We start from the raw sequence: 72089 nt of genomic DNA on the forward strand, positions 1-72089 counted from the left end.
ACTATTTTTAATGTTTCAGGGGGGGGGGGGGTGGAATAAAAATCAAATACAAATGGTTTTGTGAACTTATACAAAAGAATTTCAACATGTTTAAAACTTATACAATTGATACAACCAAACGATTTCAACATTTTATAAAATATTTAGATATTTTATCCCTTTTGTAACATGCTGAGCATACGGGACATTTTTCAACTTACAATCATAATTGCATAAGTTTACAGATCAATACATGAACCCAGTACATAACATTTCATGCGAACTATAATAGGTATAGTTTAGGAATTTCAATATACAGTTTACAGATTCAGAACCTATTCATTTACAAGCAGATATCAAAAGTACTACATTACATAATTATTTAAGGATAATTATTATTACTTTACAAAACATACAAACGGTTTCAGATACAAGAGAACAATACAAACGACATGTAAACTAGTCTATACAGGACTGTGAGACAACACTTCAATCGTTCCCTTCGGGGTACTGGCTAAATCTGATCTTTAGTGTAACCAGAGTCTCCTGGAAGGAGAGCGTGAGATTTGTGAATAGATCTATTCAGGACTGACAATCCCACACCTGAACTGCTAGCTACAGTTAGGCAGGCATGTCTGGGGTGACAAATATCATATCATCCGACTCCTGAAGAACGTCGTAGAGGTCACTAGTCATATCAATCATGGTTCTACGACTTACAATAGTATAAACTAACCTTTGTTTATGAGATTTCATTCTTCATTAGTTTTATTTTATTTAATAGAACTACTACACATTACACTAGAAGATTCCAGGGATACAACACATGGTTTTATTTAGTAAAACTATTATACATACTGATGGTAACCAGGGTTTTCAAACAGAACACAATAACGAACATATATGTTAGAAAATATTGGATTTTTTTGGGAAGCATATAAACATTTTTACCGATTCGATTACAGGTTTTCACCGTAAAAACATTTTTATGAACTCACATGCTTTATGCTGATACTCTTTCAAAATTGCTTGTATTATCAAGAAATCAGTAAACAAGTACTCTCACAAGATTTTGAGATGATGGAGCATATAGAGTCACGTATTTTATATTTTGATATACTTTTGATGTACTCAAACTATGAAACAAAAATATGTAAATATTCATATCTTAATGTAATGGTTGTATTTACTTTGATTACTATTCTAACATCCCGGAATTCAGGTATATTCCTTTGATCCTTTTCTTTCCTCAAGTTGTCAAAACTAGTCCTTGAAAATAATGTTTGGCTTTTGAGTATGTTGGGAGTAAGGGGGAGTAAGTTGTGCGTACTCATAAGCGTGTTCTTGATGCGGAGGCTACCCAGTACGCTGGGTGTACCATAGTGTACGTTGGATATACTAGGTTTAGATTTAAACCCTAATTGTGGGGGTGGGCCCTATATACGGAACATTATGGCCCCACTTTTAGCCACCATTTCCAGAGAGCAAAACCCTAGGTGTGCCAAACCCTCGTTCTAGATCTTGTGTATGTGTGTGTTTAAGCTTGATAGTGTTCTTGTATGCCTTTGAAGAGAAGAAGGTTCCATTGAAGAAGCTAGAGTTGGAGTGCAAGCCTTGGATCTGAGCTTTTCAGAGGTTGCAGCATCAGTTGGAGGTAAAAAGCTCAAAGCTTTCTTATCCTTTTTGGATTTGTGCATTATGGACCATTTTTAGGGTTTTTGTTCCAAAGGTGGAGACTTTATGAGTAAAGGAGCTCCATAGACCTTGATCTGCCCCTTTTTGTAACGCCCGGGTTTTCAGGGCTAAGCATTTTTGTCAATTTAATAGTCTAGGTCAACTATTGTAACTCTTTTTGAAGTAATAAATATGAAATATTTGAGTATTATGTGAATTATGTGTGATTGTGTGTTTATTGTTTAATTATAAATGTATAATTAATAAAGAATAAAAATGAGCATCAAAATTAAAGTGTGAGATAATCCTGATATCTCTACATAAAGTTGTAGAATATGTCTCAAGGTTTCCGTACATATAAAGAACGCCGAAATCCGAGCTATAACGAAGAAGTTATGACCCGCCGAAGTTTTACGGCAAAACCGACACGGCACCGGAAGACATAAAATAGTGAATTTATGATAGAAGACTTTTTAGCCTTAGAAATATAAACAAAAGTTGTAGAATATGTTAAACTAAGAACATCGATAAAAAGAACGCCCAAATCTGACTCCGTATGAAGAAGTTACGATTTTTCGAAGTTTCGGACTAGCAGTGTACTGCCCGAAATTCAAATGTTTGATTGAGCGGTTTTTAGCCGACACGACCTAAACGAGAATCGAAGATCTCGTTAAGATTAACGTAACAAGAAAAAGATGGGTGAAAACGGATGTCGGATGAAGAAGTTATGAGGATTTAACAAACCAATCCTATCCCGACCCGTTGATAAAATAAAATTTAAAATCGACTCAAAATTAGCCAACGAAGTCTAAACGAAAGTTGTAGAGTATGTTCCCACCTTCGCGTGGATATAAAGAACGTCATAAACGGAGCTCGTATGCGAAAGTTACGAATTTTTGAAGTTAGGACTCGAAAATGTGAAACCTGTTGCGAAGATGATGACGTGGCCGCTTTTGAGCCGTTGCTTGCTGACCAAGGCTTCGCTCCGGATCGTGCCACGACGACTCGCATTACGCCCCGCGTACGAGGTCCGGTACGCCCCGCGTACCTTCGGCCTTATCCGTCCGAGTCCGAGTGCGAGCCAGCTGTTGCGAGCTGGCAGCCACCTCCGAGCTACGCCCCGCGTAGCGCTGCTGGACGCGCCGCGTATCCGAGGCCCTCGCGCCTATAAAAGGGGGCCGAAGGTGCCCTCATTTTTCACACCATTTCTCATTCTCTCTCTAGTTTCTTTCTCTCTCTAAGGTTCCAAACCACCCCTAAGCCCTAGTTAAACCCCTAGCACCCTAAGGAAGCCCCGAGGCTCCCGGAGTCCCGAGAAAAAGGAGTTTTTCGGTTTCGAAACGCTGCTCCAATTAAGTCCCGGTTTTCGATAAAATTCGCTGTAAGTATGCTACCCTTATGCAATATTTAATATAGCTTTCAAATAATTATAGGAATGTTATTAGGTCCTTAAAATAATTATTTGGGCTATTATTATGAGATATATCGAGTATTATTAATGCTTAATAATACTCAGACTAATTAATTTGTCGCAGTTATCATTAAACTAAACCCTAGTGGTATCGATACTAGGTTTTATCGAAGGAATATCATTTTGAGAGTATCGAAGCACTGTCCGAGTGCTGAGTCACCACCTAATCAAGTGAGTGCATAGTTACCTTCAACTTACACATAGATATGAAGTATTTTATATAAATTACGTGCTATGTGTGCATATTATCTGAATACTTGCTATCTATGCTAGATGAACGTTGTTATACATGTTTTCAATGATTTAAACTGTATACGTATTTTATATCTACGAAAATGTTGGGGTAAAACATGGGTAGATGTAATAGGTGATGTGTGATAAAATGATGAGAGGCCTCGATGTTGTTGTTGTTGATCCAGTCATCTAGCGGAGTATAGATGACGACCACGGACTCTTCTAGACAGTCCAGTGGAACACTAGCAGGCTCGCAACCTGTAGGTGTTGTGAACGATGTGTTCACCGGTGTACTCCATCCCCCACATGGTTGCCTATTAGGACATTTATTGCTGAGGAATCCCCTTAGCAGTAGTGTCCGTCCCGATGATGATCCTTAGGCTAGGTCCCTTATGATAGGTGTTTAGGGACGTAAAGTGAGGATAACGGGAACGGGTAATCGGGTTATTGTTGATTGATGAAATTAATAAACTTATTTATTGTGGGTTGAAAACCCTATGTGCTCACCAGGCTCCCAAGCCTGACCCCTCAGTTTTATGTATTACAGGTAGTGGCGCATGAGCATAGGTGTGATGTTTTGGACGAGGGATTACGGATATAGGCCTGTAGATATGAAATAATGTAGTAAGGCTTATATTGTACTGTTTATACTTTTGATCTGTACGAACATGACATCCCGAGTCTTTTAATGAAATACATTTCTATGGAAATGCTTTTGATAAATCTTTATCATATTATTGTTTTGGGACAAATTCTGCAATCCTTTTATTAAAAGATAACTCTGATTTTGAAATAAAGTATAAACAAAACCGGTCTTTTCTGGCCGTGATTTTGGGGATGTCACACTTTTCGGTGTATATTGTGTTTTAGATCCATAAAAATCCAACCTAGGACATTATGAGTGAACCATGCATGAGTTATGAGCTTCTTAAGAGACAAAGTGATGTGATTTGGGTGTTGGTTGCCTTTACAGCCATGTAAAGGCTTAAAGTCACCGACTTTATGAATTGAGATGACTTAGAGTGACCAGATCTGGGATAAGAGCTCATGTATTAACCGATTAAGTGAAAAATCATGAAGTTGGTGAAACTGGGGCGTACGCTAGGCGTAATCCCACTACGCGCAGCGTAGGGGTCGAGTGTCCCCGATTCTGTATAGCATCCAAGTACACCCAACGTACAGATCTTGTCCACGCCGCGTACTCCTTAGGGTTGACTTTCGTTAAATTTAGGGTTTAGTCATACAAGGGGACCATTGGACAGGAAGGTCATACGTGTTTGCTTGTAATTAGAAGTAAATTTTGTATGTGTTTAGGTGGAGGCTAGATCAATGTATCGAGTTCGAGAATCATCCGAGTTTACCCGAGGTAGTCTTCTCACTATACATTACCAAGGGTGGTATTTATGTGTGGACCGGAAGGTCATATGTGTTTGCTTGTAATTATGTGTTTTGTGATTATGTATGCTATGTACTATCCTGACTGGACAGGAGGGTCCAACGATTTACGAGGCCAGTGGGTCCTCAACCAGACCAGACCAAAGGGTTCAACGAGCTACGAGACTGGAGGACCCGCTGAGACACATTGACCAGAGGGTCGTACAGAGTATAGCCTCGAGTGGTGAATTGTTGTATGTGGTATTTTGGGGAACTCACTAAGCATTCATCCTTATCGTGTTATGTGTTATATGTTTCAGGTACTTCAGGTACTTCAGAGGATCGCGGGAAGGCACCGACGTGATTGTACACACACTCTGGACATTAAGCTATGTTTGTGGATCCTAGATTTGAATGATTGTGTTGAAAACTTGTTGGTTGTTTTTGAGAATTAATGATGAGACATTTGTTTATGATTTTTTTTTAAATTGATAATTTTGTTTGAAAAATCATGTCGTTGCAACTATGATGCAGTTGTTTTGGTACTGTACGTGACGTCCTCTACCCCCGAATGTTTTTCATCGTTTCGGTTTGGGGGTTGTGATAGATTGGTATCAGAGCTATTGTTTATAGTGAACTAAGTATACCTAACCTTACATGGTATACAACTATAAATGCTAAGGAATCGAAGTGCTCTAAACTAAAAGTATGCTTTTTAAAATATAAGTATCTTATATGAAGTATACAAGTATATATACATACCAGAAGCAACATCGCAAGTAGAACAAAACAAAAGTATTTGGATGTTGGACGCTGCAGTTAAACCCGGATAGTTATGTGATCATGTCTGGAATCAATATAGCCTGATCAACTATATTTATTTGAGACATGACCAACATGTGTTTGGGAGTGATTGTGGTGTTGCAACAAGCCTAAAACTTAGCAAGCTATATACATCAAGGGATCGATAGAACAGAGCATACAACTTAAAATACTATAGGAGTATTTTAGCTAGAGCTAAACTCAATATAGAGATTCATTCCAAGCGTTGCTACTTATTTCTTTCTAGCGATAGTTTACTCGTATTGGTAGCTTTTCTTTGTATATCACTTAGTAGAATACTTTATTACATGTCAAGTTGAGATATATCTTTTTTCATATCTCTAGATTCTAAGGGCCTTACCATCCTCTTCTTCTTAATTCTTTAGAATAAGATGCCTCCGAGGAAGAGACCCAACCGAAAGAACAACAATCCACCAACAGATCTGATGCCTCTACCACCTCCTCAATACGACCCAACTATCTTCCAAGCAGCCGTGATAGTCTCTTTGGCTGCTCCAATGTCCCAGATCAACGCCAGTGGGATGAGCAGGGCGGGTAGTGGTGCCATACATCCAACCTGGGTGACAGTCATGGTCACACCCGGGAATGTATATACAAATACTTTTCCAATGCCAATCTGTGGTCTTTCAATGGCACTGGAGGTGTCATTGACCTGACTCGATGGTTCGAGTGGACCGAGTTAATCTTTGAGATATGTTCATGCCCATAATCCAGCAAGGTGAAGTTTGCAGTGTGCACCTTCATCGATAGAGCACTAACTTGGTGGAACGGCCAAGTTAAATCCCTAACTCTTTTGGTGGATAATGCCATGAGTTGGGAGGATCTAAAGGAAATGATGCTCATTAAGTATTTCCCATGAGGCAAGATGAAAATGTTAGAGGAGGAGCTTTGTAATTTGAAGATGAAAGGCTCTGACATTGCTAATTAAACTGAGAGATTCAATGATCTTGCTCTTCTCTGCCCGGGAATGGTCACCCCGTAGAGCAAGAAGGTAGAAAGGTACATTTAGGGATTAACACCCCTAACTCAAGGGATGTCCTGGCTACAAGACCGCTGATGTTTGATAGTGTCAAATGGTTGGCGCAGACTTTAATTGATCATGGGGGTCGTTAGGATACTGTGTTAGCCGCCCACAAACCACCCAAGGAGAGCGGTGGAAAGAAAATGTTCTGGAATAAGTGCAAGGGCCAATCTTCGCAGGAGCCCTCCAAGAAGCAAAAAATAGTGGCAGTTCATGCCACTACCGCTCCTGCTACTGCCCCTAAAACTCAATCACTTGGAAGTAGATATGCTGGAACCCTCCCACAGTGCGACAAGTGTAACTTCCACCATCACGGGTCGTGTCATGAGATGTTGTGCAACAACTGTGGAAAGAAGGGGCATAAAGCCCATTTTTGCAAGACACAAGTCCAACCCACTAATCAGGCTCCTGGTGCTGGGGTGAGCCAAGCATGTTATGGATGCGGTGAGACTGCGCACTTTAAGAGGAATTGCCCAAAGGCAACATCCAACAACACAGGGAGAGTGCTGGCTATGGGCCAGGAGGAGGCTGTCGTTGACCCTATAGTCGTTTCGGGTATGTTCTTCCTTAACAACTCTTATGCATGCATTCTTTTTGATTCTGGTGTGGAGAGAAGTTTTGTTATTCATGCATTCAAACATCTACTCAAGAATAAACCCCAACTCTAACCGAAACATTTCTTGTCGAGATGGTAACGATTCCTTTCCAATCGACCTCATGCCAGTTTACATAAAGAGCTTCAATGTCATTATCGGCATGGACTGGTTAAGTCTTCATCATGCTGATATCATCTGTTTCGAGAAAGTCATTCTCCTCAAGCTTCCTAATAGTGAAGCCCTTATCACTAATGGTGATAAACTCAGCTCAAACCTCCGTACCATATCATACATCAAATCCTAAACATATCTTCAAAAAGAATTTCAAGTGTTTCTAGCCCATGTCGTTAATGACAAGCATGAAGTTAAGGATCTTGAGAGCATCCCCAAGGTCTGCAACTTTCCTGATCTCTTCCCTAAGGATATTCCTGGAATCCCTCCCGAATGAAAAGTCGAGTTCAGAATCGACTTAATCTCGGAGCCACTCCTATAGCCAAATCCCCATATCATCTAGCGTCGGCGGAAATGAAAGAGTTATCCAGCCAGCTCAATAAACTGCTCAACAAAGTATTCATTAGATCGAGCTACTCACCCTGGGGAGCCCCGGTCTTGTTTGTGGAAAAGAAGGATGGATCCTTTTAGATGTGTATAGCTTAGTGCGAACTTAACAAGCTCACCAACAAAAACCGCTATCCTCTTCCCCGAATTGACGACCTCTTTAATCAACTATAAGGAGCCAGTTACATCTCAAAAATAGACCTAAGATCAGGGTACCATCAATTGTGAGTCCATGAGGGTGGTATTCTCAAGACAACATTTCGGACTCGATATGGTCACTACGAGTTTGTAGTGATGCCATTTGGTCTAACCAACGCACCGGCGATATTCATGGATCTGATGAATCGGGTTTGGCGCCCTTTCTTAGACAAGTTCGTGATAATATTCATTGATGATATACTTGTCTATTCCCAAAGTAAGGAAGATCATAGACAACATTTGAGGCTAGTGCTAGAGACTTTAAGGGCGGAGAAGCTGTATGTAAAATTTTCTAAATGTGAATTATGGATCAGAAAAGTAACTTTCCTCGGTCACGTGGTTAGCAAGGAAGGCATACACTTGGACCCTCCTAAGATAAAGACGATAGAGAATTGGTCAGCACTGAAGACGCCTATAGAAATCCATCAATTCTTGGGTCTCACTGGCTACTATTGTAGGTTTATCAAAAATTTATCCAGAATTGCTAAGCCTCTAACCACCCTAACTTAGAAAGGTGTACCCTTTAGTTGGGGAGAAAAGCAAGACATTGTGTTTCAAACATTGAAGCAGGCCTTATGCAGCGCACCCATTTTGTCTCTGCCAGAAGGAACGGAGGACTTCATTGTCTATTGCCATGCATCCATTCAGGGCCTAGGTTGTGTGCTCATGAAGCGAGGAAAGGTTACTGCTTATGTTTCAAGATAGCTAAAAGCGCACAAAGTAAATTATACAACTCACAACCTTGAGTTGGGAGCAGTGGTCTTTGCTTTAAAAATATGGAGACATTATCTCTAAAAACCAAGTGCACTATCTTCACCGACCATAAGAGCATGCAACACATTTTTGACCAAAAGGAGTACAACATGAGGCACCGGCGATGGGTGGACTTACTCAATGATTATGTGTGTGAGATACACTATCATCTAGGCAAGGCCAATGTGATAGCCAATGCCCTCAACCGAAAAGAATACTCAAGTCGCAGAGTGAATGCACTAATGATGACCATCCATGCCTATTTGTCCGCTTAGATCAGAGAGGCTCAGCTGGAATCCTTGAAACCAGAAAATATATTGGATAAAGCTTTGAGGGGAATAGAAAAAGAACTTATAGATCAAGGGAGACAGAGTCTACTATTTCATGAACCGGATCTAGACCCTAAAGCTTGGAGGTTATACAGAGGTTGTCATGAGCGAAGCTCACAGGACTCGATACTCTGTTCACCCAGGTTCGGATAAGATGTATCTGGATCTCAAAAAGCTTTATTGGTGGCCAAATATGAAAGCAGAGATCACTACCTTCGTGGGCAAGCACGTAACTTGCGCCAAGATGAAGGTGGAATATCAGAAGCCCTCAGGTCTACTTCAACAGCCAGGAATACCTGAGTGGAAGTGGGAAAGGATTGCAATGGATTTTATCACTAAATTGCCCAAGTCTCCGAGTGGGTACAATACCATCTGGGTAATTGTTGACCGATTGACCAAATCCCCGCACTTCCTGCCAATCAAAGAAGCCTTCAAGACAGAGAGACTGACACGAATCTACATTCAAGAGATAGTCCGTCTGCATGGTGTGCCTGTGTCCATTATCTCCGATTGGGATAACAGATTCACCTCGAGATTTTTGTAGTCACTGCAGAAGGCTCTTGGAACTAAACTAGATATGAGCACAACTTACCATCTGCAAACTGATAGGCAGAGTGAGAGGACCATTCAAACATTGGAAAACATGTTGAGGGCATGTGTTATAGAATTTGGTAAGTCGTGGGAAACCCATTTTCCCTTGATCGAGTTCTCCTACAACAACAATTATCATACCAGTATCAAGGTCACGCTATTTGAACCCCTTTATGGTCGTATGTGCATATCCCCTCTATGCTGGGCTAAGGTGGGTGACATGCAGCTAGCCAAGGGGCAAGTCCCCGACAACACTCTCACATACCTGGAGATCATTCACGAAACCATGGAAAAGATCATACAAATTAGAGAACGATTGAAAGCCTCCAAGGATAGGCAACAGAGCTACGTCGATAGACAATGAAAACCCTTGGAGTTCTATATGGGAGACCGTGTTATGTTGAAGGTCTCAACCTGGAAGGGTGTGATATGCTTTGGGAAGCGTGGAAAGCTAAATCCAAGATTCATTGGGTCGTTCGAGATTCTTGCTAGGATCGGTCCCGTCGCATACAAACTTCGTTTACCTCGAGAGCTTAGCAACATTAATCCCGTCTTCCACGTGTCGAACCTTAAAAAGTGTTTATCTGACGAAACCCTTGTGATCCCTCTTGATGATATCGAGATCAATGAGAACCTAAATTTCGTGGAACAACCAGTCTGAATCATGGATCGGGAAGTCAAACGAACAAAGCAAAGTTGCATACCAATAGTGAAGGTCCGTTGGAATGCCAAGCGGGGACCTGAATTCACTTGGGTGCGAAAAGATTCCATCCAACAAAAGTATCATCATCTTTTTCTAGGTCCATGATTTGTAATCTATGTTAGAATTTTGGGATGAAATTCCCTCTATCGGGGGGATGATGTGGCAACCCAAACCTTTTTTCGTTAACGTTGATCGATTTCCGTTAAATAAGTTTTGAATTTTATCTAGTTCCATAAAATTCTTATGATTTGGAAAATCATTTAGTTTTATAATTAAAATTTTATATAAGAGTCAGAACCAAAATCGCGTAAAACCAAAGTTACTCTGAAAAATCAGCGAATCCGGCCTGACTGGTGTTCACAGCCGTAAACCTGATCACGGTTGGGAAACCATTCATCGATGGACCCCACCACCGAACCTACCCCCTTAGCCTATATATACATGACTCCTACCTTCATTTACCCTTTTTGGCAGCAAACACCCTTCTCTCTCTAAAAACCCTCCCCTGAAAAACCCAATATTTCTCAAGTTTTCTTTTCATCTATCACTCCATCCGCCTTAAAACATGCTTTGGAGCATTAAACAACAACTTTTTCGTTGATTCAAACACTGTTGTTCGTGAGTTCATGGCCGTGAACCCTTCAAATCTTCATATTCCACCAACAACAGTACGTGAAGCCTTCAAACCTTCAAGGAGCGTAAAACCTTCAAAGACAATAAATTTCTTACGATTGAGAACAATTCACGGCTGTAGTCCCTTCGTGGCTGTAATCATCCCTACACCATTGATCTTGGCTGCAAATCCACTTTTCCACTTCGATCGAGCCTCGATAACATTTCTTAACCGAAAGCGAGTGTTTTTCTAACACTTTATCTAATGAAATCACTAATTTTAGATACAAATATGTGTGTAATTATTGATAGGATTTCGTTAACTCCGCGTACAACTCCAGGGCCCTCAATTCCAGTCTCGTTGTCGGCACATACACGCAATCATCAGTGAGTTCATACCCCCTATGCATTGGAGGCAGTGGAAGTGAGCGATAATGAAGAAACAAGAAGTAGTTGAGGTGGTGGATGGGTACTTGGGTAGAGGGATTAACCCCAAAGAATCACTTGAAGAAGAATAACACTGATCAGAATCTGCTTGGGTCGAAAAACGCTCAAGGTAAGATAGAAACAACACGTATCTAGAAAATATTATACAAAATGGCAAAATATGACCCATAAAGATAATGACAGAGATTTACAACCTCATCCATAACCAAAGGACCAGTTTTGCCAAAAATGTTGGATGTTCACTATCCTAAGAGGTGTCCAACATTATTATATGTATATATGTATCTATCTGTATCTATATCTATATCATACATAATTATAAAGCTAACATTTTTTCTTGAATCTCATGCATTTGAAACCCCCTTTTTAACTTCCTCAAACCATATTCATTTGAAACCCCATTTTTTTAATTAATGCAATTCAAAAGTTTTCTTAATTATGATTTAACACTCAAAAGTTTTATAACTTATATTATGTTTAATTAGCATTTAGTGAAAAGTTTACTACACAAAGGCCAATCTCTTGGGAAGACATGTATACAAATCATATACAAATTTCAGAAAGAAAACAAACTTAAAGGTTTTTGTGTTAGGTTGAGGTCTCATGACCACTTTTGGAGATATGTTATTATATTAGAGCTTTTAATTTGTCGGTTTGTTATACTAATTCGTTTTTATATTTTCTTCGTTTTTGGATTATTATAATATTGTCGTTGTATATTGTGGTTTAATCGTTAATATATTGATCATATGTTATATAGGGTGATATCGAAAATATTTAATTAAATATTTTAAGTATGTTTTTTTTGTTTTGTAATTGTATCGTTTCAAAAAGATAATTGATTAAAACTCATACATATGTTATACTTTCCATCTCTCTCTCTCTCTCACTCACTCTCTCTTTCTCTTTCTCTCTCTCTCCCTCTCTATGTATAATAATAATAAGGGAATATGACTTATGAAGGTAATTAACTTTTCGGTATGTTCACATCTGGGTAACTATCTTTTTTTTTGTACACATTTAGGTAACAAACTTGTTGGAAATGTTCACATATAACCATTATGACCTGCTATAGCAGGTTAAATCCTAGATGTAAACGTTTTCAACAAGTTCGTTACCTAGATGTGTACAAAAAAAATAGTTACCTAAATATGAACAAAACGAAAAGTAAAAAATAAATTACACGAATGGTCCCTATGGTTTAGAGTAATTTGTGTTTTTGGTCCCTAACTTATTTTTTTTTTAAACTTGGATGGTCCTTATTGTTTATTTTTGTTGCGCGTTTGGTTCTTGTCTTACCTAATGAGACTATTGTGCCTTATTAATTTATTTTTTAATTAATTTTCTTATTTATCTATTTATTTTTTGTATATTTAAAAAAATTAATAGACCACCCTACTGTTTATTTTTTAATTAATTTATTTTTTTAACTCGGAAGGGCTTTACTGTTTATTTTTGTTACGCGTTTGGTTCATGTCTTACCTAAAAGGACTATTTTTTCCTTATTAATTGTTTTTAATTAATTTTCTTATTTATATATTTATTTTTTATATATTTAAAAAAATTAATATACCCCACATATCTGTATCTCCTCACCGTAATCCTGAAATCACATTTGAAAATTTTAATTTGAGTCTTACCGGTCACCTTCTCATCTCTTATCCTCCCCAACTTCTATTTCTTTTCCATCTTTAGTAACATCGACGTCTTCACCATCCTTCTTTTTTTGGTACTTCAACTCTAGCGAACCAACACCATAACCTACAGTCTCTTCATCATTAGTGGGTTGTGGTATTGATTCGACAGAGTTAAAGGACCGAAAAAAGAAGTGACGATGAAGACGTCGATATCAATAAAAATGGAAAATAAGTAGAAGCTGAGAAGGATGAGAGACGGGATGGTGAGGAGATACATATATGCGGGGTCTACTATTTTTTCTTAAATACATAAACAAGAAAATTATTTAAAAAAATAAATTAATAAAGGCATAATAGTCTTTTTAGGTAAGACATAGACCAAGCTCGTAACAAAATTAAACAGTAGGGACTATCCGAATTAAAAAAATAAATTAATTAAAAAATAAATAGTAGGGATCATTCGAGGAGATACAAATATGTGTGGTCTATTAATTTTTTTTAAATATGTAAAAAATAAATACATAAATAAGAAAATTAATTAAAAAATAAATTAATAAGGGCACAATAGTCTTTTTAGGTAAGATAGGGACCAAACGCGCAACAAAAATAAATAGTATGGACCATCCAAGTTAAAAAAATAAGTTAGGGACAAAAAATACAAATTCCCCCAAACTACAGGGACCATTCGTGTAATTTAATTTTTACTTTTCGTTTTGTTCATATTTGGGTAAGTATTTTTTTTTACACATCTAGGTAACGAACTTATTGAAAGCGTTTACATCTAGGATTTAACCTGCTATAGCAGGTCATAATGGTTATATGTGAACACTTCCAATAAGTTTGTTACCCAAATGTGTACAAAAAAAAGATAGTTACCCAGATGTGAACATACCGAAAAGTTAATTACCTTGGTAAGTCATATTCCCTAATAATAATAATAATAATAATAATAATAATAATAATAATAATAATAATAGAGGTCAAAACACTTCAACAAAAATTCATTTAAAATCTAATATTTCAAATGCTTTTTAATAATGATTGTAAAAATTTCAACATTTGTTACTTAATGTGTTACTACTAGAGGGGTATGTTGTCTTTAACCAGTGGCAGGAAATCCACATATCCTTTTTAATTATTTATATTAATGCTTAGAAATATCTATTTTATATTCCTATTCACTTTTATTTTTTAGGTACAAATTAGGGAAGAAGATTCTCGATGTACCAACATAAAGTCAAACGTACGCATTGCAAAATATGTAATTAAAATTAAATATCATATTTACTAATCAACTTATTTTAAAAGTCTTGATGACATTTATGTATAATGATATATTTTGTATGACTTCATTCTTAATTTCAATGTTTAATATTTAAAAGTTCTTATATGAAACATTGGATGTTTTGGTGTAATATAAATAGTATAATATAAAGTTTATTAGTTCAATATTGTTTATTAATAACTCACTCAAAACAACTTATTTCTTATTTTATCCAAAAAAATATTATCGGACATAAGAAAAGTAGATTATATTAATGTTATATAAAAACTTATAAAATATATTGGATATTATAAAAGTAAATGTAAAGTTTATAAGATATGGATTATATTAGAAAGTATCAAAATATAAAATTGATGGATTTTTATGTTATTTAATACTTCGGTTAATATCCAAAACATGACTAAAAAGGTAAATTTCAACATATTCCTATTTTTTCCCATAATTTTTTTAACCACTTAAATGCATTCTTGCGCAACGCGCAAGGTTACACCTGCTATACTTATAAAGAGAGCATTTTTCTTTTCACCACGTTCATTTGAAACTCCTATGCATTTTTCTGTTCATTACATTCATTTGAAACTCTCATTACTTTTCAATTTCTTTCTAATAATGATTATAAATATCAAACATAAAGTGTAATCATATATAAACTAAATTTCAATATTAAAAGAATATCTTTATTTCTACTTAGAAAGTTATGTTTTTTAAATATTAACATATTATACTTAATTTATTAGTTTTAATATATTGTTGGATATAAACCATTATCATTTTAAAGCTATAACTTTTGATTAATTTGTATAAAATACTTAAATTATTAATTTAAATATAACATTACATGGTCAACTTAAATATAAATCTTAGTTGAACTTAAATAACCCAAATAATATTTTGTAAATAGTTAAAAGTGATAAATTCTAGAGTCTTTCTAATAATGATTATAAGTTGGTTAATAAAGTTACACAAATATCAAACCTAAAGTGTAATTATAAATAAACTAAATTTCAATATTAAAATAATACATTTACTTCTACTTATAAAATTATGTCTTTAACTTTTAACATATTATATTTAATTTATTAGATTTTATATGTTGTTGTATGTAAACCATTATCAGTTTAAAACTACAACTTTTGAACACTTTGTACAAAATACTTAAACTGCTAATTTAAATATATATTACAGTGTTTTGAAATATTAGATTTTAAATGAATATTAGATTTTAAATGAATTTAAAAAGCATTTGAAATATTAGATTTTAAATGAATTTTGGTTGAAGTGTTTTGACCTCTATTATATATATATATATATATATATATATATATATATATATATATATATATATATATATATATATATATATATATATATATATATATATATATATATATATATATATATATATATAGAGAGAGAGAGAGAGAGAGAGAAAGAGAGAGAGATGGAAAGTATAATATATGTATGAGTTTTAATCAATTATTTTTTTGAAACGGTACAATTACAAAACAAAAAAAAAAAAACATATTTAAAATATTTAATTAAATATTTTCGATATCACCCTATATAAAGCTATAACTTTTGATTAATTTGTATAAAATACTTAAATTATTAATTTGAATATAACTGTTGGATGTAAATCATTATCATTTTAAAGCTATAATTTTTTATTAATTTGTATAAAATACTTAAATTATTACTTTAAATATAACATTATATAATCAACTTAAATATAAATTTTAGTTGAACTTAAACAATCCAAAGAATATTTTGTAAATAGTTAAAAGTGATAAATTTTAGAGTCTTTCTAATAATGATTATAAGTTAGTTAATAAGGTTAAATAAATATCAAATCTAAAGTGTGATCATAAATAATCTAAATTTCAATATTAAAATAATATTTTCTTCTATTTATAAAGTTATGTCTTTAACTTTTAACATTTTATATTTAATTTATTAGATTTTATATATTGTTGTAAGTAAACCATTATTAGTTTAAAACTACAACTTTTGAACAGTTTATACAAAATATTTAAACTGTTAATTTAAATATAATGTTACAGTATCAACCTAAATATAAATTTTATTCCACTTACAAAACCAAAGAATATTTTGTGAATAGTTAAAAGTGATAAATTATAATGTTAAATGCAAAAACTAAATTGTAATCTCAATTTAACTAAAATATTTTCTAAAGATATTTTTATAATCGTTAAAAAATTTCAAATAAATAGTTTAAAATAATTTACAATAACCAAAGTTAAAAATAACTCTATATAAATGATTATTTTATTACCTTTAAAATCAAAAAACAGTATTTGATGTTTTAAATAATAATAATGATATAAATTAAAATGTTAAGCAAATAAATTTAAAAAAAATAATTAATAATAATAACAACTATAAACAACATTAAACCATATATTATATTTAATTTTATTTATGAGTAACTTATGGATAGAAAATTTTCAAACGATTAAGAATATTCAATTATAATAGATATATATATTATCATATAATTCAAAATAATCAATATATTATATCAATTTAATATACAAATTATTATATCAAATTTAATAAGAACATCGTTGTTATGTTTAAAAACATATATTTTTAAATTTCCGACTATAAATAACAAAATAAAATTTTTAGCCTTTATATAATGCCACGTCTCAAAAATTCATTATCATAGAGTTAAGCATTGACACATTGGATTTTTTTTGGCTTTTCCTAATAATTATAACAAAAAACTATTACAATGTTTTCTTGCATTTTTGAAAATTCTTCCACGTGAACTTTGTTTCCTCTGCCACCAACCATGTTTCACAAATTAAAACCCATCCCATCCATCTCGTGATCCAGACCACAGTTCTTAAAACTATGGCTTCCTCCTTCCTTTTCCTCTTCTGCTTCTTCATCGGCACCACCGCCAACCACCAGACTGCCATCCAAGAAGCTTGCAAGGCCACAAGGTGGCCGGAATCATGTCAAATTTCTCTCACGAAATCCGGTCTAGATCTCATCCCAGCAGATCCCACCCCTTTTCAAATCCTACACTCTGCGTTGTCCCTCTCTTCTAAGAACCTCGGAAGAGCTAAGTTCATGGTCCGGGCTATCCTTCACTACTCCGGCAGTAATCTTAACCTCACCACCACCGCCAAGCTCTGCCTCCAGAGCCTGGACAACTCGGCATACCGTCTGCACTCAGCGGAGGAGGTTTTGCCACGTAATAGAATCAAAGATGCACGTGCTTGGACGAGTGCCGCGCTAAGTTACCAGTTCGACTGCTTGTCTGGGTTAAAGAAGGTGAACGACACACCAATGGTGGATAAAACGTTGTTGTTCATGAACAACACGTTGATGATGTCCACGAGTAATGCACTGAGCATGATGATGTCGTATGAGGAGTTTGGAAACTACAGTGGGTGGTGGCGGTCCCCGAGGACAGAGAGAGACGGGTTTTGGGAGAGCGTCGGTGGTAGATCTGGGTCGGGTCAAAAACCCGGGATTCCTACGGGTTTAAACGCAAATGTAACCGTGTGCAAAGACGGTGGCAGGTGTAGGTTTGGGAGCGTGCAGATGGCGGTGAATGCAGCGCCGGATAACCTGGGTGGAGGCCGGCGTTTCGTGATATTGATCAAGGAAGGAGTTTATGAGGAAACTGTTCGCGTCCCTTTAGCAAAGAGGAATGTGGTGTTCATAGGGGAGGGTATGGGTAAAACGGTCATTACAGGTTCCTTGAATGTCGGTCAGCTTGGAATGACAACGTACGAGACGGCCACCGTCGGTAAGTTAAGTACTACCCAATAACTGTTATAACGTATCATAACCAATAATTTTGTACAAAATCCAAGAAATATTATATCTTAAATATATTCCTAATTCTAAAAATGGTATAACAGCAACATATCTTTTAGTAAATACAAAAATGGTCCATATTGTTTGGTCAATTTTACATTATCCATCACATCTTTAAAACTTTTATAAGGACCATCCTTAACATGTTGACGTCGGAGAAATTACACCGACGGTCCTTAGTAGGGGTGAAAACGAGTCAAGCTACTCGCGAGCTACTCGAGTTCGGATCGTTAAAAACTCGATTTGAAATCGATTTTAAACGAGTCCGAACCGAGCTCGAGCTTAATATTAAGCTCGTTTAAACGAGCTCGAGCTCAAGCCTATGTCATTAAACTTGATTAGGCTCGCGAGCCTAAACGAACCTTTATATAATACAATTTAATATTATTTATATATATTAAAATAAAAACATATTAGGGGAATTATGGATTTAAGGTATTAGTAAACGAGCTTCTTAACGAGCTTGAGCCGAGCTTAAACTTATTTAGACACGTCAGATAAAAAACGAGTCGAGCCCGATCCAGAGCCAAACTTGTATAATTCTTTATGAGCTTGAGTCGAGCTCAGGACAAGGAATCTCGAATCGAGCCGAGCTTGAGCTCAAGCCTCATATAACTTAAACGAGCCATATAAAAAAAAGTTATTTATTGTTATCAATTTCTTTTACCCCTCTCTCTCTATGTATGTCTGTTTCTTTGTTTCTCCCTCTCTTTCTTTCTTGCTCTAGATGGAACCTTAAAGAAGAAGGTGAAACCAAAGGATTTCTAGCTTAGCGGTATCGGTGTTGCCCTCCCCCGTTGATGTTAAGGGTTCAAGTCCTGTCGTGGATATAGATGAATTTACGGAGTAGTTTAGGAGTAGGTTGGATTTGTCGTTTCAAAAAAAAAAAAAAAAAGTGAAGTCGTAAGCGTTATAGCTCTCTGACAATGACAATCAGACATATTGGCTTTTTACGGCAATCGAAAACAAAAAGAATAATACAACAAAATCAGGAGACATAAACTCTATGAATCCACAACAAAAAGAAGTATGAATCCATTACAAAAAGGTGAACCCGTAAGCATTATAGCTCACAATGACAATAAGACATAATGGCTTTTTATGTTAATCAGAAAACAAAAAGAATCTTGCAACTACAACATCAGTAGACATAAACTTTATAAATTCACTACATCCAAACAACTATCTCCTTCCTAATAGGTCTTTTACAATTGACAGTTTGTCAACATTTCCAAACTAAAGCGTTAGAATCAATCACCATCCACATTCAAACCAATACCATTATGAATCCACCTCAAAACATTTACAACACAAATTGTCACAAAAGGTATAAAATTTCAACCAAAAACAATACATAAAAGGTCAAAATTTAACGGTAAACAAATGAAGTATTACAAAAAAAATATGTTAACAAAATCATTTTAGCATTCTCGTACCTTATGAGACCATCCAAACTAAAGTGTTAGTTTTAACCACCATCACCAATTACATATACCTTGTCAAACAAGCGAGAATCAAGTGCAGCTCACTAGCTCCTATGATATTCTCATTCTTCATTATTGTTTGATAGCTCGCCAAAGAAGGTAGAAATGTAAGCATGTTTTCTCACCGTATAAGGTTACTAAAGGAGGTGATTTGATGTACACCAAAACTAAACAACTAAACGGTCCTCGATTACTTTGTTAGAAGCTGAGGGTAAAATGATTGCTTGGATTCTCATAAAGTCGTGAAAACGCTATCAATTTAAAGTATTTCGATAGTATAGATCGAACATTCAATTTAATTGAATTATGAGATTTTGAACAGAGAGAATGTGATGTTATGTTCTTAAGAAATGTACCAGATTTTTAGACCGAAAACGGGTATGAACCCCCTTGTCTGAAAACTGATGAAAAGCATACTAAGTCGGTTTTCTCAACCAACAAAAACGATCATAAAGTGCTACCAAATTCGGGTTCTAAATTAGGGTCGCTACCCACGGACCCAAATACAAATACAAAAATTAGGGGCTTTTCCCCTTGGACCTGCCAAGGGCTGCTGTCCCGTGGACCCTACTCTTAGGGGCGCTACCCACGGACCCTCGTCACTTTAGGGGCTTCGCCCTAAATAGTAATATACTTTCAATCGTGAACAAACTCAAACAAGTGTGCACTCTGCATTACCCTTACTTGTTCAATGTTTATCAGGATTGTATTTTGTCAACAAATTAATCCATTGTACTTAAATAACATTGGCAAAATAACTCAGCAACACATTTTACCCTCAAGAAACTTGGAACTGATAGTGAGTGATATCCCTTGTTCTTTAGCTGAAACAAACTAAACTAAACTAGACTCCTTATGATAGAAAAAACTTGGAACCTGTAGTGTGATATATCCTTTGTTCGCTTGCCTTAGAGAAGTGAGTTCACTTGATTATTAGAAGTATGTGTATTGTAATGAGCTTTAAATCATATCATTGTTTGCAAAGTCTATGTTAATAAAGCCTTTCGATTGATAAATTCATAATTGGAGCTAAAATCGAACTTGAACCTATGTTAACTCGACTTTCACAACGATTAAATCATTAAAAAAATTAAACAAGCAAACAAAACACTTAGCTAACAACAAAATTGCCACCCCATCTACATAGGTGTTTAAATGAAACTTAATCTAGGAGTATCAAGCCCTTAATGTGTTATGGTTATTAATAGAGAAGAAAGAAATGAAAAAAAGACCAAATATCCCTTGTGCATGGATGTGACATGCTATGATCCACATCTTTCCAATTTGTGTTTTGTATTGAAACGAACCGAAAATCAACTGAAAGTAAACTATAAATCAATTGAAAGCTAACTTCTTTCCAAAATCAAATCAATTTATAAAACGAACCAAAATCCAACTGAAAAGCCACAACGTAATGTATCTCTTGATATAAGAGCAACGACTTATTTTTCATGAAAACCCACAACGTAATACCTTCATTTCAAGATAGAAGGATGCAAGAGTATATAGAGTATGTGATTCTTCAGGGAAGTGGATGTCATGGTCTCCCAATGTAAAGCATAGTATAGAATGAAGTTGCAGAGGAAGACGAAGGTGTTGAGGAAGCTATGATATTCTTATTGAAGAGAGATGTGAAAAAGAAATAAGAAAGAAATAGTAATCAAAAGGGTGGTGGAGTGGGCGTCACTGTTGAACAATATCGAAGAAGAAGAAGAAGAAGAAGAAGAAGAAGAAGAAGAAGAGAGAGAGAGAGAGAGAGATGAAGGATAGGGGTTGGCTTAGGGTGAGGTAAAAGTAATCATCTTTTTATTTTATACCAATTAATATAAAAAAATCAATAAAGATATAACTTTCTTTTTAGTTGAACGAAGACCACCGATGTAACTTATCCAAACTATATAGTTGGTTTTAATAATTTTTTAAAGGTTGGATCGAACGTGCTAAATTATCCAAACCTTAGGGGCAATTTGTGTAGTTTACTTTATATATTTTATAATTGGTTCAATATTTTACCATTATAATGTATCTTGTTTTTACCGTGATCTTTATTTTTGGTTTAGTAGTTTACCATAATAATATAAATTTCTTTATTAAAATCACACAACTTAATATATTTTTCAATTTGACCATAATAACTTGTAAATAAAATATATTTCTACTTTGGAATGTTGTTGTATGTTGTATGTTGTTATTTTATATTTTTTTTCAATTGTTGTATTTTTTTTTTAAAATTAAAAGGAAAAGAAACGGCAATATGAAGATTCTTCTTTTTGATAACTAATATTGTTATTTATGTGTAGAGTATGTGGGTGCAAAAGTCTTCACGTTAATTTGTCGAAGGTTTTTGGCTCGTGACACCAAAAACACAAAGTGTTGCAAACCATAGCCAATATTATTTAACGAATTTTGTGGTTGTTAGCACTAAAAACTCATATCTAAATACCAAATAAACATAGGAAAATATATATTTTATTAATCAAATGATTCTAACCCGGCAGTATTTGGTAATATCTTTCCTATATAAGAAAATATTATATATATATATATATATATATATATATATATATATATATATATATATATATATATATATATATATATATATCAAATTACAAAATAACAAAATATAAGTAAATAAGTAGAAAACCAAAAGAGAAATGGAATATTACACAAGAGCGTTATTTTTTGTTACCAATTGAACGTTACCTAATAAATGTTATATTGTACAGGGGTTGTTGGCGATGGCTTTATGGCACGAGATCTAACAATTCAGAACACCGCCGGTCCTGATGCTCACCAAGCGGTAGCTTACCGGTCTGATAGTGATCTATCATTCGTAGAAAATTGTGAACTCATTGGTAATCAAGACACAGTCTACGCTCATTCCCTTCGTCAGTTCTATAAACATTGCATTATCAAAGGCAACGTTGACTTCATATTTGGTAACTCTGCCTCCGTTTTCCATAAGTGTACAATCCTTGTCCGCCCTCGCCAGCTCGATCCAGCGAAAGGCGAGAATAGTGTCGTCGCTGCACATAGCAGGACAGACCCGGCGCAGGCCACGGGATTTGTTTTTCATGAATGTGTCATCAATGGCACTGAAGATTATATGAAACAATACCATAAAAACCCTAATATGCATCAAACGTTCCTTGGGAGGCCATGGAAAGAGTTCTCGAGGATTGTCTTTGTGAGGTGTAAATTAGAGGCTCTTATTTCACCACCTGGGTGGATGCCTTGGGATGGTGAGTTTGCTTTGAAGACACTTTACTTTGGGGAGTATGGTAATTCAGGATTAGGCTCTAATTTATCAGGAAGGGTGATATGGAGTAGTCAGATTCCACTTGATCATGTTATATTATATTCAGTGCACAATTTTATTCAAGGCGATGATTGGATGTTAACATAAAAAAAAAATTGTCTTTCTATAAAACTAGAAGTTTTATTATTAACAATACATATATGAGTATAAAAATTAAATACAAATTTACAAATTTGATATATATGCTTTGTTTGCTGATTCTTTCGGTACCCATAGTAAGTTTCAAAATTGCGGAGATAGTCATTATGGTTTACTTTTATTCTGGATTTGCTCATCGTTAATAACTAATGTGCAGTTTATTTTTTCTAAAAAAAACCACTTCAAGCCACTTATTGTTGCGCCGCGCAGCACTTGATCTTTCGTAGAGTTAAAAACTTTTGCGCTTGTGCTGCGTGGCGCAGCAGTAGACTAACTGCTTCAAACCTCTTCACACCTTATTTTAACTTACTGCAGCAGTCTTCAGACGTTAAAAAACAAACATACTTTTTATTAAATGTTGCAGACGTTTGGTCCACATCTTCTGCTACAGAGGGTTGCAGTGGTTTCGCAAACTTTAGGCATATTTGTTTCGAAATAACAAACAATACCTAAATAAATTATTATACCCCTTTTATTTAACTTTAACATTTTTTCTATTAATATTTATTTTATTAATATGTCATAGACCATATATAATAAAAAAACGAATCTTTAATAAAAAGTGATGTCAAATTAAGTAAAGCCGATAAAATGAAAGAGACAACAATACTAATGGTGGGTCAAGTCATATACTTTAAACTATATATATATATATATATATATATATATATATATATATATATATATATATATATATATATATATATATATATATATTAGTTATATTAGTTATATTAAAACTCTTACAATTTTAAACAACGAGGGCTTATACTTTTAAATAGTTGCATAATTTGTAATCTCAAAATATTATTAAAAGTGTAACATCTAATTTTCCAGATATTTGCCTTTGACCTTAAGTTATGAATTGGTTGCAAATGGGTCACCAATGGCAATTTCGTGATTTTATGTGTAGCTTGGGTACGTCAGGCGTACACTTTTAGAACGCATGGGTATACGTGGTTAATGCCAAAACCCTGCACTATATAAGCACCATTATAGACCCAAGACATATCCCTTTATCAGCCTCCATCCTAAGATCGGTCCTCCTTGCAAACCCTAGTCTACTTTTGAGCATTTTTGAGCTTTTGGAGTAAGTTGTTGGCTTTCTTGTTTGTGAAGAAAGATCTTCTAGGAGTAGGCTTTGCTCTCAAGACTTTCGATCCAACATCTTCTCTACATTAGGCACCATTTGGAGCACGGTGATTTTTCTGGTCCAGTAGCCCGAAATCTGATTTTTCAGCAGTTAAGGCGATTTTCCTCACTAGATCCATGGGTCGAAGTCACTAATGTCGACTCATTGCTTGTTGTGTAGAATGCTAGATGCCTTGTGATAATTATATGAAAGACTAGGATCTTGCCCTTGACATTTGTATGAAAGACCAGGATGTGGCCCCCTAACACTTGTATGTAAGACAAGGATTTGGCCCTCGACACTAAATAGAAAGACCATAGTTTGGCCCATGGTAGGAAATGATTATATGAATATGATTTAGCCCATAGCGTTTTTTTAATGTATGGTATGTGGTACTTTGGGGGAAAGTCACTAAGCTTTGTGCTTACAATTTATGTTTATGGTTTCAAATACTTCCACTTCAAAAGGGAAGGGCCTCGCGTGATGGCACATCATCCTCCCCTCAGATTTTCCACATTAAAAATAATTGTATTACATTGATTTCAATATTGTAATGATTGATGGTTTTTAGTATAATCAACGAATGAAATTAATAGTTTTAAATGAAAATTTTCCACTATTATTTTTTGGGCTGATAAAAGTTGGTATCAGAGCCTTGGTTTGAGGTATTCAGGCATACTTTTGGGTATGTCAGAACTCAAACCGAGGAAATGATAGTTTTCTTAATAAAAATGAAGTTAAACCTTTAAAGGATTTTTAATAAAAAGAGGGGGTGTGATGCGTGCAATCAGCCGAGCTCAAGTAAGTGGTTCCCAAATTACTCATACCTATGTATTATGAGTAGTATCCTTGATATGAGAATTGCATGCTAGGTTAGGGCGAACGATACCTTCAGGAATCATATGATATAATTGTCTGATTTGTATGATACCTTATAGTCTAGTGGAACTTGATGCTATGCATTACTTGGAATTGATATAGGCTTGGTTAATTGCTAAGTTTATGCTTTCAAAGTTGTATACGATTAGGATTATATATCCCTTGAATGATCGATTAGGTGTAACATCCCGATGATAGAGTACTTCAATTTCAACCCTCTAATTTAATTATGTTGTATTTTGGTCCCTAAGTTCAAGCAAGTGTGAAAAAGGAGCCCTAGTGGCATTTTCGTAATTTTGGCCTTGGGAGTACGCCATGCGTATGTGGTGTATGTTGAGCATACTAGGGCGTGCCCTAGTACGTAGGACGTACATTAGTGTACACGGGGCGTACTTGCCAGATGTGAAAACCCTAATTTTTAGGGTATGGCTCATATTTAAGCACTCTTATGGACTCATTTCGTTCACCTTATCTGCCTCCATCCCTCTCATACATTCGTGCAACCCCAGTTTCACCTTGAGGAGCATTTTTAAAGCTTAGAGTGTGTATTTGGTGCCCTAGAAGAAGAAGAAGAAGAAAGGAAGCCAAGCTCATATTGAAGAAGTGGAACACTTAGATCTGGGATTTCTGCATCATTTGCAACCTTCATGAGGTATTAAGCTTGCAACTTTATCCCTCTAGTATATAGATCTAGCTTTGGATGTCTTTATGAAGCTTTTTGGTCCCAAAATGTTAGATCTTGAACATGGCATGTTCTTGACCTTTAAGTTATCCTTTCAAATCCTAAGAGGGGTCTTAAGTCATATAAATGGATTCCAAACGGTTAGTTTTGCTTCATGAATCATTTAGAAGGTCTTAATGGAAAAAGACCTTGAGTTGAGCACTTATTGGACATGCTAGGCCAAAAAGTTGGAGACTTTATGACTCCTAAGAGTATTTTAGCCATGGATCTAAATTATGGACGTAAGAGCTTACGCCATTAAGCTCTTAATAGATTTTTGGTCTTCTGAGAGTACCCCCGCATAAGCGGAGTATGCCATGTGTACGAGGTCAACCATCCCAATGGTGGTCAATGTGTGAGGATGCATGTATGCCCAACGTACCTCCAGAGTACCCCCCGCGTACACACCCTGGGTTGACTCACTCGAGTTGACTTCAATTGGGTTGACTCAGTTGGGTTAACTTAGTTGACCTAGTTGGATTAACCATTTTGACTTTTACCAAGTTTGACCTTAAGGGTAGTTTGGGTATTTTGGGATTATGATGGAAACTAGTCATTTGGTGGGAATAGGTGTCGATTAGAGAGCTGAGATTCGGAGTCGAGACCTCATCAGCTTTTGGTCAACTTTATGAGGTGAATTTTCCTCATTGTACTTGCGTTTCAAAGGCACCAAGACCGACCCTTTGAATTTGATATCATGTCATGTATGCTATTGTGATGTTGTGATCTGTTAGATCAGTACCCTAGTATATAGGATGATGCTATGCTTGGTAACCTATAGATCTATTTAACTAGCTGTAGATTGTTATATGATTATCTGTTATATGTACACATATTTGGTTAGTAACTGAGGCTTTACTACTTTGTTCGTAAGCAAATAGGTTAGGGTCACACCAACCCGATGGTAAAATGGGCCCGAGGGTATTCCATCCCGAGGATGATAGGACCTGTTGTAGATTGGCATTCCAACCCGATGGTTTATGGGCATGGGGTATGCCAACCCGATGGTTGATTGGAACCATAGTGTATTGGCATTCCAACTGGATGGTTGAATGGGCCTGGGGGTATTCTAACCTAATGGTTGATTGGACCCAACATGCTGTTATTGTATTTGTTATTTGTTTATGTGTTGGTACTTTGGGGGATCTATGTAACATCCGGACTCCCAGGTATATTATTTCATGTGTTTAATATTGAGGTTTATTGAGTGACTCGACGAGTTGTGAGTCCAACTCGTCGAGTAGAATCGAGTTGACCGCGTGGGATTAATGAATGGACTTGACGAGTCGGAGAGTTGACTCGCCGAGTTGGTGTTGTGTTGTAAAACCCTAATTTCCAGGGGTTGAGGCCTAAATAACGGAACTTATGCCCCCATTTCTGCCTCACCAGCTACCTAACTTTTCTATGTGAAACCCTAAATGAGTGTAGTGAGTTAAAAGAGTCACCAAGCTAACCTTGAAGGATTTTAGTGCATCTTTGAGGAGGAAGAGGAGTTTGTTCAACAAGGAACAACAAGGAGTTGTTAGGGTTCAGGCCATTTTGTCCAGAGCTTCAAGAGGAAGTTAAAAAGCTTGAATCTTTCCCCTTTATTTGGTTAGATCTCATGAGTTGATAAGTTAGGATTTTCATCACATTTTATTTGGGACTTCGAGCATACTAAATTATCAAGAGGTTTAAACCTCAAATCTGGACCTTGTGAGGTCCCTAGAGCCCAAAAGTCCCCACTTTATTCATCCATATGAGGAGCATGATGTTTAACACCTTATGAGAACATGTATTGGTTGATTGGAGCAACACCACCATGCATGCGCTTAAATATCGAAGCTTTACGTAACAACTGAGTATTGAGATGCTATATCTAGTGTGTGGAGTGGTATATTTTCTTAGAATCGTCTGAATGAGAATTAAGTTTGAATGAACTCATCGAGTCGATGAGCCGACTCAACGAGTCGGTGAGGGTTTGTCCTGATGAGCTTGATCATGCGATAACTCAGCGAGTTGGGGGTCAACTCGACGAGATGAGTTGGACCTTCATGAGAATTATGAGGAAACGAGTGGACTCGACGAGCCACATGGGCGCACTCGGTGAGTCTAGTCAAACATGGACTGTTGACTCGGGTTTGACTTCTGTTGACTTTAAGGTTGGGTCAATCATGAGTAATAGAGACCATGGAGGGGTAAAATGGTCTTTTATCCACTTCAAGAGTGTGTGTGTGTGTGTGAGTGAGAGTGAGAGAGAGAGAGAGAGAGAGAGAGAGAGAAAGAGAAAGAAAGAAAGAAAGAAAGAAAGAATAGCCTTCGGTTATTAGAGTCGTGAAAAGAGTATTAATTAGAGATGTTCATCCTTTGTGTTAGGCGGACGCTAGTTCGAGATTCGAGTACGAGGTTATTTTCTTACTTGCTTGCAAGGTGAGTCTTCTCACTATACTTACCATAAGTTTTATGTTTGTGTGACTAAGATGTCTTATGTGCTTACATTGTGTATTGTGATATCCTGCGTTATTTCTTTGTGATTTATGTTGTATATTATTCAGAGTTACAGAGTTAGGATCGGAGGGTCCATCAAAGTTGTGGGACCGGAGGGTCCCACTGAGACACATTTTCTGAAGGGTCTTACTATGTTATAGCCTTGAGTGGTTATAGAGTTGTGTGTGGTATTTTAGGGAACCCACTAAGCTTTGTGCTTACCGTGTTGTGTGTTATCTGTTTCAGGTTTTTCTCAGGGTCACGGGAAGGCACCGACTTGATTGTACACACCAGTGGAAGAGTTATATTTTGAGGATCTTGGATTTTAATCAAGAAATTATGTAGTTGTGATTTGTAAATCAAATAAATGAGATTTTTATGAAATGTGTTATGAGAATTATATGATTTTAAATGAAAATTTTGTTTGAAAATTTATGACGTTACAAGTTGGTATCAGAGCCTTGGTTTGAGGGATTCAGATGCACCTTCGGGTATGTCTGGACTCAAACCGGGGATTTGAGAAAAAATTTCAAAAAAATAGATTTTTATAAAACGAGCAAGAGTTCTAAGAGAAAACGGGAAGGAGCAGTGTGTGCAATCAACCAGAGCCCGAACGGTGATTTACTTATTTGTGTTACGTGTTATTGTTGAGATATTAGTGATGCATGCTAAATGATAGGCTAGGTAATTCATATGTTAGGGCTAGAGTTGCCTGATTTGTGATGCCTTAGCCTAGGAATTATTGTTGTCTGTGATGTGCTGTGAGTATGTGCGTAGTAAAAATATCCAACATGAATATTTTAGAGAGAGCTTTTGAGGAGTAATCTAGGAGAGATACCTGGATGAGCATTGGAAGAGCCTACTGAGAGAGTAGTTAGATACCTGCAAGAGGTAGGGTTTCTTGAGTTCGGTGATACCTTTTGAGTGTGAGTAGAGAAAATAGAGTTGTAACCTAGAGTGGTTTTACGTGCTGGTGGAGATCATTCGATGTCTGAATGCTGCTTGCTTCGTTCTTTGTAGAAACCTTGATGATGGGAGTCAGCTACTAAGTGAATATAATGATATTCAGGAGGTAGATGGTTGGCATAATAAGAAGTTCTGCAGCAGCTGATGGCAGAGAAGTGTGAGAACCTAGGAAGAGCCTAGGGAGTGACCTTAGTCAAATGAGTACGTTGATAGAGGAGTGTATTCACTGGGGGAGTGACCAGGTTTAACGAGATTGGTGACCAAGAAGGTCGAACAGCTACTTAGGAAGTCTGGGACGATCCATGTGGAAAGTATGGGTAGATATGGCAGGTAGTATGGGCCCGTACTACTAAAAGCAGAGGACCCGTACTTGAAACATGGAGAATTCCAGAGGTTCTAAATAGTAGATTGAGAGGAGATAACATGGTTCGGGTACCATGATTCATAGCAGATTGAGAGGAGATAACATGGTTCAGGTACCATGATTTGTAGCAGATTGAGAGGAGATAACATGGTTCGGGTACCATGATTCGTAGCAGATTGAGAGGAGATAACATGGTTCGGGTACCATGATTCGTAGCAGATTGAGAGGAGATAACATGGTTCGGGTACCATGATTCGTAATAGATTGAGAGGAGATAACATGGTTCGGGTATCATGATTCATACCATATTGAGAGGAGATAACATGGTTCGGGTACCATGATTCGCAAAAGATCGAGAAATGATCACATGGTTTGAGTACCATGATTCGTGGTGGTTAGTGCTTCTGGTTTTACCAGTTATCCAGTTGTGATTGATTAGACTGGGATCAGATGTGATAGAGTGTGGGGTATGAGGGCCATGTTGAACAAGTCTCAACAGAGCATACCTTGAGGGGGAAATTGAGTTAGTGTCCGAGAGATTTTTGGTGAGATGCCAGTTGGAGTTGCAAGACTCAGGGATGAGTAGTGATGATGCTTATTGGAGGATCGCGGTCTGAGTTTAGCAATCAAATGAAAGATGACATGTCATCTTCTATAGAAAGAGTTATGTTGTCCCCGTTTCCTGGGAGAAACAAAAGGGATGACGAGCTTCTGGTTTTCAAAGTATGAGGGTAAACCCTGTGGGGTATCATAGTGTAACACCCCAATCCAGGTTTGACTCGAAACCCTCAAAGAAGTTACACACACACACACACACATATATATATATATATATATATATATATATATATATATATATATATATATATATATATATATATATATATATATGGTCTCTTGAGTACGTTGGGCGTACTCATGAGTACGCTTAGCGTACTCTGCATGGTTGGTCACGGAGGAGCTGGACTTACGCTGGGCGTACGTGCCGACAATGCAAACCCTAAATCTCGGACTTTTCCCCTATTTAAACATCTTTTAGCCTCTTGAACTAAACCCTATCATTCTCTTTAGCCTCATTTCGTCCACCTTCAGTTGTGATATTGTGTGTGATGGTTTTGGAGCATAAGGAGTGGGTTTCGTGGTCATTTTAGATTTCTTTCAAGAAGGAGGAGTTGGTAAGAAAGCTTGGTACGAGTTGGTGCTTCAAGAATCTGCATATTGGTCATCTTGCAAATCTCCTGGAGGTAAAAAGCTTGCACCTTTCCATTTAAATCTCTAGATCTAGCTAGGGTTTTCTAGATTTGTTCCTTTTGTGGATTTTGGACCTCCATTTGTGAGTTTAGCAACTCCAGAAGATGGGAATGACAGATCTAAGGTCCCTTGGTCATTTTGTGTCATAAAAATGGAGTCTTGTTAGGATTTTTGACGTCATGCATGGGGTAAGAGCCTTGGAAAGGTCTTAATGGGGGTGTTGGGTGCATATATGGTATGTAAAGGCATAAAGTTGCCAACTTTACGCCTTAGGACGTCTTTTTAAGCTTAGATCTAACTTTCAGGCGTAAAGGAATCATGTATTAAGCACTTAATGGAAAAAGTGCTTAACCTGGTTGTATGTTGGGCATAACCCAATGTACGCCATGTGTAGTCCCAAGACCTCAGTACGCTGCACCTACCAGGATGGTACGCCGAGCGTACGCATCACAGATGGACATGTATCTGTTTTGGGCCTTTGAGCAATTTAGCCTCATTTGATTATTGGATTTGGGGTGCATTCTGTGAGTTATGGGCCATTTCATCAATATTGGACCATGGATATATTGGTTGGGCCTTATTAGGCCAAGAGGCCCATTATTGATTTTAGACATGGACTTTGGGCCATTAGTAAAGAAAGGGTATTTTGGGCCTTACGGAAGGATTTGGGAATGAGGGTTCCTTTGATTAAGTAAAACCCTAACATAGATTATTGCTATTGTCGTGCAAGAGATCACAGACTGTTAGGAGAGTAGCTTTTGTATTCAGCAGACAGGGGTGAGTCTCCTCACCATACCAACGGGTCAAAGGCACCAAGGCCGGCCCATTAATTGTGACATATATGCTATTTGGATTAATTGATATGTAATGTACTAGTTGTTCTGTGTATCGTGTATGGAAGACCTTGGGGGGTTCCCCAGGCACTTAGGTATAAGACCATGGAGGGTTTCTATTGCCTCCTAGGTCAAAGACCTCGGGGGGTTCTCGAGGCATTAGGCTAAGACCATGTCGGGGTTCCCATGGCACCCGGAGTAAGACCCTGGAGAGTTTCTAGGGCTTCAATATATATATATATATATATATATATATATATATATATATATATATATATATATATATATATATTGCTTACATGTTTGCTTTTATGATATGTTATATGTTTTGGTGTGGGTATGCTCTGGGGAACTCACTAAGCTTTCAAGCATACCGTTTGTGGATTTGTTTTAGGTACATCTGAGCCCAAGGGCAAAGGCAAGGCGTGATGATGTGGCGTGCACTCTATCTCTCATCCACTAATATGGTTTAAGGACACGTTGATGATTTATATAAAGTTGTAATGAATGTTCATTTGAAAACAATTATGTTGGGATTTCATTAATTATGCAGATGTGTTTTATTAATTAAAAATGAAAAATTCCTTTGTGAAATTTGGGTCGTTACCACATAGGGTTGCAACCTTTTCACCAGAGTATTATGGGCAGTATGTTTGTTGCGAGGTATTTATTATACCATGAGAAAGTCATTGTGGGTCTATGATGGAAGAGAACAAGGAGGTGCCTTTTGGGGAGGCATACTTTTAGCAGCGGTTTTAGGTGGTTAAGAGGAGTATATCAGGGCGGTGACCCTCATTGTCTTCTCTGTGTATCGACTGTGAGAGTGGGGTATCTTTCTTTTATGATGATGCCCGTGATGGTAGGCTGGTCGAGGAGTCAGAGATGAAGTGTGTGATAAGTGTATTATTTCCAAACCGAGAGTCAGGACTAATTCAGAACAATTGGGGTATCTGATGGTATATCGGTATGAGGATTTGAGATACTAGAGGCAGTCATGGTTGGAGGATTCTGAGATTCTTGTCTGAGTTACGGGATATTTGGAGTTTCTTGGTTCCATCGGGAATATCATTGAAGTGATTATATGGTACATTCCAAGAGTCAAGTGTGATATACCTAGTGAAATGGTCTATGGAGTAGATTGTTGGTATGCCAATTGGTGATGGTTCGAGCTTCAAGGGGGGGGGGGGGGGGAGAACTAAGTATTCTATTGAAAGGATCAATGATCCATTCAGAGGGCGGTTAAAGAATTGGTTATGGAGATTTGTGGCGCGAAAACATGAGACCTGGGTTATTGGCGGGTGAGGTGAGGTGCAAGGTGGGGTGATGTATGGGTATGTGCTTAAGGAAGGATGAGTGAATCCACGACATGTGGCCGTTGATCAGAGAATTTATTATGGCTAGGGATTTTTTTCGGGTTTGCAATTGTTGAGTTCGAGGCATTGGGTCGTCGAGTTCAGGGTGCAATAGCTGAGATTTGTGGGTATAGGTATAGATTGTGATCTATACTCCAAGAGGGGCAACAATTTATTTATCAACCAATTTCAGTGTCGGTGTGAGTAGTTCGTGCTGGTGGTTATCAATAGAGGGAAAAGATTCAAATTTTGTCAACATGTTTTCAGTCAATGATGATTCCTATGTGTTTCAATTTGTGAGATGGGAATATTTCGCAAGTTACAAGTTGTGCGAGAAGAAGATCAGCAATGAGATTCTGAGAGGGTACATTTTCGTATCTGAGTATGATGTTGTGATTATAGAAACAATGGTTGAGGCAAGATATCATGAGGTTATGTGATGGTGGACCAAGGTATCTGAGTATGATGTCCTAGATTTCGAAGTATTTTGAGTCTTGAGTTTGAGATGGAAAGTGGTGTATCAAGTATCCATGGTTACAGTGGGAGCCCTTCGGCTATTTGACATAAGGAAAGATTATCTAAAAATGTGAATTTTAGCGAGAAAAGGAGCTTTGTCATGGCGGTTTCCGTCGGGAGTAGTGATGCTTATTTTTGATGGGTGTGTGCATCTATCTATGATGGGTCACGGAGCATGAGTTTGTGAACACAGTGTGGCGTCAACTTGAGTATGTGATCGTGGGGTGGTAAGAGAAACTGCTGTAAGACTATGGGGAGTTGTAGCACCCATGAGTTAGTGCGAGAAAGTGTGGTGATACTGCGGGAAGCCGTAGTATTCACCAGTCAGTGAGAAGGGTGTGGTGATACTGCGGGGAGGCTTATCAAGTTTGATGGAAAATTAGGATGTTTTTGTAACAATGTAAATTTTCAATCCAAAATTTTCATTTTTAAAACACATAAAAACTCATAATGTATATCTCAAAAACATAATTATTCAAGTGTCAACACAATTCCACATAAAATCATCACAATCCTAGAATCCACATAGTCTCCAATCGGTGTGTACAATCAAGTCGGTGCCTTCCCGCGATCCTGAGAAGTACCTGAAACACATATCACACAACACGGTAAGCATAAAGCTTAGTGAATTCTCCAAAATACCACATACAAAAATAATAAGCCTCTCATGGCTATAACACGGTGTGGACCCTCCGGTCTTATGTCTCAGTGAGGACCCTCCGGTCTCACAGCTCGGGTTGGACCCTCTAGTCCTATATCTTAGTGAAGACCCTCCAGTCTCACATCTCGGTTTGGACCCTCCGGTCTGATCTTAGAAAAACACATAATAACATAGCATATATCATAAATACAGAAAAGCATAATGTCACATAACTCAATATAAGCACATAGGACCCTCTGGTCAATACTCAGATAAGGCCCTCCGGCCGCTCGGTATTACCACTCAGGTAAGTATAGTGAGAAGACTCACCTCGTAAGCAAGCAAGTAAACAATCATGTACACAAATCTTGAACCATCCTCCACCTAATCACATAAGATAATTATTTCTAATTAATAACAGCTCTCAAGAAGCCATAATAATCCTTCTAAAAACTCACAGAAGGATAAAAGTCCATTTTACCCTTCCATGACCTTAATAGTCCACAAATTGACCAAACCATAAAAGTCAACTAAAAGTCAATGACAACGCGTATGTCGTACGTACCTGACCTTTACGTTGGGCGTACTTAATTGCCATGCATGCATCGGGGGTTCTCAACACTATGTTGCTTGTATTGGAATTACGCTCAGTGTACGCCCTAGATTTTCATTTCTCACTTGTTTGGTCTTAATCCATTAAGACCTTAGCTCAAAACTTAGATCTTAACTTCCTAGAGGCTCATACTATGACAACCCAAAATTTCTATCTTAGAAAGCCATTCAAATCAATCAAAAGTCAGACTCATTTTTGCTACCTTTTGGCATTGGAAAGGGTCTGATTGAGTGTTCAAAGCCTAGTACATTCAAGGATTGGGTGTTAGGAAGTATCTACTAGAGTTCACTGTGCAACATTCAAGACGAAAAACTCGATCGTTTGGAGTTTACAATCGTAAACTAGAGCTTACGGTCGTAAAATCTTGTGTGGCTGTGAACTCCACCCTTAGACCCTCATTTTTCCTCACTTCTCACACTTCAAAGCCAAGAATACTCATTTCTCTCTCACCTATCATCAAGAACACTTCCATTTCCTTTCAAAGTGGTAAATATTCCTTTCATTGTTTGTTTATATCTTTCACATTCAAGTGAAACCCTTGATTTCATACATGAATCCAACTCATTTGACTTAGATCTTCAAATCTTCATACTTTTCACAAAGAACACCAAGAACACATGCTTGTTCTTGTTTGGTCGTGAACCCCCAAAGGCTCCCCAAATTGTGAGTATCTCTTCTATCATCATGTATCCATTAGAAACACTTACTTTCCAACCTGGAATCAAGCATATTATTCATGATCTTCAAGAGTTTATAGCCGTAAACCCTTCATGATGGTCGTAAACCCTTCATACGATCATGGTGGCCGAGAACCCTACATTCATGACCGTAAACTCCCCATATACCAAGTTTGCGGTCGTGAACACTTCAAGTGTTCTTGACCGTAAACACACCTAGGGTCGTAAACACTCACAAGTGTGGCCGGGAACTCCCTTTTGTCAATCATATGTGATTGATACACTCTATTATGAGTGATTCCTAGTTTCTAAGAGTGTTTTCCATATATGATTAGTTGTTATATACACTACTTATATACATATATGTGTCAATATATGCTTAATATGATCCGTTTGTGCTCGAGGCTTCACTTGACACTTGGCATCCTATATCAATTCTTCCTTTCGAACCACTCACTACAGGTGAGTTCATACCCCTACAATCAACCTTTTACATATTTTAAATGCTTTTTTTGGGGGGGGGGGGGGGTATGCAAGTTGAAACACAATAACATTGTGTTTAATTTTACATTTAAATTCTTGCAAACATAAAAACTTTACTGGTTTCAAAACACTGTTAAACTTCATTTTCAATGCCCTTTATTTTAAATTTATTTTATAAAACGCTTCTACTTTCAAAATCATATTCATATAAATATGCTTTAATGGACTTAGGACTAATGTTAACAGCCTTGACTCTTATTCCTTGTTTGGTTGTGGGCTTAGGGTAAGATTCACTAGTCCGACAATCGATTAACTTATAATTATACATACTAAATACTTATATGAATATTAAACCTCATTTTTCAAGGATATACTTAACTTATTCATTTATGATTAACAAGTGCGACTTTCAACAAGTCAGTTATACAACAAACATGCTAGTAAACTATAATAGGTATAGTTTAGAGAATTATTATTTACTCTTCTCACACAATGAAACTTACATGAGGTAGTCCATAACATGAGCCAGATCCTTCATACTATACAAGAACAAAAAGGAACAATTACATTTGCAAACAAGAACATATTCATTTACAAAAGGAACATTTACACTATAACTAGAACAAGATAACAATAATGTGAGATACTATTTCATGGTATAATGTGAATTCTCATTAAATCTCTATATCAATCTCCCTCTCTCCCAAATATCTCTCATAACCTTCCTCAACTTTTTATAATGATTTGGGGGCATCCCGACCCTAAACTTAGCCAAAAACTACACAAAACGGGGAGTTAATGCGAAAATCGATCGTTTAGGGGCGAACCTTCTTAGGGTCGAAACCCTAAGAAGCGAAGCCCCTAAGAACCTCATGACCAAAGCCAAAACCAAGAGGGGGAAACGAAACAATAGGATCCAAAACCGAAACAGCAGGAGCCGAACCCGAGAAGAGAGAACCGAAAGTTGTTGGACCGAACCCGAGCCTCGCTTTCGCTTCCTTCCCACTTTCGCCTTCGCTCCTTCTCGATTCCTTTCCTTTTCGCATGCGACTCCTCTTGGATTTCACCCACAACCAAGACCACCTTCGGTTCCCACCCCCTGAAGACCAAACCTTCGGCTCCCAATTCTAAAATTTCGCAGATTTTGTCCTTTTTCCCGGTTTTCGACCAGTTTAGCGTTTTAAGCCCGTTTTTCATGATTTTGACGCGGGATTTCCACCCAAACTCATATTTTGACATATAAGACCCTAAATATTCATAATTTAAACACATTTTTTATGGAAATCTTTATTTAAGAATAAAATCTAGTGGGTAAGATATTGAGGTGGAGTGTTGACTTTACCTTAAAGTTATGACACAAGCAACCCATCACACCCACTCAAGGGCCATTCTCAATCACTATTCCTACATACTTAGTCAACTAGTTTTCCTTTCACACTATTTCACCAGCCCATAATCAGATCAAAGGGCTGAAAATCTTCACTTCTCTTCCTACATTATTCACTCCTTAGAAAAATCAAACCCATTTCCCTCTCTCACTTTCTCTCTCTAAACTCGATTTTGAAGGATGTTCTTGAGATTTTACCTCCAAGTTTGGTAAGTAACTTCATCCTACACTTGATTATCTTACATCCTTTCACTCAACTAATGGATTCCTTACACAAATATCATCATATTTGTTACTAGATCTTCGAATCCTCAAGTATCTCCCAAGTGTTCTTGACTTGGAAACTCCTTTTCTTCATCATCCATCTATTGAAATCACTCAAGGTGAGTTCATACCCCCACATTTTCATGTTTTATTTAAGTTTTAGGGGGGGGGGGATACAAGTTAAAACACCAACAACATAACTAAATTCAAACGTCAACTTTCAACAGAAAAGTTGAGTCCCATTCATGGACTATTTTGAACATCTTAAACTTTTTAGTTTTCAAAACTGTACTAGATGAAAATAGTTCAGGTTTATACCTTTAAAATTCCTACTTACACATGTCGATATGATTTTTCTACAATTTATGGTGATTTTTACAAAATTGTCTATCACTGTAGCTACGAATTCGGACCAGTTTGTGAATATGGACATTTTCACACAAGTTAGAGACATCTAAAAATCATAATAAAAATTTTGAACAAACTAGAAACATTTTCTAACCCTCAGAATTTACGGATATAAATTTCGACCTCTGGTGAATTTTCTACAAATTTTCCAATAGCAGGAACAGGAAAGGCTAAAACTATAAAATAGTTAACAATCATATTTACACCTTGTAACTTGCTGAGCAAGGTGTGTAGTATTATTTGAATACATGTTGCTGATTATACTTATTATTTTCCTTAGTTTAAAGGTATGAATCATATACAAAGAAGTACTGCCACTACAAATAATTATAATAAATTATAATAAGTATGGTCGAGTCTATTATACACCACAAACAAGTAAGTTAAACTATACTAGGCATAGTTAGATTGCATATACAATACGAACATTTTGATAAACTATAATAAGTATAGTTTATGTTTCATTTACATTTCGAACTCATTACAAAAGATATTCATTAAAGGGGTACAAATACAAAGTATCGGGTTTACACAAAAGGGGTACAAATACAAAGTACCAGGTTTACACAAAAGGGGTACAAATACAAAGTACTGGGTTTACACAAAAGGAGTACAAATACAAAGTACCAGGTTTACACAAAAAGGATACAAATACAAAGTATCGGGTTTACACAAAAGGGGTGCAAATACAAAGTATCGGGTTTACACAAAAGAGGTACATTACAAAGTACCGGGTTTACACAAAAGGGGTACAAATACAAAGTACCAGGTTTACACAAAAGGGGTACATTACAAAGTATTGGGTTTATACAAAAGGGTTAATTACAAAGTACCGGTTTTTTCAAATAAATGGGGTACGAACGTAAAGTATCTGGTTTATACAAAATGGGTTTTATGATATTAAAACTACAATTCGTCTAGAATTTGTTAGTTTCCGGCTATAATTGCTAAGTGTATATGTTAGAGTTATGTAAGAATTTAGTTGCGATCGACTTAGAATTAGTGGGACCGGCTTACTTCTTGTTCCTTGTTTGGTTGTGGACCTAGGGCAGACCCATTATATTTGACAGTTTATTTAACTTAAATTTTAGAGTAAATTACACGAATGGCCATATGGTTAGGAGTAATTTGCGGGTTTAGTCCCTAACTTATATTTTTAACTCGGAAGGTCCCTAATGTTTGTTTTTGTTACGCGCTTGATCCCTACTGTTTGTTTTTATTACACGTTTGGTCCCTCTTTTTCCTAAAAAGACTATTATTTAAATGAGTAAATTACGCGAATGGTCCCTGTGGTTTAGTGTAAATTACACGCTTGGTCCCTAACTTATTTTTCTAACTCGGACTATCCTCAACTTTTAATTATGTAACCCGCCTAGTCCCTATTCACATTCCGTCAATTGTTTCCGTTAGACACCCCACGTGCCTTGCACGTTGGGGGTATAAAAGTCTTTTCACATTTCCAACGATCTTCAAATACTAATTTTTCATCAGGATCGAACCTAATTTAGAGTTTCTTTCAATCCTCCATCGTTTGAAGCGGTTAGACCTAATCTCCTTCAAATCAAGGATGGTTCAATGCGATTGTGGGCGTGCTGCTGTAATTCGAACTTCAACTACTAACAATAATCCAGGAAGACCCTTTTACGCATGTCCAATTAAGGTATGTTGTAGTTGAGAATTTTGTAATCGTAACCCTAGATGGGGATATCACTGTATGCGATTATAGGTATTGTAACCGTGGCTTTTGAAATTGACAGGAACCACGTAAAGGATTTATTGCTTGGGTAGATGATGATGAAAAGGATCATGGTGATAGATTGACAATCTCCTGGCTTGTGAGGTTGAACAAGAAGCTGAAAAATGAAAATCTTTTCTTGAAAATATGTTTATTTATTAGTTGGGTATTGTTCTTGGTGATACTTGTTTACAAGTTGTAAGGTGGGGATGAGTTGTTATTGTAATGGGAAAGTCTTCTGTAATGGTTAGGTTGTAGCAATGTATGTGATGGTATCATTATCTGTAATGGTTAGGTTGTAGCAGTGAATGTGAAGGTATCCTTTTCTGTAATGGTTAAGTTGTCTATGTATGGTAATGCAGATGGTTAAGATTTTTAAGATCAATGAAAATGGTGTTATGTATTGGTTAGGTTGTCTATGTATTGTAATGCAAATGTACTGTAATGGTTGTAGCAGTGTTGTATTGATTATGTTTTAAAGTGATGTATAAGCAACATATTAACCATTAATTAGTACCAAACTATAACAGGGCAATAAGGGTGACATCATAAGAAGAATATAACAATCTAATTTAGTACCAAACTATTATGGAAAATATAAATGTAAAAATCAATATAAACCAAATTATTATCTACCCAATGGTGTATCATAAGAAGAAAACATTCCATTAATTAGTACCAAACTATTACTGGGCAATGAGGGTGACAAACTAGTTCATCCAAAAGTGCCAACATATTGGCTAAAACAAGTATCAAAATACTGCCCCTATTACAAACTATTCATAAATAATGTACCAAAATATTAGCCCTATTACAAGCAGCAACATAACACAATCCATTCATATTTAAAGTAACAAAAGACTAGCCCTATTACAAACCATCAAGTGGTTGCCTTCCCTATCCCTTTTCCTTCTACTTCTGATTGTCCACCACCCCCACCAACAATTGGTCTTTGCCCTTTGCAGGTTCTTGCATTGTGACCAACATTGTTACACTTCGTACATGTTACTGATCTATAGGCCCTTGATGCTGTGTTTCCTCTAACAAAGTCCTCCTTTTCCACAATTGATATTGTTCTCTTCTTCTTTGGTCTTCCTATGGGAACACGATGTTTTGGAGGCAACAGAGTTGTTGGTATAGCTGACTTCTCCCACATGGACCTTCCATTGATTGGACTAACCTTAAAAGAATACATCTCTTTCCAGCTTGATAACCAGTCACATGGATGCACAAATGATTCTGGGATTCCCACATCTTTGTCATTCCTCCCCATGTCCCAAATAGCAGCCACACCATGTTTGCACAGAATTCCTGTTAATTCCCACCTTTTGCACATACAACTTTGTTGACCTACATCCACAATACACTGATCTTGCCATGGTCCAGCAACTTGATATTTTCCAGCACCACAAAATGTTGCAACATACTGTTCTACCTTACTCTTTATGTTATCCAATATTGTTGTAGCTGTAGGAGTCAAAGGACCTACAACTTTATGAATTTCCTTGTCAACTTTGACTATCTTCTTCATAATGTACTCTCTGATGAACTCAATGCAGTTAATAATTGGTGCATCACGACCATCTTCTATCTTGCTGTTGAATGCTTCACACAGGTTATTAGTTAGAGCATCACAATGTGCTCTCCCTGAACATAAACAAATTCTATGTCAGTATTCAATTTACCTTCTTTTAAAATTATTAAGTAGAGATCGAAAGTCATTATACCAGTAAAGTGGGAGCGAGCCCAACTTTGAGGAGGTATTTGTTTCAGCCACTCATAAGCATCATTGTTAAGCTTCTTTAGTTTTTCCATTGCTTGATGAAAGTGTTGTACATTAGAGGTCGTGGCACATTCCCAAAGAAGATCCTTGAACACCTTTCCCCTCCAGTTGTTTTTCATGTTGTCGTGTATGTGACGAAGACAATAGCGATGCTCTGCACATGGAAATAGTGTTGCAATCGCAGGCAACAAACCCTAGCAATAGTAACATGTTTGTATGTTAGTATAACTGCATCAATAGTATAAAACTATAAAACCTAGTTTGGATAGGTTCCAATACCTTTTGCCTGTCACTCATAAACGTGAAATTGGAATTTGTTCCCAAACCTAAGTCATCACCCAAATTACTTAAAAACCAAGTCCAAGAATTCAATGTTTCTGATTCAACCACAGCATAGGCTAAAGGATATATCCCATTATTACCATCCAATGCCTTTGATAAGAAACATAAATTACCAGAAAACATTGGTCAGTTAACACTACTTAAAATAAAGAACATACAATACAAAAAGAAATAAGAAGATCTTACCACAGCAGACAAAACTTGGCCTGGATATGGACCTTTCACGAAGGCTCCATCAAGTCCAAGAAAGTCCATTCTTCCCACTGCAAAACCTCGCTTCAAAGCTCCAATGCAAACATAGATACGCCTGAATGTTCTTGTCTCAACAGTTGGATTCGCTTTACTTTCAACATCAATTTTAACCGTAGTATCTGGGTTACGTGCTTGTACCTCTAAAACATAATCCCTTAACAACTTGTATTGGCTGGCATAATCTCCTTGAACATGCTTTAAAGCTTGCTGCTTTGCCCTAAAAGTTTTCATATGCGAAATGTCCAACTGGTACTCACGTTGGAGTTGCTCTCGTAAAGCCCTAATAGGAATCTTTGGGTTTGTCTCAATAACTTGTACTATATGCTCTGAAAGGAACTTATAGTCACATGCTTTGACTTTCCTTGTTTGTAGACATCGATGCTCCTTCGTGTATGTCTTAACCATCCAATCTATGTCACGCTTCCACTTACTACAATATATAACCCATGGGCATTTCTCTTCTTCATTAGTAGCAAGATTTGGTATAGTGCCCTTACACACAAACCTAACCCTATTCTTATCATTTTTCTCTAATTGTATTTCCCTTCTTGTCCTTATGGAATGTAGTTTCACTTGTGTCTTAAAGTCCTTAGATGAACTGAAAGTTTGAAAAATGTAGAAGGGCTCACTAACCAAAGCTGCATCATTTTCATAAGCCCTATGTATGGACCTAATAGTTTTCCTTTGCTTACCATCATTTGCCTTATCTGATGAAGACCCAGACAACAAAACCTCTGTGTTGATCACTTCTAAGTCACCTTGTTGTGTATCTTCAGGTACATTACTTTCAGAAGAACCTCCAACCCATTCTACATCCTTGTCAATGTTCATATGGAAATCTTTCATATCCACATCAATATCGTGTATGAGATTGTCTTCATCAATAAAAAAATCACTATCTTCACTCTCACTATCATCATCAAACTCATCATTTCCACTGCCATTGTTGTGTCCACTACCATCATAATCATCCTCATTCTCTACATTCATTTCAAATTCAATATGGTCGACCAAAGATGGTTCTTTGTCAAAATGACTATCATTCTCAACTTCTGTTAGGTCTGGAACACTCTCATGCTCAATTGGAGAGTCATTCCACTCCAAGAACAACTGTTTGGAGCAAGCTGGTGGCTCTTTAATTTCAACAATTTTAACCTTACTAGGGTTGGGGGACATAGAATAAGTATGTAAATTTGTTTTCCCATGCTCAATATATACATCTATTACCTTATGGTTAGCAACATACGTACCCAGATGATGAACATCCTGATCTGAACCCAAAGCAAATAACCCAAAATCCAAATCGCCAAATGGTCTCAGGAAATGATAATAGAGTAGTGTTTCGTCTTAATCAATATGCCCAAGTTCCTCCATCATCTCGTCAATGTCGTGAATGGAAAAGGTGTCAATGTCTAGTAAATCAACATAATTTTGCTTGCCTTTGATGTACTTTCTTCCAGGGAACTTTGTAAACTGTCCACCATGGTGTAATCGGACAGAGAATATCGTCGGATGTCCGGCTGTATATTCACGGAAAGATTGGTTAGTCACATTTTTCTTTTTAAGTTACTAACTGATTGAGGGAGTAAACACTTACCATATCTACGAGCAATGTCAATCTCGTCCATGGTAGCACGTATCCTCCAAGGCGCCATCGTCGTTTTCAAATGTAGGGTTCTTTCGATCAAGGGTTTTCAAGGGTTTTCAAAGGGTTTTCAAAGGTTTTGTCTGTGAAGCTTGTGTCTGATCACGTTGATCAACGATACGTCCTTTTTTTTCTTGGCGGTATAACATTGGATATGTGAAAAGACTTTTATACCCCCAACGTGCAAGGCACGTGGGGTGTCTAACGGAAACAATTGATGGAATGTGAGAATAGGGACGTGGCGGGTTACATAATTAAAAGTTGAGGACAGTCCGAGTTAGAAAAATAAGTTAAGGATCATGTGTGTAATTTACACTAAACCACAGGGACCATTCGCGTAATTTACTCTATTTAAATCGAGAAAAATAGTGGGGTGGATAAGATAAGGTGAAGGCGATGGGTTTGGGGGTGTGTTTAGTTAAATAAATTAGAAAATCAAGGGTAAAATAGTCTTTTTAGGTAAGACAGGGACCAAACGCGTAACAAAAACAAACAATAAGGACCTTCCGAGTTAGAAAAATAAGTTAGGGACCAAATGCACAAATTACACTAAACCATAAGGACCATTGTGTAATTTACTCTAAATTTTATATAACTTATATACACTGGGTGATTATATAGGGAATCTATTGGTCTTTCTAGGGTACATTATTGCATAACATAGGAGCTTTCATTACACATTTAATATATATATATATATATATATATATATATATATATATATATATATATATATATATATTTGATTTTCTGGAATCATATTCATTCACTTTTACAAGGAAAATGGCATCTTTATCAAATCAAACTCTTATGAATTCATCAAATTAATTGTTGAAACTCTTTCAAAAGTACTTGTATTCTCAGGAAGTCAGTAAAACAGGAACTCAACGGCTTTTGAGGATGGGATGCTAAGGCATTAAACATTTTGTTTTTTTCAACATATTGTAATTGATTTAAAAACATGTAAACTCATACTATGGTGTAAAATTTTCAATTATATTTATGTTGGTTGTTCTTACTTTGAGCACTATTATACTCGTTGTTGTGATACTATACATGAAGTCCTCCACCCTCGGACATTTCCGCCATCCTTGGTTTGGGGGTGTGAAGATTGGTATCAGAGCATTGTTTATAGTGAACTTAGTATATCAAACCACATAAGATATACAAACTATAAATGCATTGGGACTAAAAGTCTATAATTAAACTTTTTAAAATAACTATACTTTTGGAAATAAAATAGTTTCTTGATTAAACGTATAAGTACATACATGCATACATAATAAGGTCAGTACTATACTAGAATAGAACAAAAGTGGTGATTGTTGAACGACACAAGTAGTCTTGGGGATGTATAGTCAGGTCTGGGAGTGACATAGTCTGATCAACTATGTCTATCCCAAAAGCGATTCGCATATGCCCGAGAATGGTTGTGGTGTTGCATCAAGTCTAAGAACTTACCAATTCTATCTACAAAGAAACATTGAGAACATAAAACAACCATTAAAATACTATAGGAGTATTTTGTGATACTATAACCAACTTATGTGAAAACGAAAGATCCCTATTAGTAGGTCTATAATGACTGAGTGCATATGCTAAGGTTATATATAATTAAAGATATTATAGACTCAAAATCTATGACTATTTCTCTACTTCCTGTTCCTTGTTTGGTTGTGGACTTAGAGTAGAGTCATCTATTCGAAGGTCTATTTTATCTCAGATTATGTATAATTGGTATGCACTATGTGATTGTAGAAGTGACTAATAAGGATCACCAGCTATAAGTAATTGTAGGATTATCCGTCTATTAATTATCTCTTCTACCCCTATTCTCGCATAAACAACATGGCAGAAGCTCAACTACCAGGAGACCCTATTCTTCTTAAGCAGGAAAATGGTGGTTAGAATCGGAGAAAACTTCGAAGAGGATACTGAAGAAATAATAAAGGAAGACCCCGACGAGACTTCCATGGTCCGAATCCTTGATGAGCAATATATTTACGGAGACAAAATTAGGAACAAGGTCAACACCCTCCCTATAGCATGAGTGAGGCTTCTACAACCTCAACCGGGGAGGACTAGCAGACAAGGCTCTCCTTGTCATAGTACGCCACATCACTCACTAGAGAGTACAAACATGAGCATCGGTCAGCCGAATCATGGAGGTTGGGGCTACCACCAAGATCACCGCAATTCGCCTTCGGCATCTATGAATATGGACATTTTCACACAAGTTAGAGACATCTAAAAATCATAATAAAAATTTTGAACAAACTAGACACATTTTCTAAGCCCTCAGAGTTTACGGATCTAAATTTCAACCTCTGGTGAATTTAATATAAAATTTCCAATAGCAGGAACAGAAAAGGATAAAACTATAAAATAGTTAACAATTCTATTTACACCTTGTAACTTGCTGAGCAGGGTGTGTAGTATTATTTGAATACATGTTGTTAACTGAACTTATTATTTACCTTAGTTTAAAGGTACGAATCATATACAAAGAAGTACTGCCACTACAAATAATTATAATAAATTATAATGAGTATGGTCGAGTCTATTATACACCACAAACAAGTAAGTTAAACTATACTAGGTATAGTTAGATTGCATATACAATACGAACATTTTGATAAACTATAATAGTTATAGTTTATCTTTCATTACATTTCGAAATAATTACAACAAATTTTCATTAAAGGAGTACAAATACAAAGTACCGGGTTTACACAAAAGGGGTACCAATACAGAGTAACGGGTTTACACAAAAAGGGTACATTACAAAGTATCGGGTTAAACAAAAGGGTTCAGCACCGAAGACGCCTACAAAAATTCTTCAATCTCTAGGTCTCGCAGGCTACTTCCGCAAATTCATACAGAACTTCTCTCGGATTGCGAAACCTCTTACTAAACTGACCCGGAAGGGCGTGGCCTTTGACTGGGAAGAGAAACAAGAAAAAGCGTTTCAAACACTGAGTCGAGCCTTATGCACCGCACCGATACTATCCCTCCCTGAAAGGATAGAAGACTTCGTTGTATACTACGATTCACCCAACTAAGGGCTCGGTTGTGTTCTGATGCAAAGAGGTAAGGATATCACCTATGCCTCGAGACATCTGAAGACACACGAAGTCAACTGCACCACACACTATCTTGAGCTAGGAGCAGATGTTTTTGCCCTGATGATCTGGAGACACTATCTGTATGGTACGAAAAGCACTATCTTTACAGACCACAAGAGTTTACAACACATATTCGATCAGAAGGAGCTCAACATGAGACAACGAAGGTGGGTCGAGCTACTCAATGACTACGAATGTGAAATTCGTTATCATCCGGGTAAAGCCAACGTAGTAGCAGATGCCCTAAGTCGGAAAGAATATTCTGGTTGAAGCTTCAAATATCTGACTATGACTATCCATTCACACTTGTCCACACAAATAAAGGAGGCTCAGCTTGAAGCCTTGAAACCTGAAAATGTGGCGAGTGAATCCCTTATAGGGATGGATAAGAACTTAAAAGCCAAGGGTGGAGGAGCCTTATACCTCATGGATCGGATCTGGACACCGAAACATGGTGGCTTCAGAGACTTGGTCATGACCGAGGCACACAACACTCGATATTCCGTCCACCCAGGTTTGGATAAGATGTATCTGGATCTTAAAAAGTTATACTGGTGGCCTAACATGAAAGCAGAGATTGCTACCTTCGCGAGTAAATGCCTTACTTGCGCAAAGGTTAAGGTCGAATAACAGAAACCCTCCGGTTTACTACAACAACCAGAGATACCAGAATGGAAGTGGGAGCGGATCACTATGGATTTCATAACCAAGTTGCGCAAGACAACGGGTGGACTTGACACAATTTGGGTCATCGTCGATAGATTGACCAAGTCTGCAGAAGCTTATGAGAACATACATTGGGGAAATCGTACGACTACCTGGTATTCCTATATCCATTATCTCCGATGGGGATAGTAGGTTCACTTCGAGGTTCTGGCAGTTACTACAAAGTTCCCTAGGAACAAGGCTGGACATGAGTACAACCTACCATCCTCAGACCAACAGACAAAGTGAGAGAACCATCCAAACACTGGAAGATATGTTGCGAGCCTGTGTGATCAACTTTAGGAAGGCATGGGATACTCATTTACCCCTTGTCGGATTTTCCTACAACAACAATTATCACACGAGCATCAAGGTTGCTCCATTTGAAGCCCTCTATGGCCGGAAGTGCAGATCCCCTCTGTGCTGGGATGAGGTGGGTGACACCCAGTTAGCTAAAGGAAGAGTTCCTGACAACACTCTCACAGGTCCGGAAATCATTCAGGAAACAACATATAAGATCGTTCAGATTCATGAACGATTGAAATCCTCTAGAGACCAACAGAAAAGCTACGCAGACAAACGAAGGAAACCTTTAGAATTCTAGGTGGGAGACCACGTTCTTTTGAAAGTCTCACCCTGAAAGGGCTTGATATGCTTCGGAAAGCATGGGAAGCTCAATCCAAGATACATAGGGATTTTCGAGATTCTTGTTAGAATCGGTCATGTAGCTTACAAACTCAACCTACCCCACGAACTCAGTAACATACATTCTACATTCCATGTCTCGAACTTGAAAAAGTATCTGTCCAACAAGACTCTTATAATCCCACTCGACGAGATCGAGATCAACGAGAGCCTCAACTTCGTGGAAGAACCTGTAGAGATCATGGATTGTAAGGTCAAGCAGACGAAGCAAAGTCGCATCCCAATAGTGAAGGTTTGCTGGAACACCAAGCGAGGCCCATAATTCACATGGGAGCGCGAGGATCAAATGAAATTGAAATATCCTCATCTATTCGCTTAGTTATTTGTAACTACTTTATTTGCTTAAAATCTAATTTCGGGACGAAATTCCCTTTATTGGGGGGATGATGTGACAACCCGAAATTTTCATTCTTACAAACTCTATGGTCAAGCACTTCAAATAAAAGTTAAATACTTTTATGCTAATTTTTAGCGGGTTTAAGGTCAGTTTGAGTGTTCTAAAGCCTAGTACTACAAGAGATAACTGGAGAGAGGATACTTTAGGGTAAAGTGTGCAACATTTAGGTTCTAAAACTCCAAGAGTTTGGAGTTTACGGCCCAAATGGTATGGTGGCCAAAAACCCTAAGGACTATATAAGTGAAACTTAGTCATTTTATTCACTTTTTACCATTTTCGAACCAAGAAGCCATTCTCTCTCAAGTAGCATCCGATTTTCCTTCTTGATCTTCAACTTAGTAAGTGTTTTCCTCCTTGATTAGTTGATTTACGTCATCATCTAGTGATCTTAGAAGATATCATCCATGAAATCATTCCATTTGTTTAGATCTTCAAGCATTCTTCAAAACACCAAGAACACCAAGAACACACACTAGTGTTCTTGGGCCGTGAACACCCTTTCAAGCCACTTTATTGTAAGTATTATTACCCTAGTATGTTATAAGGCTTGTTTCACTTCTTATTCAACTAGAAATCACAAAGAAACACAAGATCAAAGGTGTTTACGGCCAAGGCATGTTCTTGGGCCGTAAACCCTTATAAGTGGGGCAAAGTGCACCCTAGTCCCTTCCTTGGCGTTGGATACTAGTCTAGATCACTTCCTTGAAGTGTTTAGGACCTTAAAAATCAAAAAGATCAAGTGCACATAGAGTTTACGACCATAAACTGATAAGGAAATAGTCCTTAGGCCGTAAACTCTACAAGGTGGTGATATTGTGCCCGTAATGCTTCCTAAGGCTTGGACTTGATCATGGAATGCTTACTCTTGACTTATAAGACCTTAAATCACCAAATGGCACTAAGTACCATGAGTTTATGGGGAAGTGACCTTAGGCTGTAAATTCCTTAAGGAGTGGTCCTTGGGCCATAAACTCCAATGCAATGTCGTGCAACCTTTAGATGTAACCCTTTTGTAACTTTAACACTTGAATAAAAGTGTTTCCATGTCCTAGGGTGTCTTAACTTAGTTAATTAGTTGTTAAATGACTAATTGGATACATATATGTGTTATTATATGGTTATTTAGGATCATTGTGTGTGTTCAAGTCCTCACTTGACACCTAGCACCTTGTCCAACACTTCCGTACAACTCACTCACTATAGGTAAGTTCATACCCCTTAATTAAACTTTTAAATGTTTTAAATGCTTTTATGAGGGGGGGGGGGGGAATACAAGTTGAATCACACTAGTTATTATATCAATCACATGTGATTAATAACTAGCATACAAATGGAATGTCTATACTTTAAACTGTTTTATCTACAAAACTACTTGCAAATGATTATCAAACACTTTTACATGTTAAACTCCTTATAAAACTTGGTTTTAATTTACAAATATTTACTTTAAATTCTTTAAACTCTTATATTGTCAAATCATGTCCAATACATATATATTTATATAAATAAGGTTTGAAGGACTTAGGACTGATAATACACTCTATTTCCTGTTCCTTGTTTGGTTGTGGACTTAGAGTACCCTATTGTTTGTCCGAGTGTCGTTTGATCCTTAGTTATATATCATGTGTATATGTATAGACATAAAAGCTTGATATCTTATTACAGTACACTTGGATATACATTCAACATTACTATTAAACTATAATAGGTATAGTTTAGGGTTATACTACTTACTACTGCTAGTACAAAGAAACATACAAATAGTCAGTTCATACATGAGTCACTACACACTATAAACAATACATACACGACACTATACAATTGAACATACTGTGATGAGATTCAGAAAGAACATACACTAGTACATACTATTCATACACACTATATATTATACTAGAGAACATACTATGATGAGAATCAGGGAAGACATACACTACTCTAATACATACACTACATACACACTATAACATAAATGTGAGGCACTACTTTGGGGCATGGAATATGTGTCATGGCTCGTCTTGTATCCAAAGTCTCCTGGAGGGAGAACGTGAATTCGTGTATAGATCTATACTGGACTGATCGTCCTACGCCTTGCTGCTAGCTACAGTGGGACCTGCAGGTCTACGGGTGATGAATGTCATAACATTTCGACGTCTTACATCATCGTGGTTCACTAGGTCGATCAAGTATGGTTACAATTATATCACATTATACCTTAATTAACAATTGGATTAAGGTAGTTAGTACATTAGTAGTTATAATATTATTATACTACAGTATTTCATTATTTTCCCCTTTTACATCTACTTTGTGACCTCCTCACAATAAAGAGTAATGTAAAAACTATGTTTTCACTGATGATAGTCAAGTTTTGGGAAAATACTCACTTTTACAAAGAACAAACATACAATACACTTGATGCCTTGTTAAGAGGCTGCTTTTAATGGAAAATATAGGTTTTTCTAAGAGATGCAAACGATTACTACAAACATTTTACATACTTTTACACTAAAACTCTTACGAACATTTTTCATACAAATTATGACACTAAATACTTATGAACTCACCAGCTTTAATGCAGATAAACTCTTTTAACATAACTTGTATTCTCAGGTCATCAGTAGACAGGTACCAATGCCAGCTTTTGAGGCTCATCTTTTATTTTGATTCATATTTTGGTGTCTTATAAACCACATAACACAGTTGTATTAAAATTATATATTTAATGTAATGGATGATGTTGTTTACTTGTTTACTATTATACTGTGTTGTGATACTATACATGACGTCCTCCACCCCAGAACGTTTCCGCCGTTCTTGGTTTTGGGGTGTGACACATAGGACTTACATTTCTATTTCTTAGATTTGCCTTATGTCATAAGTCATACATTTTGAAGTCAAAATGTATGCAGCCTGCAGACCACATCTGCAAGCCTCTACGGCAGAAGAGGTGGACCAAATGTCTGCAGTCTGCAATAAGAACACTGTTTGTTTTTAATGTATGTGGTTGTTGAAATAAATTGAATTTTCAAACTTAATTTCATGTCATAAACATTAAAATGCATTTTCAACAAAAAAGAAAGAAAAAAACAGCACGGTGGCCCATGTTTTTTTTTGTTTAGGTTAAAATGAGGTCTAAAGACCTTTGAAGACAGTAGCCTATATCTGCGCCAGGAAGACATCGCGCAGACGTTTTCTGATTTGCGCACTTCCAAAAACAAACAATATGCGAGGGCATATATCTGCGCGCGACACAGACAAAAGTGGTTGCACAGATCTTCACACAAAAAACAAACAACCCCATACATAGTATGCCCTTAGCCATAACCATGAGTGTTCTAAGATACCAAGCTATTTTAGAAAAAAATAAAATATATATGTTCTTTTATATAATTAACAGTAAATTCCAAAGAATCATTTGTATTGGTTATAAGATTGGTTCTGGATTGGCCCGTGAAATTGGGGCGAGTACCTACAAGTGCTCTCTCCTAATATTGATAAACATTCCAAATTAATATCTTAAAAAAGCCGGTCGCGAACGTTATAAAACCTATGATATGGAACGGGGATTTGGTACCAACAAATTATATTTTGAAGATTTTAATTTTAAATTAATGAGACTATCACTTATATGTTTTTTTTGGGTGAATAGCTAAAATGGTGTGGTGTCCATTTTATAAGACTTATCATTGTCGTAACTTTTTTCCAACACCTACCAACATGAGATGTGTGAAGATATTGCCTACAGTAACAATATGTTGGTAATATTACTATTAATTGTCGTGCCATTTTGGATTACATGCAAGAAAATATATAAACAACAATGTTTAAAGAATAATTATAGGGATCTTTTTTCAGAACAATTGAAGATTAGATTAAAACAAAAAAACTAGTAGAAGCTAGAAATTACATAGAAATAGCTAGAAAAGAGTTTGACAACCAGCGAGCCCATCTAGCAGAAACTTTTGAATTTATGAAGATAAACCAATTAAACAAAAAATCAACAAAATTACCAAAAATCCCATTTCTTCTTGGAACAACCTCTTCAAAAATCATATTTCCAAAGTAACCAAACCCAACACTGAGAATAGCCTTCATAGCATCACGTTTCGAAGCCTCGCCAGACATGCCATCAATCCAAATAAACATGTATGATAAAGATAACCAATCGGGCTTAACCAAATCACACCAAATGAAAATTTTCCTCCATATTTTGGTCGCTAACTCACAAGAAATAAACAGATGGTCAAGACTTTCAATTGTTGTTGAACAAACTGGACACATTAAAGACTGAACTTCAACCATTTGTGACTCAACTTCCACCCGGTAAGTAACCGGTCAAGAAGAGCACGCCACAAAAAAAAAAAGAAAAAAAAAAAGAAAAACTTTTTTCGGAAGAAATCGGTTCCATCTAGTAGGAATAGCATTATCCGGAAGTATAACATTATCAATAAATCTTCTAGTCGTACACACCATAAAATCTTCCGTATTTTCCAAATTCCATTTCTAACAATCAAAATCGATAGAGATTTAAAATTTTCCAATGAGCTTATTTAACTCATCAAACTGACACTTAATAACTCCACCTATTATTTGGCAGATCAAATTCTAATTAAGACCAGCCACGTGATCCTGGACCGAACAATTTTTAACTACTTCCAATTGAAAAAGTCTTTGGAATCGCATCTTTAAAGGTATCTCACCAAACAAAATATCAAACCAACAACTTGCATTCCCACCATCACCAACCTGTTTTTTCAAAGAAGAAATAGGAACGATACATTTATCGCGCATGGTATTAATAGTACAAACTATTCGAGCCCAAACACCACCACCTCAACCCTAAGTCACATCTAATTTGTTAATTAATTAAGTCTTTAACAAATTAAATAAATCTTGTAGATCTAAAAGTGTCTTAATGTAAGAATCTGAAATTCATATAATTACCAAAGATAAGGATAATATTTTTTGACCAAGAAATTATCCATTAGGGTTTATATCAATCATTTATAAATAGAGCCACCTGAGCTGATAAACATTGGATTGGTTTGGTTCAGTTATCCATTAGATATTTAGGGTGATGTACTAATCGATGCAATCCAATTACATTTTGAAAATTTGAAACCAATCTAACCTAATTGTAAGTGGATGTCCAATCGAATTGGTTGGTTCGTAACTTGATCAAAATATTCGAATACGGTTAAATTCTACACACTCCGTATTTTCCCAGATGCATCCACATTTTCTTAAGCACGAAGTACTTGAAAAATTAAAAAATAAAAAAATACAAATAAATGAAAATCTCATTTGCATAAAGGATATACCCATTACAAAAGAAGTTTCTTCTTAAACACACTTTCAAGACAAAAATTATGTGAATATATATATATATATATATATATATATATATATATATATATATATATATATATATATATATATATATAGAGAGAGAGAGAGAGAGAGAGTCAAGATCAAATAAGAAGAAAATTATTGGTAGGAAGGTAAGAAATTTTTTATATACATATTTTCTTAGCAAAAAAATGAAATGAATCATTAGATCATTCAAAAGTAAGATGATTCACAAGGAAAAAATCCGGAAAAAACACTTTTATGATTCATTTTAGGTAAATCAAGAAAAAAATTCACTTTTATGACAATTTTAGTGAATATCAACAAAATCATAAAAAATTTCTTACCGGATCTATATATATATATATATATATATATATATATATATATATATATATATATATATATATATGTTCAAATTAGAACAATTATATAATGAAAAAGCGTGAACAATTATAGTTTACATATTTCTTTTTGTAGCAAAAGGAAAAAGGAAAATGTCAAAAACGGAGTTCGTATAAATAATATATGATTTTAAAAAAATATAAAATACCAGTTAAATAATAAAAGTTAGAAATTCACAACACATCCTTAAGGAAGTTGCAGTACTATTAGAGAGCTACACGAATATATAAAGAGGGTAAGAAAAAAGATTCATATAAGGAAGATATGAATTTTTATAAAAGATTTAGAGTTGCACTCCAAGTGCACACCATGCTTGATGCGCACGTCTGACACCTAGATTCATCGAGATGGACAGACGTGGACCATCAGAAGTGTGACATGTGGAAAACTCTGGATGGAGCCATGAGTTGAGTCCACGATGCGCATAAGCACTATAAATAAAGGTGCTCACCTTCTGAAATCCTCACATGCAAATCTTTCTCTCTCTCTCTCTCTCTCTATCTCTCTCTCTCTCCCTCCCTCTCTCACTTGATCTATCTTGGAAAACCTGACAATGACGCGACACAGCGGATGCAGTAGCAAGGATATCCCCGATCTTGCTACTAAGGTGAGCTTACAACCCAATTTAAGTATTTTAAAGGTTTTACGGGCGCACCGGGGGGAGGGGGATACATGCTTATCAAATTGATTTATCAAAATATATTTATATCTATAAATATCCGTCGTTATATAAAGCATTAAACCTTAGGATATTGTAGTAATAGATACTATACCTAGTTGAAAGTTATGATATTATGCCTAAGAGTTAAGAAATCTGATAGTCTAGGAAGAAATATTACCTACATGTTGTCACACCCCCAGACCTGACGGCGGAAACGTTCGGAGGCGGGTGACTTCATTTTGCATTATCATAACAATTGAATATAAATGAAACATAGCAAATCCAAACATCATACATCAATATAACAAACTTACATTGTTTTACATCATATTCATGTTTTTGAATTACACAAAAGAAACAATGGTGAGTATGTTCCAAACTACATTAAAATAAATCAGCATCCGCGGTCCACACCTACTTACTGATTTCCTGAGAATACAAATCGTTTGAAAAGCGTCAACATAAAATATGTTGGTGACTTCATAAGCATTTTGTATAAAAGTCTGTAATAATTGGAAAACTAGAAAATCCAATATTTTCTTGTCAAAATAGTTGTAAATTTTCTTTTTAAATCAAGCATAGTTGCTTGTGTGTGTGTTAGTTTATCGTATTCGAGATCGTATAAAAAAATCGTTTTCCCCCAAAAAATCCTATATTTTTTGATATAGAAAATAGTAGTAAGTCCTGTTTCCAAAACTAAGTATAGTTGCGTTTGTGGTTTATTTTATCATCCTTCGGTATTGTATAAAATCGTTTTTCCCCCATAAAATCCTATATTTTATGTATGGGTGTGTGTAATCGTTTAGTGGTCTTAAAACCCTAATTAAGACTGGAGAGGTGTGAGAAATCAACAGGCGATTGTGGACAATCCGCACAATGCATGTGGACGATCAACACAACGAATGTGGACAATCACTACTAAGCATAAGGGCGGTCAACACAATGTGCCAATTCATTTGTTAGGTTTTCCCCACACAAATGTCTAAATAGCATTATCATATTCTAGTGAGCCGTTATAACCATACTAATATGACGGAGACCTGTCTTGGCGTTTCTCAGACCCGCAAATCGAATAAAGACATTTGTCACCCTAGACTGACCGGTCTAGCTGTAGTGAACAACGAATGTGCGAGGTGTCAACCCCGTATAAATCTATACACAAATTCCCGCTCTCCCTACATGAGACTCTGGTTATAACTCTTTATAGGACTTTAGACGTACACTAATATATTTATATTTAGGTACTTTTTAAGACTCGTCTTCACAAGAATACCAACTGGTTTTTAAGCAATTGGTAAAATCAGTTATTTAATAAATAAATAACAATAGGTGTACTAGTATAATAGATATATTATTTCCATTTCGTAACATTAATTGTGCATCGGTGACTAGGTATATCGTTTTGTTTTGTTTATTGAAAAATAAACCACGTTGAATCATATTTATAAAAAATGTTCTAATATTATCGATATTAGCAAAAATGGTCCTTTTTAAAAAGTATCAAATAACACCCATATTTACCGATAGGTGTCATAAGTGACCCAAAACTTGGTGAAATGTGTGAAAATGACCCATTTCTTCTAAAATGTACCTAATCTTTATTCTGCCCAAATATCCTATTTCAAATTAACCATAATTAGGGTGTGTGTGTGTGTGTGTATATATATATATATATATATATATATATATATATATATATATATATATATAGTTGACCAACATTACTTCTAGATACTATGTTACTATAGGGAATTGGCCATCATATATATATATATATATATATATATATATATATAGAGAGAGAGAGAGAGAGTATGTGTGTGTATGTGTGTGTGTGTCTCTCTCTCTCTCTGTGTATATATATATATATATATATATATATATATCCATTAGGATGACATAGACGGCTTTGGTACGCCAGCCTTGACTGTCGCTCCCTTGCCAGCCTTATCTGGTGCTTCCTTGTAGGCCTTGCCTAGCACTCTCCTTCAGGCCTGGCCTGGCGCTCCCTTTCTAGACTGTCTTGATACGCGCCCATCAGCCTTTCCTGGTGCCTACCCGCTAGCCTTCCCTGACGCTTTCGGGTATCCTTGCCCAACTCCTTACTAGCTGGGCCAGAATTGGGTTGGCCCAAGGCCTGAACTAATTTCCCTTGACCTAATTGTTCCCTATAAAGTGAGTAGTACCTCCTCGATGAAGGAGGATTATCCCCAGTGGCTCAACCCCCGCCTTATCCTTTTCCCTTGGCTAGCTGCTACACTAGACTCCGGTTGGGTAGCTCAACCACCACCCTCGTCCTTCAATCGCCATACACTATACCCAACACCAATATGGTTCTCTCCATCTAAGGAGAACCGTGTCATCTCTACCATTCGATCTAACTTGATCGTCAGATTCTACTGCCGGGGCACAGTCCCTCGAACGGTTTTAACAACTTTTCTCTGTGATGTCTAGATCTTCGCCGCATTAGATGTCCAGAGGAGTAGTTGGAGGTCTATGTCACATCATTTGGTGCCACCCGAACTAGAATGAGTAGCCACCATCTCATTTGGTCTTAAGCTCGTTATTTCCTAGATCTGTTCAAATCTGTTGCGTTATAGCTCAGGTTTTCCCAGATCTGTTCATGTCTAGCATCATTTGTTCAGATCCGTTTGGTTCTTACCAACATCTGTTTAAATTTGATTAGCTATATTTCAGATCTCTCGATCTGATGTGTTTTTTAGCTTAGATCTGAAGATAAGCTTCATTTTTACGTCATGTATCTAAATCTGCTTGTTTTTGGTTACTTAATCATCTCTCAATTTTAAAAACACCAACTCATATATGTTTTTACTTATATTTTGATGGTTGACCTTAGCAAAGATCGGGGACAAAAAAAAGGTTCTTACGAGTCTTTCCCATCTCTATTTATTTTGTGTTTTATCCAAGCAACTTAAGAGGAGAATAATTTTTTCGTAATTATTTACCTTATTTTCAGTTTATGTTATCAATGAATCACTTTTAGTTTATGATTTTCTATGTTCAACATCATTCAAGTTGTTTATTTGGTCTTTTGTTTAGAAGTTTGGAGAAAGAAATAAGTTTTAACGGATTTTTACCTTTTTATGTCATTATAAAACCAATTTTCTATCTGAGTATTTCCACGTATATTTTGCTTAGATCCGTAGATTTTTTGTGTTTTTTGGCCACTTCGAGCATGCTTGCAAAGACATTTCAGATCAGTTATGTCATTCATTTGGATCACTTAGAAAGTTGAGAAGAAAAGAAAATTTTATGGGTTTTTTTTACCTTACTTCATTTTATTTTGATGATTTATTCAGCAAGACGAGGAGAAAATAAATCTCTCAGTTTTTATCCTACTTTCAGTTCATATTACTAAGAAAATCTTATAATTAATGATTTTCTATGTACAAGACCCTTTCAGATCTGTTTTGGGGTTTGTTCAGTAAGTTTGAGAAGAAAAGAAGTCTTTACCCCACCTTGAGTTTATATATTACCAGAAAATCATCTTTTTATTTAAATTTTCTGTATAGAACTTCTGTCTTTAAAACATTTATTTCTAACCACAACTGAGATCCATTTTACCAAGTTGTTTATTTGTTGTTTTCTTCGTAAACTTTATATATATATATATATATATATATATATATATATATATATATATATATATATATATATATATATATATATATATATATATATATATATATATATATATATGAGTTTTTCATGGTTTGTTAACCCACTTTTAGCTCATATGTTTTCAGAAAATCCTATTAAGTTTAGGATTTTCTGTGTACAGCCCTACTCAATAAATATATATATATATATATATATATATATATATATATATATATATATATATATATATATATAAAAGAGTTTTTCATGGTTTGTTAACCCACTTTTAGCTCATATGTTTTCAGAAAATCCTATTAAGTTTAGGATTTTCTGTGCTACTCAAACTATTTAGAAGCTTTGGAGGAAAAAAAATAAGTTTATATAAGTTTTTACACTTTCAGAAATCATTTTGGAAATCAGTTGATAGTTACCCACCAAAACACATCTTATTTCATTTAAGTCCTTATCTGAAAGTTACATTTACCCTGCTACCTCAGTTTAGGGTTCATCATATCAGTAAAAAAAAAAGAGAGAAAGATGTACTCTTTTGTCTCTTTTAATCGACCAAGATGAAAAAAAAAAGGGAAAGGAGCCGGCCCCACCACCTTTATACCGCTGGCATATACCAAACAACTCATATGGGTCCCATAAGTCATACAGAAAAAAGGAGTAAACCATTGTAAACCGCTTGTATATCCTTTTCCTCCAAAATTCGAAGGTCAACTATCCTCCAAACCCCATTCCATTCATCGGATTAATTTTCAACATCAACAGCTCGTTGGTGCCATCACGTCTCTTCCTACAAAGCACCACAATGAACCACCGGCAGCCAAAGCCAGCCGCTGCAACCAGTAACACAACAGAATTAGACAGAAATGTTCACTCCTAAGTCCTAACCACTGACAGCGATCGTCCACTCCTGTTTTCTTGATCAGTCATCTCCAACCGGAGTTAAAGCTCCACTAGTTCACTGGAGAAACCCAGTTCCTGAGCAAACCACCAGAGCTACCTCCGTCTTCTCAATTCATCGTCGCCATCTGCCGGAGCTAGAGCACCACCAATCGCTAATCGTCCCCGACCCCCATGAAGCATCTCCGACTGTGACACTCGCATCTACCACCTGCAATGATATCCGGTCCTCATTTTCTCAATTTGTCGCCGCCAGCGGAACCACAAAACCACTGGACCACCCGCTGACTCCAAACGGCAGCAACCCCAATGTTGGTCGTTGTCAGCTCCACCTGCCATCGTTCTCGCTAATGGAACCTTAACAAGTGGCGCAATAGACTTGTCGACAGCGAGCTCACCACTCCGATCATCTTCTTACGTATCGTCGCCGGTCGCCGGCGAACCTGCAGCCTTTAAACTATCGAACTCCAATGAAGAACCTCTGAGATATCCTCCTTGCAAATTCCATTCGTCGACTGCCTGATGGCAAATCCCTATTTCTCAAACTTTAAAAAAAGGAATCGGGGGCCCACACATAAATAGTTGTGCGCTTTAAAAAAAGGAAAATGAAAAAAGAATTGATATTTGGTCTCATAACTTGCAAAAAGCTACCGCTTTTTCATTTTGGGCTCCATATCATAAGTAAGCTGCAACATTTTAATTTGGGTTCTCTCAAGCTAGTTTTATTCATGTTTACGGGCTACCTCCACAACAACAAAACAAAGTTGATCACTCTTGCAACACAAAATTCGGCCAAAGCTCGTGATTCTGCCCAACAAATCTGATTTTAAAAGATGTGTTGTGATCAGGATATACCGACATTTTCAACAACAACAACAATAACAATAACAACAAGAAAAAAGTTTAGGTTGATAATTGAGAAAATTGGGCTCAAATAGATCTATTTTTGAGCTTTCTTCAAATTGGAAATAAGCTGTTAATATTTACCATGGGCTCCTATGACAAGTGGACATCTTCTAGTTTATTTTGGGCTTCTTCATTGTATTGGGTTAAATCAACAACAATAAAATAGGCTAATCTTACGAGACGAATTTAACAGTCAGCCGCTCAGCGCTCGTGTACTGCAATCCCATCAAACAAATTCCAGTTTTATAAGATTCGCTTCTATGTTTCTATTCACTCGACATTTTCAAAAAAGAAATGAGGGAGAAGAGTAGTGCACTACTGCTACTTCTTGCAAAGCGTTTTGAGATGATCGTGACAAAAAATATAACCGCTCCAATGACTGCGACACTCAGAGCTCGCCGAAAGCAAACTCCTGGAGCAAAGCTCTGCCTATAAAGCATTTATAGGGGACTTGCAAAATACAAACGAATGAGGATCAAACGTGAAAACACAAGCCAATATCATATATCCATTCGTTCCCACTCCTCATCCTTTCTAGGGCGGGGGGGGGGGGGGGGGGATTAGAAGGGTTAGCACAGCACTATTCAGAAGTGTTATTCCAAGAAAAGAGTTGAACTACATGACAAGCGAAAATTGTGTATGATCATGCCTTCATGGGAAGACATTAGTGTTATGAATGAAAGAACAGCTTCACGGCCAAATCCTCAGTGCCTGCGTTGCCTGGATCGCAACTGTCATGATAACCGGCCCTTGGCAGTTTCGTTGTTCAACCCTTAGTAACCGTGCTACCCAACTATCAGCAACTGTGTTGACCAACCCCTGGTAGTCTCACTGCTCAGCTCTTAGCAGTCGTATTGTCTGACTATCAGCAAGTCGCGCTGCTTGGCTCTCGACAGTCACACTACCCGACTTTTGTCGTCACTTATGTCACCTAGCTCTTTCCAGCAGCTGTGTTTCCCGGTTTCCAACAACTATACATCCCTTATTCTCATTCTTTACCTCCTCTAAGAAAGGGTGGGGGAGAAGGGTTGGTACAACACTATGCATAAGTGATTTCTATTCCAAAGGGCAGAGTGAAAGTAAATGAAGAGCCGATACTATACATGATAGTGCATTCTTGAGGTGATATTAGTATTTCGGATTGATAGAACAACATCGTGATCTAACTCTAGATAGTCTCGTTGCCTAGCTCTCAGTAGTCATTTTGTTCATCTATCACTATTAGCTCGATGTCCGACCCTCAGTGGCCCTACTGCTCAAATCTTGACAACAGTCTCACTATGCACCTCTTGACAACAGCTTCAATATTCATCTCTAATTAGCTTCGTAGCATAACTCTCAGCAAGTAGTATCATTATGATCTCAATTATCTCTTTGTGCACAACACTATTATTGTTACATAAATCATGTTTCTAACAAACCATCTACATTATGTACATGCTAAGACAACGAGGTACCGATTGTCACCACATCTAATGATTTAGCAAAGCATCAGGCGCCATTACACTTCAACTCAGACTTATCACCCGGGCCAAACACAAGATTGTAGTATGCTACACCCAAACCTGCAAAGTTCAGTACCTTTTCCTTGATTTTCCTAGCTTCTTAGCCCAACTTCATTATAGCGGTAAGCTACGTCTGCAAGGTTCAGCACCATTGCCTTGTGTTGCTTGACTTCTCAGTCTGAATCCATTATAGCGGTAAGCTCCGCCTGCAAGGTTCAACACCCTTGCTTGAGTCGTTTGTCTTCTTAGCCCGAGTCCATTAGCTTGGCTTCTCACCCATACTCTATTACCGTGGCATGCTCCGCCGACGAGGCTCAAAGTCTCGCAACCTTTGCCTATATGATTCCACGCAATGCTCTCCTATGTGATGTATCTATGATTTCTGGCAGCTAAGCTTGATCTATTCCACGCGATGCTCTCCCTCATGATGTATCTACAATCGCTGGTAGCTAAGCCCGATCTATTCTACACGATGCTCTCCCACGTGAAGTGTCTACGATCGCTGGCAGCTAAGCTCGATTCATTACACGTGATGCTCTTCCGCATGATGTGTCTACGATCGCTGGCAGCTAAGCCCGATCCATTCCACGTGATGCTCTCCCGCAAGATGTATCTATGATTGTTGGCCGCTAAGCCGGATCTATTCCATGCGATGCTCTCCCGTATGATGTATCCATGATTATTGGCCACTAAGCTCGATCTATTCAAGGTGATGCTCTCCCGCATGATGTATCCATGATTGTTGGTTGCTAAGCTTAATATGTACCACACAATGCTCTCCCGCATGTTGCATCTATGATCGTTGGTAGCTAAACCCGATCCATTCCACACGATGCTCTCCCGCGTGATGTATCTACGATCACTGGCGACTAAGCCCAATCTATTCCACACAATGCTCTCTCGCGTGATTTATCCACGATCGTTGTCTGCTAAGCCCAATTTGTTCCACGCAATGCTCTCCGACCCGAAATCTCCTTGATTGTTGTTCGCTAAGCCCGAGCTATTATTCTAAGCCGGACAATATAAGTCACACATCATCGCGACCACAAGTCACACATCATAAGTTTATACCATGCCTAGCATCTCCTGCTATCTAAAACCTTTCAACATATCTGTTGTTTGGCTCTCGACAACAGTCTTGTTGTGCAACCCCTACCTATAACCGCTTCGCTTACCCCTCAGCATCTCTGTTTCCTTGCTCTCGGCAATGGTCTTGTTACGCAACCCCTACCTATAGCCTCGTCGCTTACCCCTTAGCATCTCTATTTCCCGGCTCTTTACAATGGTCTTACTGTGTACCCTTACGTATAGCCTCGTCGCTTACCCCTCACCTGGCTCTTGGCAATGGTCTTGTTGTGCAACCCCTACCTATAGCATCGCCGCTTACCCCTCAACATATATGTTTGATGTCTCTTGGCAACGGTCTTGTTGTGCAACCCCGATCTATAGCCACGCCACTTATCCCTCATCATTTCTACTGTCTGGCTATCGATAATAGTCTCCTTGCGTGACCCCCACTAGCAACCTAATCACCCCGGAACCTTTATCACCTATTACATGGTCAACAAGCTTACGACTTATTAGTTTGACAACATCCATCTCATACAAGAGTCTTGCTACTTTCTATTATGCCAATAACTTCATTGTACGCCATTATAACAACCTTGCCTTATTCACCATAGTATGATACGGCTACCTACGCTACCCACATCAGACTGGGAGAATCCAACTAGGTATAACCCAAGCAGGAAACACCTTTATAATGGTAATGCTCAAGCAAAGCAAACTATGTAGATGGTTATCGATGATATTCCACTAAGACAATAGAAATGTCATACCATCTATGTTGCACACACATATAGCAGCCTTGATCTACATATCGTCATGAGTAGAAGTCTTGTTGCGTGAATACAACAAAAACTGCGTTGGATAACAGTCTCAAAGAATGAATAGCGAGCTTATGCTTATTAGCTACCATGGCTTGACGCCTTATCGACTCATTGTCGCATAGTAGCCCCGCTCTGCATAACATTATTAGCAGCGTTGCTCTTGATAATCACAACAACAGTTACGTTGCATCTCACAAAGTAGGTCATACTCCTGACAAGGAAATACCATTAACTATCTCATGCTACATAAACCCATGTTTGCCTCATCGTGCAACCCCACGGCTCTCATGGTCAAGGTTTAATCATTTCTTTTATTCTTTGATGCATTAGTGCTTTGTGTAGTATGGTCTGATTGTTAGTAAACCAATCGCATTAGACTAGGGGGACTTGACGACGCACAGTTTATATGACTGAGTTCAGTCCAATGTCATTGGTTGTGTACCAGTAACATCGGACATAGGGGAATTGATGATATCAAGTCAGTTAGAATGGCCTAGATAGCTCTGGTGTGCCAGCCTTGCCCGTTGCTTCCTTGCCAGCCTTGATTGGCACTCTCCTGCCAGCCTTGCATGACACTCCATTGCCAGCCTTGCCTAGCACTCTCCTGTCGGCTCGTCCTACAGCTCCCTTACCTAGCGAAACCTTGCCAGCCTTTCCTGGTGCACGTCCACAAGCCTCGCCCGATGCTTCCGGGCGACCTTACCTAGCTCCTTGCTAGCTGGGCCTAAATTAGGCTGGCACAAGGCTTGACATAATTCCCCTTAACCTAATTGTCCCCTATAAGGTGATTAGTGCCTCCTTCATAAAGGAGGACTCTCCCCGGTGGCTCAGCCATCACCATATCCTTTTCCTTTGACTCAGCTGCCACACTAGACTTTGGTCCGGTGGCTCAGCCGCCACCCTACGCCTTCAACCGCAATACACTATCCCCAAAACCAAGATGGTTCTCTCCAGCTAAGGAGAACCACCTCATCTCTACCAACCGATCTAACTTGATCGTCGAAGCCTGCTCCCGAGGCACAATCCCTGTGGTGGTTCTAATGACTTTGCTCTATGATGTCCAGATCTTCGTGGCAGCAGAATTCCAGAAGAGTAGCCAGAGTTCTATGTCGCCTCATATATATATATACACACACACACACACACACACACACATACATACATACATATACACAAGATAATTATGAGATCTATAAGTTTTAAGTATCAAATATAAAGTAAAGGATTTATATTGTGATAGTTATAGGAAATCATTAAGAAAGAAAGATAACAGATAAAATACCTAAGGTTTATGTGTTATTGAGCTGTTATTATTCATCCTTAGCCTGATTAAATTTGGCTACCCTGAACCTGTAATAGTTAATCTTGCAAAAGCCAGAAAGATATGTATAGATATATATATAAGGTTTGACATCCCTACTTGCGATTGCTAGCTATATCAGATCCTGATAGAATAACTTTCTTTGTTTTTCAAACACTATTCGACGTTCGATGAAGCATCGTGTGGGGAAATCAATAGTCTATAGCGTCGATTATGGGGTCTTATGGTAATACATTACGACCACCTTAGAGATCCAACTACCTTGAGGGACGCCTTCAAGTAGTAAATAAAATACGTTATGATTAATAGAATATCCTAAAATACATAGCTAATAAGATAGGATCAGAAAATATCCTATATAAATGATAAGATAGGATCAGTAAAATATCCCACAAATATAGTAAAATAGGAATGGTAAAATATCCTATAAAGATAGTAGGGTAGGAATGGTAAAATATTACATAAAGATAGTAGGATAGGAGTAGCAGAATCTACTATTCGAAAGACTTATAAGTTACAAGATCCAAGAAATTTTAGAAGATATAATATAGTAAAGTGTAGGAAAAAGGAATATAAGAAAATGATCGTAGTCATTGTAATAATTCTAAAAAAGTTTTCAAAAAAATTTTATTCTATGTTTATTTAAAACCTGTGAAATCACCAACATCAAGTTGACGTTTTTAAAACTGCATGTATTCCTAGGATGGAGTAAGGATAAATGCAAGGAAGGACTTCAGCTTGAAGATAGATATATAGGTCTCATTCAGTCCTTGTAATAGACGTCATTCATAAAAAGTTTGTTATGGTTTGTGATCTTTGATTTGGGATAATCTATGTAAACACTGTCACCACTTGGCATTTATGCCAACGACCGAGGAAGGTGTGACAAAATGGTATCAAAGTTATTTGCTATGGAGAATTAGTATTTGTTTAGGAATTAAGACTATAGCTTAGGACATATACTCCAACTAGATTTGCCCTCAAACCTATAAATAAAATTATTACTACTAATTACCCTACTAATAGACTACTTACAGGAGAGGTGACTAGTTTGAACTGCCACTTGGGTTGTTGGATTTCAGAATGACTATATGCTAAAATGATCCTGCCCTCCATCACTTTTCATCTAGCCAATCCTTATTTGATAGTCAAGAAGTAGAAAACAATAATAATCACCAACCTAGAATAATTAAATATAGAAATCCAAAACACAAACTCTATAAGTCAGTTATACAGGTCGATTCAGTATGTAAAAGTTGAGTCACAACTAAACTTAGTCTGATCACCTATGTTTAGTGTTGACTGAACCAATACATCAACTAAATATGGGCTCGATAAATGATAAAATAAAACCATACATACATATACAATAACTAAATATGGGCTCGATAAATGATAAAATAAAACCATACATACATATACAATGAAAATCAAATTAAACAGTATAAACATACATATAGTGTATCAAAAGATATCCCACAAAATAAGTAGGAATAAGTATCAACATAAAAACCAAACGTATCGACCCTCCTACCTACTCATCACTACTCTCATAATCGCCCTCCTCGTCCAAGCGAGTGACGCAATGACACCGGAAAATCCTACTCGAAGGCGTGGAATGTAACGTCCCAAAAATTATAATGTAAAATTTTCATTTTCTTCAATTAAAAACACCAATTATCCTTTTCAATCATTCAAAAGTATATCAGAATAAAAAAAGTTATCAGAGTACAATCCCAAAAATCATATTGTGGCAGAAACATAGGTGGATGAGCTACGATTGAGTCGAGCCCTTTCTTTTTGAACCGGAAGTACCTGAAACCATAACCATAAAACCATAAACACAAAGCTTAGTGGGTTAACCAAAATACCATATACCAAAACATACAAAGTTCCATTGGCTACCCCCATGATCTTCCCTTGAAATGTTGAGGGCCAAATCTCGATCTTACATACAAGTGCCAGGGGCCAGATCTCAGTCTTACATACAAGTGCTAGGGGCTAGATCCTAGTCTTTTATACAAATTCCAGAGGCTAGATCTTGGTCTTTCATGCAAGTATCATGGAGATAACTAGCATTCTACATTACAAACTAATAGGTCAACATTGGTGCCTTCGACCCATGAATCTAGTGAGGAGACTCGCCTCAATCCGAGATAACCAAACACACGCGTTGCTGCTATCGGAAACTTCACATTGAACATAACCAATTTATCCTTAATTAATAACTACGGTAATTTCCAAAATCCAAGGTCCAAATCCATATCATATACTTCCAATGGGTAAAAGACCATTTTACCCTTTCCATATCTGACCCAGCATCTCATAGCCCAACTCTTAAAAGACCCAAGGCCCCAAAGTCCCAAAATGAGCTTTCTGGTGTACGCCTCATGTACCGCCTTGTAACATCCCAAAATTTAATGCCAAAAAATTCATTTTTAATTAAGTTATTATACAACCATAAGTAATAAAACATCATTAATAACATCTCATATCAAAACCAAAGTGTCAATAGTCAAACATGTTATCATGAAATAATATCAGAGTATAATCCCAAAGATCTCATATGCGGAACACATAGTGTGATGCGTTGCGATCGCGTTGGCTGCTTTCCATTGAAAGCAAAGTACCTGATACCAAAACTGAAAACCGTAAGCACGAAGCTTAGTGAGTTCCCCAAATACCACATACCATACATATCCACCGATCCATACATACTGTGAGCCATTCATATTTTTCATATATTAAATAAGTTGTTATGTGCCGAACATAGTCTTGCCATTATTCCATGGGCTGCCACGTTCTTTCTTGCCAAGCTTGGGGCCACCCCCTCGGTCTTACAGACAAGTGCCACGAGCCACCTCCTGGTCTTCCATGCAAGCATCACAAAGACAACTAGCATACACACTACTCTACTTAGCCATTTAGCATACAGTGTGCCTGGAGCCACCTCCTAGTCTTTCATACATATTGCCTATAGAACCTATATGCGAGGTTGAAACTTTAATGCAAGAGACTTATTCAAGGAGTGTACCTTGAATTTTAGACTTCATAACCATGGAATTGTTTCTAATAACAAGTTCCAGTGGAAGATTTTGTAATATCGAATGGTCACTCTCTATGACTTTAGAACCTCGACACACAGAAAGACAATGGTGATTAAATAATATTTGTAATTTTTATGGTGTTTAAATAATAGGATTTACTTATATTCAATAGGTATGGTACCATAGTCAATTAGTTTATTATTGTGTTTCACTTTGCATGTTTTACTTCCTAAGTAATTTTATTATTCAAATTCCACAATCGTTCATACTTTTAGAAGTAAGTAGTGAATTGAGATTGTCATGAATTGATTATAGATTTTCCACAAGGATTGGACGTTGCATACGGATTGCTACAATATTCATGAGTACTTACAAAATGCATATTTTGAGTATTGGATAAACAAACACTTAGAAATTACTTCATGGATTTAATCATGAGTAATTCTAAGACGATAATATCTTCTATTCTTAAAGTAGAGATATATAGTTCATAGTTTACAGATGAGTTGTGCATTAGTATGCTCAAACACATCTCGTAACTAGATGTTATAAAGGGTTGTTCCATGTGTGATTTGATATTTAAATTGTATAACTATATAGTCAAATTAATTTGTTCCTTTTTCCTTAATAGGAAAAGTGATATATTTGGGCCCATCGATGATTTGAGTAAATATATAAGAATGTAAAGTGCTAAAAAAATTAGACTAAAAATTTCAATTTATAAATTAATAAAACCATTATCCAAAGCAATATCATAAAAACCACATTGAATCAGAGTGTATCAATAAACATCCAAGTACATCAGAGTCATGTAATACGCAGAACAATGTGGTATGTGTAATTCAATCATCTCAAACTTTCCTTTCAAAACAGAATTACCTAAAAACATAAACTGAAAACCATAAGCACAAATCTTAGTGAGTTTCCCCAACATACTACATAATAAACACATATACTGCCAAGCATATATGGGAGCTCGCCTACCCCTTCGGTCTATTTGAACTGGATACTATCAAGCTTATATGAGTGCTAGCAATCCCCTTTAGTCAATTTCAACAGGATACTAACAAACATATTTGGGTGCTTGCAATCCCCTTCGGTCTATTTCAAACCAGGTACTATCAAGCATACCTGGGTGCTTGCAATTTCCTTCGGTCTATTTCAATCGGTATCGGTTCTATTTCACCCCTACCATTACCACATAATATCATAAAATAATCACAGAACATCAACAAATACTAGCATACCAGACAATTATCAAAAAGAAAATCATCTTACTATAAACATTAACTAGTGGGTCGGCCTTGGTGCCTTCGAACCACGGATACAGTGAAGGTAACTCACCTCATCGACAAAATCCATGGCTAACAACTCACACAGTCAATGAATGAGTGCCATACACCTCCTACCAAACCAGAAAAGGTAAACCCTTAGTACACCTTCTAAAACTAGCAATTTGACCAAAAGTCAACTTCACTAAAAGTCAACACTCAAAGTCAGTGGTCAAAGTCAAAGTTAATAGTCAACATTTACATCGGTTGACACTCATGTCATGACAAGTCCTTGGTCACGCCATGAGAACGCACTCGGACAGATTCCAACTAAACTCGCTTCAACTCATTCAACTCGCTCCCAGATGACTCACTCACCAGACCTCATGACATGAACCTTCCTTGGTCACGTCGTGAGCTCGGATGTGACAACAGTCAAATTTTGGTCAAGTCAAAGTCAAACAAAGTCAACAAGTCAAACTGGTCAACTCAGTTAACCCTTGTATACTAGGGTTTATGTTATGTAATTACTATACAACTCACTATTCTAATGAGAAATCATCAACTGAAAAGTTCGTATATCTAGATTTCCTTAACCTAAAACTGTGGTAAGTAATTAACCAAACCGATAAAACACTATTGCACACTCATCGGGAGTGTGTAGGGCCCTTAAACATGGCTTAACGGGGTTTACGTACCTCGCGTTGCGAAGCCGGACACTCAAAAAGGTCACAAGTGAAGTCTATCCCAATCTCTTTCACTCTATCTCTCTCTATTTAAAATCTCTCCCAAATATCTCTCAAAAGTTCTCGTGACTTTTTGTAATCATTCGGGTCATCCCGACCATTAACCGGGTCAAACATCGCTTAAAACGGGGTAAAAACAAGTAAAATAGCCTTAAGGAACCGAAACCCTCCCTTATGGAGCGAAGCCTCTCGGGCCCGAAACCTCTTCGGACCAAACTTCCTAGGACCGAAGATGGCTAGAACCAAACCTCCTCCCTTTCGGACCGAGCCTCGCAGAACCGAACCTCCTCACCTTCGGTCCGAACCTCGCATGAACCAAACCCGAAGCCTTCGCTTCTTACCTTCGCCTTCGGCCTATTTTGCTTGTTCCTCTCTCACTCCATTTCGCCTCCACTCCACGACCAGAAGGGACCGAACCTTGGCCCAGGACCGAGAGGTCTCACAGGAAGCCCAAAATTGCCCGGTTTTCGACTACGACTTCATTTTAAACCCGTTTTTCATCATATTAACATGGGATTTTCACTCAAAACTTTATTTTACCATATAAGGCCCCATACTTATTAATTAATCATATTTTTGGGGATAAAACTCATCCAAGAAGAGTGGGTGAAGTACAAAAGGTGGAGTGTTGACTTTCCTTTAGATTATGACACAAGCAACCACCCGCAACCACTCCATGGTCAGCCACACTCCTTCTACAATACCTAGGTCATGTCAGTGTACTTTCTCATCATTTCCAGCCATTTCCCACGTTCTTAGAATTGGAACATCCACCCTCTCTCCTCACACTTCATTCATTCTCTCATTTTCCACCAAGAATCACCCTCCAAACTCTCTCATCTTTCTCTCTCAATTTCGAGAACTTCAAGGCATACTCAAAGGCTTTTCTCCTTCATTTGGTAAGTATCATAAACTTTCTTATGATTATTACACTCCCTTTAACTCCAATCATTGATTCCTTACACAAACTCCACCATGTTTGTGTTAGATTCTCGAAAATCTTCAAGGCATCTTCAAGTGTTCTTGAGTTGAAAACTTATTTTCTTCAACATCCATCCACTCAGAACACATAAGGTGAGTTCATACCCCTATCTTTTCATGTTTTCTTAAGTTTTAAGGGGGGGGGGGGGAATACAAGTTAAACCAAAAAGAACACAACTAAACTCTTCCAATAGCTTTCATCAGAAAAGTTGGACTCCATTACCAGACTGTTTTGGATGACTTAAACATTTTATTTTTCAAAACTCTACTAGATGAAAATATTTCAAGTTCTTAGCTTTAAAATGACTACTTGTACATCTCCATACGATTTTTCTACAATTTATGGTGATTTTTACAAAATTTCCTATCACTTCAAGAACACATTCGGACCAGTCAGTGATTACGACCCTTTTTACACAAGTTGGAAGTTACTAAAAATAATGAGACAATTTATGAACAAACTAGACACATTTTCAAAAATCCCAAAATTTACTAATTTTGATTTGGACCTTTGATAATTTTTGTATAAATTTTCTTTGAACAGCAATAGAAAATATTAACAACAGAAAAATGTTATCAATTTCATTCCACCTTGTAACTTGTTGAGCAAGGTGTATTTCATTATGTGATCATATACTATTACATTATATGTCATTTTGTCTTGGTAATTAGACATACATCAGTAGACATATGGATTTTTACTACATCAGGCATGCTAAATGATAGACTG

The 72089-nt window shown here is 36.8% G+C and overlaps 1 protein-coding gene across 1 annotated transcript; it reads left to right on the forward strand.

The window, feature by feature from the left end:
* Positions 1–17068: 17068 nt before the first annotated feature.
* Positions 17069–23101, forward strand: LOC145008962 (putative pectinesterase/pectinesterase inhibitor 51). Its single transcript, XM_078967607.1, has 2 exons — positions 17069–18089; positions 22374–23101. Exons 1-2 carry the CDS (start codon positions 17183–17185, stop codon positions 23051–23053), a joined length of 1587 nt encoding a protein of 528 aa, XP_078823733.1. The 5' UTR covers positions 17069–17182; the 3' UTR covers positions 23054–23101.
* Positions 23102–72089: the final 48988 nt, after the last annotated feature.

The sequence above is a fragment of the Lactuca saligna genome, chromosome 8 (genome assembly GCF_052625555.1).
Source record: "Lactuca saligna cultivar CGN05327 chromosome 8, ASM5262555v1, whole genome shotgun sequence".
In the NCBI taxonomy this organism is placed as follows: domain Eukaryota; kingdom Viridiplantae; phylum Streptophyta; class Magnoliopsida; order Asterales; family Asteraceae; genus Lactuca; species Lactuca saligna.

Bases quoted from the DNA above. Each gene is read 5' to 3' on its own strand.
- LOC145008962 (XM_078967607.1), top strand. From the start codon at position 17,183: ATGGCTTCCTCCTTCCTTTTCCTCTTCTGCTTCTTCATCGGCACCACC. The intron at 18,090-22,373 runs GTAAGTTAAGTA...TATATTGTACAG, and splicing joins GTACGAGACGGCCACCGTCG to GGGTTGTTGGCGATGGCTTT.